The sequence below is a fragment of the Petromyzon marinus genome, chromosome 66 (genome assembly GCF_048934315.1).
Source record: "Petromyzon marinus isolate PM22_M1 ecotype Great Lakes invasive population chromosome 66, UKy_Petmar_22M1.pri1.0, whole genome shotgun sequence".
Classification (NCBI taxonomy): Eukaryota; Metazoa; Chordata; class Hyperoartia; order Petromyzontiformes; family Petromyzontidae; genus Petromyzon; species Petromyzon marinus.
In genome coordinates, this window is record NC_133732.1 from 8,664,381 (window position 1) to 8,736,469 (window position 72,089).

Below are 72,089 nucleotides of genomic sequence, written 5' to 3' on the forward strand. Positions count from 1 at the left end.
AATGATTGATTGAGGCACAGTGGCTATTGACGAATGATTGAGGCACAGTGGTTATTGACGAATGATTGATTGAGGCACAGTGGTTATTGACGAATGAGTGACACAGTGTAATTGACTAATGATTGATTGAGGCACAGTGGTTATTGACGAATGATTGATTGAAGCACAGTGGTTATTGACGAATGAGTGACACAGTGTTATTGACGAATGATTGGTTGAGGCACAGTAGTTATTGACGAATGATTGATTGACACACAGTGGTTATTGACGAATGATTGATTGAGGCACAGTGGCTATTGACGAATGATTGAGGCACAGTGGTTATTGACGAATGATTGATTGAGGCACAGTGGTTATTAACGAATGATTGATTAAGGCACAGTGGTTATTGACGAATGATTGATTGAGGCACAGTGGTTATTGATGAATGATTGATTGAGGCACAGTGGTTATTGACGAATGATTGATTGAGGCACAGTGGTTATTGACGAATGAGTGACACAGTGTAATTGACGAATGATTGATTGAGGCACAGTAGTTATTGACGAATGAGTGACACAGTGTAATTGACGAATGATTGATTGAGGCACAGTAGTTATTGACGAATGATTTATTGAGGCACAGTGGTTATTGACGAATGATTGATTGAGGCACAGTGGTTATTGACGAATGAGTGACACAGTGTAATTGACGAATGATTGATTGAGGCACAGTGGTTATTGACGAATGATTTATTGAGGCACAGTGGTTATTGACGAATGAGTGACACAGTGTAATTGACTAATGATTGATTGAGGCACAGTGGTTATTGACGAATGATTGATTGAGGCACAGTGGTTATTGACGAATGAGTGACACAGTGTTATTGACGAATGAATGGTTGACAGTGTTATTGACGAATGATTGATTGACACACAGTGGTTATTGACGAATGAGTGACACAGTGTTATTGACGAATGATTGGTTGACAGTGTTATTGACGAATGATTGATTGACACACAGTGGTTATTGACGAATGATTGACACAGTGTTATTGACGAATGATTGGTTGACAGTGTTCTTGACGAATGATTGAATGAGGCACAGTGGTTATTGACGAATGAGTGATACAGTGTTATTGACGAATGATTGGTTGACAGTGTTATTGGCGAATGATTGATTGACACACAGTGGTTATTGACGAATGATTGACACACAGTGGTTATTGACGAATCTTGTGAGCCGTTTTTGTTTTTAATCGTCGTAATCGCCAGCGCGAACACGTCTTTTGTCGTGTGTGCTGCGACAAAACGTTGACAAAAAAAATAGACACCAAAAAAGATCCGCGTGTCGTCCGTCTCTCCGGGTGAACAAAACAACAACAACAAAAGCATCCCCCCGCACAGAACCCCGCAAGTCTCCGCGACCATCCGTTCAGTGCGCAATGTCGACACGTGTCGACTCACTACCAAGCAACCAACTCCACTCGCGCGTCTCTCACGAGGCTCGATCTCGAATCGATGCTGGCGAACTGGCCGATCTTACGGGGCAATGAACCTCCCTCCCTCCCAACTCACCTTACCTTATATTCTTGGTTCTTTCTGTAAAGTCACCACGTAGAAGGGAAACAATAAAATAATAAAAACATTAAACAATAAAATTATTGTAAAACAATAAAATTATTATTCTTGGATCTTTCGGTAAAGTCACCACGTAGAAGGGAAGCAATAAAATAATAAAAACATAAAACAATAAAATTATTGTAAAACAATAAAATTATTATTCTTGGTTCTTTCGGTAAAGTCACCACGTAGAAGGGAAACAATAAAAACATAAAACAATACAATTATTGTAAAACAATAAAATTATTATTCTTGGTTCTTTCGGTAAAGTCACCACATAGAAGGGAAACAATAAAATAAAAAAAATATAAAACAATACAATTATTGTAAAACAATAAAATTATTATTCTTGGTTCTTTCGGTAAAGACACCACGTTAGAAGGGAAACAATAAAATAATAAAAACATAAAGCAATAAAATTATTGTAAAACAATAAAATTATTATTCTTGGTTCTTTCGGTAAAGTCACCACGTAGAAGGGAAACAATAAAATAAAAAATATATATAAAACAATACAATTATTGTAAAACAATAAAATTATTATTCTTGGTTCTTTCGGTAAAGTCACCACGTAGAAGGGAAACAATAAAATAATAAAAACATTAAACAATAAAATTATTGTAAAACAATAAAATTATTATTCTTGGATCTTTCGGTAAAGTCACCACGTAGAAGGGAAACAATAAAATAATAAAAACATAAAAAATATATTGTAAAACAAGAAAATTATTATTCTTGGTTCTTTCGGTAAAGTCACCACGTAGAAGGGAAACAATAAAATAATAAAAATATAAAAAATAAAATTTTCACGACGTTTCGACCGCAACACAAGCAATCATCATCAGGTGTGAAAACCACAGCAAGAAAATTTGGAAAAAGTGGCGGGTTTTTTTATCACCTTAGTTTATTCACGTAGGGCCTTGTATCCAAGGCGCTTTCAAAAAGAATTCTAAATGGTGATTTGAAGCTTTCGTGACCGCAGGAATCCACACTCTGTGGTTCTTTCGGTAAAGTTCACGTCGTAGGTAGGTAGGACGCAATATAAATCACGGCGTTGCGATTGCAACAAAAATATAATACAGCAGTAGAACTGCTGAATAGCAGTTGCACTGCCGGATTATATTTTTCCGCTCGATCTTCTTCTGCGTGAGTGTAAAAATCCAAAATCCACCCGCTCATGAATATGAATGATTGGGGAGGGGGGGGCATGTGGAGTGACGTCACGCGCGTTACACACAAACAGACATTCTTGGCTCAATCTTGATTTGCAGCTTTCCAGCAGTGCACCTGCTGCGTAGCAGTTGCACTGCTGGATTTTATATATATATTCTTTTTTTTACACCCCGAGGACGACCGCTTGTGTCGAGATCGAAACGCCGTGATTTGTTTTACTTTCTACCTCGGTGACTTTACCGAGAGAAGCACAGAGTATGGTTATATAAATGGTCTATGTCAGTTCGCTAGAAGTGATGTGGTGCCATGTGAAAGCTGGAGAGGAAACGAGGGGAGGGGGATTAGGCATGGGGGTATGGGGAGGGAGATTTAAGCGGGGAGCGGGAATTGCGGTGGGTACCTCGGGGATGGACGGGAAGGATGGGGCCAGGCAGAAGAGGTGTGGGGGGTTTTACATTATGAGACCTCCTTTGTCTTCTGGTCCAACACCAGTGGAGACTAAAGGGCTCTAAGAAAAGCCGTCTCGGGTGTGGACCGATCAAATTCAAGGACAGTGCCAATATTATTATCAGAGTTGTCTCTTTTGTAGTTTGCATTTTGACTGCTTGTGTTGTGGTTATTGCAAACACGATGCCTTGAATAAAGGTGTCAGTTTTTGTGCCGGTTAAAAAAAGGGTAAAAACCTATTTCTATAGGTGTGGGGGGTCTTGAGCGAGGAGCGGAAACTTGACGGGGATAGAGAGAGAGAGAGAGAAGAGGGTCGCCTCTCGCTTCACGTGGAGGGGAAGTTCGTCGCGGTTGCAGCGATGGCAAAGGAGGGAAACGGAGCGGAAGCGGCGGGTTGGGCACAAGGAGAGTGGACGGGGGTGGGAACGGCGAGGAGTCGGGGAAGGTCGAGGGCGGAGCGGGCGGGAGGGGACAGACGCAGACGACTCTGCGGGTGGGTCCCAGCTGGTGCGATGCCAACTTACATGGCCAGACGTATTCGTTGCGCCGCGAGATCGTCACCGACGATGGTGAGACGAGGGGTACCTCTGGGGATTTGTATACTTTAACTTAGCTGTTTCAATGAGCCATTTCAATGCTAAATTCTATGCTAATTCCTTTGTCAAGGGGTACCTCTGCGGATGTGTATACTTTAACTTAGCTGTTTCAATGAGCCATTTCAATGCTAAATTCTATGCTAATTCCTTTGTCAAGGGGTACCTCTGCGGATTTGTATACTTTAACTTAGCTGTTTCAATGAGCCATTTCAATGCTAAATTCTATGCTAATTCCTTTGACAAGGGGTACCTCTGCGGATGTGTATACTTTAACTTAGCTATTTCAATGAGCCATTTCAATGCTAAATTCTATGCTAATTCCTTTGACAAGGGGTACCTCTGCGGATGTGTATACTTTAACTTAGCTGTTTCAATGAGCCATTTCAATGCTAAATTCTATGCTAATTCCTTTGTCAAGAGGTACCTCTGCGGATGTGTATACTTTAACTTAGCTGTTTCAATGAGCCATTTCAATGCTAAATTCTATGCTAATTCCTTTGTCAAGGGGTACCCCTGCGGATGTGTATACTTTAACTTAGCTATTTCAATGAGCCATTTCAATGCTAAATTCTATGCTAATTCCTTTGTCAAGGGGTACCTCTGCGGATGTGTATACTTTAACTTAGCTATTTCAATGAGCCATTTCAATGCTAAATTCTATGCTAATTCCTTTGACAAGGGGTACCTCTGCGGATGTGTATACTTTAACTTAGCTGTTTCAATGAGCCATTTCAATGCTAAATTCTATGCTAATTCCTTTGTCAAGAGGTACCTCTGCGGATGTGTATACTTTAACTTAGCTGTTTCAATGAGCCATTTCAATGCTAAATTCTATGCTAATTCCTTTGTCAAGGGGTACCCCTGCGGATGTGTATACTTTAACTTAGCTATTTCAATGAGCCATTTCAATGCTAAATTCTATGCTAATTCCTTTGTCAAGGGGTACCTCTGCGGATGTGTATACTTTAACTTAGCTATTTCAATGAGCCATTTCAATGCTAAATTATATGCTAATTCCTTTGTCAAGGCGCGTGGTCTTTTTCTTCTCACACAGCTTAAAGGTCGTGATCTAAGCGTGGCTTTTTTCACTCCAGCGCTGTCCTCCAGACAGTCTCGTCCCTTCACCTGATGAAGGCCGCTTGTGTTGTGGCCGAAACGTCGTGATTTTTTGTTATTTTATTTTCACCTACGTGACTTTACCCAATAGAACCAAAGATAATAGAGACAAGAAAACTCTTTGGTTCTTTGGGTAAAGTCACACGGGGTATAAAATAAAAATGTGATTTCTTTTGTTTTCTACCCACTTCGTGACTTTACCGAAAGATTTCGATTTAAAGCTTTCGTGACTGCAAGGATTCATCTTCTTTGGTTCTTTCGGTAAAGTCACCACCACGTAGAATGAGAATAAAATAACACGAAAGAACCAAAGAGTATGGATTCCTGCAGCCACGAAAGCTTCAAATCGACATTGAGCCAAGAATGTCTGTCTGTGTGTAACGCACGTGACGTCACTCCACATGCCACCCCCCCCCCCACCACGTCATTAATATTCATGAGCGGGTGGATTTTGACACTCACGCAGAAGAAGGTCGACTGGAAATATTTTTTTCCGCAAATTCGCTTTAAATTTGACATGTTCTTTATTGAAAGTGAATCTAATTAATAATTATACGCAGGAACAAAGTGGATTTGGTGTCTTTATTTATTTCTTCAGCACTTGAGACGAAAGGCAAGTCTAGTTTTTGCTTCTACATTATGGTAAAAAAGACATTTCTCGGTGATTTTCCAGAATATTGTATCGAATTCCAATTTATTTCAACCCCAGCGACCGAAATCAGAACAGAATAAAGTACCAGAGCAGTGAATTTGAACAAATTGAAGGTCAGTTATATACAGTGCTACAGTGACATTAAGTGAGGTGTTTTATGTAATAGTTTCGTGGAAGATTCACTGCCATTAAATTGACACAGGATACAATGATACTCTGGACAATTTTGTCGTAAATATCACAGCTTCCGTCCTAGGATGGGCAAACGAGCTAGTGATCAAATATTCATCAACTAAAACACATTGTCTTCTTTGGTTCTTTCGGTAAAGTCACGTAGAATGAGAATAAAATAATAAATTGATAAAATAAAATAACACAATAATATTCTCACGACGTTTCGGCCACAACACAAGCGGCCTTCATCAGGTGAAGGGGGCGAGACTGTCTGTGTTATTTTATTTTATCAATTTATTATTTTATTCTCATTCTACGTGACTTTACCGAAAGAACCAAAGAAGATGAATCATTGCAGTCACGAAAGCTTTAAATCGAAATTTAAAACACATTGATTTTCATTAGTTTATTGTTACCAGGTGTGTTAGGCCCCACTGAGCTGCTGAGGAGTAGTTCTTTTTCAGAGGCCACCCTGGCGATCGCAAATGATATCTGCCCGACGAGGTGGCTTATCATCATCATCATCGTCGTGTGGAAATTTATTTCAGCAGCCAACTACTCTAAACGCAGGGTGACGTTGATTCTAAATGTGGCGGTGAACTCTGGAGGATCCGCAGAAAAATCCACGCCACCACCACGGGGAGAAAGAGACGCAGACTCCAAATCTACAGCAGCAGGTATCATCAGGGTCGGGATTAAACCCACGACCTCCTGCATACCAGGCGAGGTAGTTAACATCTCCTAGCCACCGTGGTGATGATGATGACGATGAGAGAGAGACGCAGACTCCAAATCTACAGCAGCAGGTACCGTCAGGGTCGGGGATCGAACCCATGACCTCCTGCACACCAGGGGAGGTAGTTAACATTTCCCAGCCACTGTGATGCACGCGTGCCCCCCCCCCCCCGTTCCGCAAGTCAACGAATGCGAGTTTGGTGTCGACGCCGATGTTTCTGCTTCCAAGCGTGGAGAGCGACGCGCAGGGTGGCGACAAGGAGCAGGCCGAAGATGGCGCCGATCGCCGAACTTGCCATCGCCTCCACCGTCAGCCTGTTGGGGGCTGGGAGAAGACGCACACGGACATCGTCGCTACACACGACACGTCATAGCTACACACGGCACGTCATCGGTTCTATTGTCGGCCTATTGAGGGCTGTGAGAACACACAGGAACATCGTGGCTACACGCAGGAACATCGTGGCTACACGCAGGAACATCGTGGCTACACACAGGAACATCGTGGCTACACGCAGGAACATCGTGGCTACACAGGAACATCGTGGCTACACACAGGAACATCGTGGCTACACACAGGAACATCGTGGCTACACGCAGGAACATCGTGGCTACACGCAGGAACATCGTGGCTACACGCAGGAACATCGTGGCTACACAGGAACATCGTGGCTACACACAGGAACATCGTGGCTACACACAGGAACATCGTGGCTACACGCAGGAACATCGTGGCTACACGCAGGAACATCGTGGCTACACACAGGAACATCGTGGCTACACGCAGGAACATCGTGGCTACACGCAGGAACATCGTGGCTACACGCAGGAACATCGTGGCTACACGCAGGAACATCGTGGCTACACGCAGGAACATCGTGGCTACACACAGGAACATCGTGGCTACACGCAGGAATATCGTGGCTACACACAGGAACATCGTGGCTACACTCAGGAACATCGTGGCTACACAGGAACATCGTGGCTACACACAGGAACATCGTGGCTACACGCAGGAACATCGGGACTACACGCAGGAACATCGTGGCTACACGCAGGAACATCGTGGCTACACAGGAACATCGTGGCTACATGCAGGAACATCGTGGCTACACACAGGAACATCGTGGCTACACGCAGGAACATCGTGGCTACACAGGAACATCGTGGCTACACGCAGGAACATCGTGGCTACACGCAGGAACATCGTGGCTACACGCAGGAACATCGTGGCTACACACAGGAACATCGTGGCTACACACAGGAACATCGTGGCTACACGCAGGAGCATCGTGTCTACACACAAAAAGTGCTGTGTGTGGGTGAATGCAGACATGATTCATCACAAAATATTTCTGTTTGGTGTTTAAACATCTGAACACCTATTCTTGGTTCTTTCGCTAAAGTCACGTAGAAGGGATATTTTATTATTTTATTGTTTCCCTTCTACGTGACTTTACCGAAAGAACCAAGAATATGAATCCCTGCAGTCACGAAAGCTTTAAATTAAAATCTGAACACCTGTTTTATTGCCAGAAAGCGTAAAAACCTATTCTCATATGCTCTGATAATATATGATGCATTGTCCTTGAAACTGATTGGTCCACACCAGAAACGGCTTTCTTTTGAGCCTCGTCTCAATTGGTGCTAGACCAGAGGACGCCAAAAGGCGTTACACAGCTCAAAGACAATGCCACTATCAAAGTAATGAGGGCTCGGGGTAAGCATCTACATCATCATTAGACCTCCTTTGCCAGTACCAAAACATAATAATAGGGGTTTTCCCCCTTTTTTCTGGAAACAAAACTGAAACCTTTTTACGAGGAATCCTGTGTGCATTAACCACACAACACAGACACACAGAGACCCAATACTTGTGGTTAATGCAATGGCATGATGCCTCGTAAAAAGGTTTCAGTTTTGTTGCCAGAAAAAAGGGGAAACCCCCCTATCATTATCGTAACAACTCATCACGGATCCTCGGTATGAAGTTCGATCTCAAACCTCTATCGATTCTGCGGCCTCTCTAATTCACCTGCTCAGAGGGAGGGCCACTTCTTTCCGTTCCTCATCGCCCTCGGAGCCCCACCACCTCTTCACCACTGCCCATTCGCTTCTTCTTCCCTCCCCTCACCCCTCCACTCCATCCCGTCCCTCCCCTTGTAGCCACTGGCATGACCCCCCCGCCCCGCCACGTGCCCTCTGTTACGGTCACGCATTGTCTCGGCCCTTGCACTGGCCCCTGCCATCTCAGTCGCTCATATTTGATGACCGCTAAGGTGCTCGATAAAAAAAAAAATACTATATAGGATCAGTATGAACACACACCCACTGCACTCGGTCTTGAGAGACCCACAGGTTGGCACGGTTGGCTGAATATGGTGTGAAATAAGTTCTACTTACATACAACATACATACAATATAGGATATACATACAACGTACATACGACATACATACAACATGCATCCAACATACATTAACAAAGACAAAGATCTCCCGTATAGCCTGAACAGACTGTAGGGGCAAGTGCTGTTAGCGAGCAGCACCTATGAAGGCTGGAACGGTACACAAGGGGGTGGGTGGCCAGCAACACGCCTGGCCCCCTTTGTCTCCCCAGTGGCGATGTTCACTACGCACCGCTACACCAGGTACTCATTTGAGGCTGAGTCGACCCAGGGGAGGCCCTGGACCGGTTCAGATAATCGTTACTGATGTTGGCCGTGAGCGAAAATCGAACCCAGGTTGACAGGTTCGTCGCATAGCGTGCTAACCGCTACACGACCACTCCCCATACAACATACATACGACATACGAAATATATACAACATACATGCAACATACGACAGACATACAACATTCATACAGCTCACATACGTACGTACATGCAACTACGGGCGGCTCACCTGGAGCGAGTTTCGCTTCCGAAAGGCAGACGGCGTCGTTGGTGGCAGAGCACGAGGTGAGCTGAGCCCCGGGACACCTGCGCGTCACACGCGCATCACACGCGCGTCACAGACTAACCCCCCCACGAGGGCCAATCAGACTCATGGGGACAGCGCTGTTAGCGGGGGTACCGTTTTTACACGCTTTTATTTAACTCACTCTGTTGTTATTGTTGTATCCTTATATCTTGTAACTCAATTTAAACCCACTTCCCAATGTGCTATCGACTGATAACTTGGTATACTTATGTTATGCTGATGACAATACTATATTCTATCGTAAAAAATTAAAGAAATATATATTTTTAAACATTATTTTTTATATGTTATGTTTCGGCTTGAGTGTAATTGCACACGCTCAACTGACGTTGGCTGTAAATCACCACGGTCCCTTACGTTATGGCAAGCTTCGGGGCCACTTCATGAAGTCGTGGAGTTATTCCATTACTAGTAGGGTACATTTCATTAAAGCGTGTTTTTTTAAGTTTTTTTAAATATTACTATTTTTATTGCAGTTGACCATATTTATTCACGGAGCTGTCGATGTTTAGACTGACCTAGTCTCCTCTCTAAATGCGCCCGATGCCAAAAGGGTTTCAAAAGATAAGCGGTGTTGACCCTAAGTGGTGCTTGAGCCAAATTCATATTCACGTTCAGCCGAATTGGTACTCAGGTTGGGCACTAATTAGTACTCGGGTTTCGCGACCAATATTCACAATAAAGGTTTATGTTGTTGTTCCGCTCCTGCTTGTCAGCGTATGAATTGAAGTAATTGCATGCCTTGTGAAGGCATCACATACTAGTTAACTGTGATGGACAATCCATTGTTATAGCAATACAATAAACCAAACCCGTCTGCTCTCCGCACCTGATTGGCTCACAGTGATGACGTCACCCTGCTCTATATAAGACCGGAAGCAGCTAGACCCCGTCACAATTGTGGCAAAATGGCTGACGATGAAGCTGGTCGTTCTCATTATCGGCGAAACGTCACGGCTACTCAAATGGGCAAATGCCGTGGATTGAACTCTCCAACACACAACCGGTTAGTGCTGTACTGGTAATTAATTGGCCACGTCTTGTTTATGCGACGAACCCCTTACTGGTTGGCTGTGTCAGGTGGTGGCGAGTGAACGGACCACATTTATTCCGGCGCGAACAACGCGACAAATTATTTGGGTCTGGCCCTGCCAAGGCAACCGCAGGCGGGACTCGAAATTCAATAAATCTAGGAGCAAACCTGGAAAAGCAGTTGCGAGTAGCAACATCATCAATACCAGCTAACATCATCAATACCAGCTAACATCATCACCACGCCTCGCCAAAGAGAAGCAGTTCCAGCCATCACATTAGGGGTGAGTTAATTAAATGTTTGACCGAATAATTTTTAAGTTGATGATTTTGTATGGCCCGCGAATGATGTTACATAAATACCCAAATGGCCCTTGGCAGAGAAAAAGGTTCCCCACCCCTGCCCTAAACCAAGGCGGTCGGCAAACGTGCGGCTCAAGAGCCAGAATGCAGAATGAGAATACTGTATTTATACTGCAGAAGGAATACGATGAGCTATAAAGCTCTGTTTTTTTTGTCTCAGATGTCCAATTTGGGGCACGGGGTCAGAACGCTACAGCAACAACAACAACAACACGATAGGAGTGTAAAGTGTGGCTGTTTAAGAGGACTGCTGCTTCATGGCCGTGTATTTATGAAGGGAGCGCCACCGCCTCTCTCATATTCGCCATGATGCATTGCTAAAAATGTAGGTTGTCGAGCATAGCCCCTAAGGGTATGAATATAGTGGCCTTCCTGAAATTTAAAAAAAAACATTGACACTCAGTCAAAGCGCTTTCCCTTGATCAGCAATTTGCGTTAATATTGACGAGCAACGCGTTTAACAGGTTCCCAGCAGGTTTATACTACATACTAACGAAACAATAATACTACGTAATATTGGTCGCGAAAGCCTACGTGTTAAACCAATAATAATACAATAACTTGCTTTTATATAATGACGTATATTTTTTTACGTGTCGAGTTCGCACCAAACACTTTGTTTTGTCTATGGAATTTGTTTTCATCACTTTTAACCCAACAAAAAAAAAGCCTTTACAGTATTGTGGATAATATTGGTCGCGGAAGCCGTCTGCGTGTTAAACTACTTTACTTTTGTTTGTCCGTACGTTTCATGAGCCCAGCTTGTAAGCTTTCTCTAATTATTGCTTTTGGTTTTGCCATAGATATAAATTTAAACAATTTTTTTTAAGTTGTTCATAGGTAAAAAAAAAGCCCCGCTGAGCTATGTAGCTCCTTTTTCAGAAGCGACCTGGTTATCACAAATGATAGCTCTATGAAGTGGCTAATATCATCATCATGCGGAAATTTATGCCAGTAGTCAAATACTCTAAACGCGCGGTGATGTTTATTCTAAATGTGGAGGGGGGAAAAACCGGAGGACCTGGAGAAAAATCCACGCGACCACCACGGGGAGAGAAAGACGCAAACTCCAAATAGACAACACGCGTCGGGGTCGAACCCACGTACCTCTTGTATACCAGGCGAGCTAGTAAACATCTCCTAGACACCGCGTTACCCTAATATACAGAGGACTGCAGAGTTTGGGCAATTGTTCCGCTCATCTGTGGTTTCTCCTTCTGGCACGTCCGAGTCCTCTCTCTCTCCACGCCGTGTTGCAAGTTGAATTAGCGATTGCTAACCCTTTCCCATTCCGATGACGTATACGTTATATTATTGGTTCTTTCGGTAAAGTCACGTAGAAGGGAAACAATAAAATAATAAAAATATTAAATAATAAAATTCTCACGACGATGTTGCAGTCGAAACGTCGTGAGAATTTTATTGTTCTATATTTTTTATTTTATTGTTTCCCTTCTACGTGACTTTACCGAAAGAACCAAGAATATGAATCCTTGCAGTCACGAAAGCTTTCAATCAAGACGTATACGTTGACGTACGCGGACGCACGTGCACGGACCGAAGCCACGACCTCATGCATCGCAGGCGAGGGAGACAACAACTCGCCTCAACGAATCACCGTCACACGCCGAAAATGCCGAAAAGAACCCAAAGCGATTCGTCATCCACGGCCGTCACGTGGCCCACCTGGTGCAGGGTCGGCACTGCCCACCCGAGCCATCGCTATGGAAACCGGGGGGGCACGGCCTGCAGGCAACGTCCGTCACGAGGTCACCTGGGAGGGGTCACGGGAGAGACATTCCAAGCTTTCGGGAGAGAAGACGCAATCAATTAAAACTAAACTACTAAACAATGTTTTTGTTTTGCAGGTAAGGCCCCACTGAGCTGCCATGTTAACTCTTTTCAGAAGCGACCTAGCCGATCACAAATGATAACTCATCGAAGTGGGGGCCTATCGTCATCGTCATCGTGTTTGAAATTTATAGTGGAGCGCCGGGCGGCTAAAATGCAGCAAGTTGGCACAGTGGGAGGTACTGGTGGTGCATCTGCCGGTCATCTCAGTCAGCCAACCCGTGGCACCTGCTAGGTCTGTGCCGTGACCACCTTTCAGTGAGCCTTCGACACTTCACGTGGCCTCAAAGTGCACCTACCAGGCGCCGTGGTGAATGGCGGTTGTATTGGTATTGATGGTACCTTTCTCGCCTGGTATGCAGGAGGTCACGAGTTCGATCCCGACCCTGACGCCTGCTGTATATTTGGAGTTTGCGCGTCTCTCTCTCTGTGATCGTGTGGATTTTTTCTCCAGGTCCTCTGGTTTTTCCCTCCACATTTAGAAACATGCGTTTAGACTATTCGGAATATGTTGGTGCTATAACAGTCCAAATGATGAGGCCACATTGTTTAGCTTTCGTTTGTGGCCAGGTCGCTTCTGAGAAATACGTTTATCCCTCAGTGGGCTTTGCCTGGAAGGATTGGGGATGGTTTTGTGTTGTCTCTGTGTGTAGTTTGGGCGATTTGTTTGCCTTTCTTGTACTTTGCACTGCTATTGTGTTTGTGTATTTTGTGTTTATTGTTGTTTGTTGTTGTTGTTGTAAAGGCTGCGTAGGCTTGGCCATGTAGCCCGCATGCCCAGCCACCGCATGCCTAAACAGCTTTTGTTCGGCCAGAAAGAGGGGGCTAAACGGGCGCGTCACGGGCTAGAGAAGAGATGGAGTGACGTGGTGCAGGAGGACGTGGAGCCGAGTGGACTTGCCGATGACTGGTACCAGCGGTGTCAAGATCGGCCTCTGTGGAGGAGGCTCGTTGTTGCATGCTACTGGGCAGTTGGAGGCAGTCGCCCTCCAACAACAACGGAGGGCGGAAAAGGGCGACGCTCACAACAACGAGCGGAGCGCCGGGCGGCTAAAACACAGCGAGTTGGCACAGTAGGTGGCACAGGTGGTGCATCGGCCAACCGGCCACTCATCTCAGTCGACCCGTGGCACCTGCTGGGTCTGCCCCGTGACCTCCCGCCAGCGGGCGTTCGACACTTCACGTGGCCTCAACGTGCACACTGCCTGGCACAAGCGTCGTGGTGACCTCACCGCCACTCAAATGGCGAATTGTTGTTGCAACGGCTCTTCGGATTCCTCCTGCGGTGCGGAGACAACATTCTGATGGCGCCGATGAGTGCGACCTCGTAAATCTCACATTGGGCCAGGGACCCAAGGCCGCGCGGGCAGTTCCGGCAGCAGCGGAACACGGAGCCGTAGTCGTGCTCGCGAGAAGCGTGCGAGCCGGGAAGGCAGCCGCACACCTCGTCCCGTGTCGAGGAGCAGCGAGTCAGAGGCACTTGTCCCAGTCCTGTGGGGAACATCGCCATCGTCGTCAACGTTATCGGCAACATCATCATCAGCATCATCATCGTCGCCACCATCATCATTATCGCCAACATCATCATTGCCACCACCATCATCACCGCCATCGCCACCGTCGTCATCATCGCCACCACCATCATCATCATCATCATCGCCATCATTATCATCATGATCGTCAGCACCATCATCATCATCATCATCGTCATCATCGCCACCATCATCATTGCCACCACCATCATCATCGCCACCATCATCATCACCGCCACCACCATCATCATTATCACCACCATCATCATTGCCATCATCATTATCATTGCCATCATCATCACCACCACCACCATCATCACCACCATCATCATCACCATCATCATTGCCATCATCATCATTGCCATCATCATCACCACCACCACCACCATCATCACGACCATCACCATCACCACCATCATCATCAGCACCATCATCATCACCATCATCATCCCGAGTTCAATTCACCGACACCAGCACCTTTCCTCTTTGTGCACTCCCCCACCTCGTTCTGCAGCGAGTGTGTGCGTGTGAGTGTGTGTGTACATGTGTGTACATGAGTGTGTGTGTGCATGTGCATGTGTCTACATGAGTGTGTGTGCATGTGTATGTGTGTACATGAGTGTGTGTGCATGTGTGACCGGCTCCAGTTTAACAGCAGAGGTCTCACTCCGAATCAGTCGAGCGGCAATATCTTTTCATCGGTTGCGTAACGCTGTGTGGAAGCTACCTGGTCTGTCGCTCCGCACTAAGCTTCAGGCCTTCTCGGCCACGGTCACTCCCTCCCTTCTCTACGCTTGCGAAACGTGGACCCCCCTAATGGAACATCTTCGCCGGTTAGAAACATTTAGGGTAGCCTGCCTATGATCCATCCTGGGTTTAACCAGGCTGGATTGTGTGAGGAGCTCAAAAATCCTTGAAAGATCTGGGCAAGGTCCCATCGGTGAGCTCCTCCGGCAGGCAAGGCTGCGTTGGCTGGGTCATGTAGCCCGCATGCCCAGCCACCGCATGCCGAAACAGCTTTTGTTCGGCTGGATCGAGGGGGCTAAACGGGCGCGGCACGGGCTAGAGAAGTGATGGAGTGATGTGGTACAGGAGGACGTGGAGCTGAGTGGACTTGCCGATGACTGGTACCAGCGGTGTCAAGATCGGCCTCTGTGGAGGAGGCTCGTGAAGGACGCTACTGGGCAGTTGGAGGTAGTCGCCCTCCAACAACAACGGAGGGATGGAGGAGCGACGCTCACAACAACGAGCGGAGCGCCGGGTGGCTAAAGCGCTGTCCTCGAGACAGTCTGGTCCCTTCACCTGATGAAGGCCGCTTGTGTTGTGGCCGAAACGTCGTGATTTTTGTTGTTTTATTTTTTACCTACGTGACTTTACCGAGTAGAACCAAAGAGCATGGATCCTTGCAGTCACGAAAGCTTCAAATCTATAAAAGCACAGCAGGTTTGCACAGTAGGGGGCACAGGTGGTGCATCAGCCAGTCATCTCAGTCATCTTAGTCAGTCGACCCGTGGCACCTGCTGGGTCTGCCCCGTGACCTCCTGCCAGCGGGCGTTCGACACTTCACGTGGCCTCAAGGTGCACATGGCCTGGCACAAGCGTCGTGGTGACATCACCGCCACTTAGTGGCGAATGGCGGTTGTTGTTGTTGTTGTGCATGTGTATGTGTCTACATGAGTGTATGTGCATGTGTATGTGTGTACATGAGAGTGTGTGTGTGTATGTGTGTACATGAGTGTGTGTGTGGGGAGCGATAGTGTAGCGGTTAGCGCGCTGCGCTATGAACCTGGCAACCCGGGTTCGATTCCCGCTCACGGCAAACACCAGTGACGATTATCTGGACCGGTCCCGGGCCTCCCCTAGGTCGAATCAGCCTCAAATGAGTACCTGGTGCGGTGTGTAAACATCGCCACTAGGGAGACAAAGGCGGTCGGGCGTGGTGCTGTATCTATACTAAAGGAATACAAATATGATTACTAAAGATTTAGAAGTGAATCGTTTGTCGAGATTGTTCCTCCCCACAGAGAAGTCGGTCCCCTGTGGACAGTCCCGCCTGTGGTAGTGCGCCTTGGTGTCTAAATCTTTCGTCGTCATTTTTCTATTGCTTAAGCATAAATACATGTTCATTTTTATTCATATGTTGTTGTTTTTTTCTGACTTTATGTGAACGAAAAGACACAAATTGAAAGTATGTACATTTAAAAATATCACTGTCCTGGTCACAAAAGCAACGTTTGTGGGGAGTAATAATAGCCACTTTCTGTACTTGTGACCATAAGCAAATAGGAAATAAGACTTCGTACCCAGGAACAGAAAATAATTGTTACACAGTGAAATCATTGCTAGGAAGGGGGTTGTGTGGGTAAGCGTCTGGTGAGTAGCTGGTGAGTGTCTGGTGAGTGGCTGGTGAGTGTCTGGTGAGTGGCTGGTGAGTATCTGGTGAGTAGCTGGTGAGTGGCTGGTGAGTAGCTGGTGAGTGTCTGGTGAGTAGCTGGTGAGTAGCTGGTGAGTAGCTGGTGAGTGGCTGGTGAGTGTCTGGTGAGTAGCTGGTGAGTGTCTGGTGAGTAGCTGGTGAGTAGCTGGTGAGTGGCTGGTGAGTGTAAGTGTCTGGTGAGTGTCTGGTGAGTGGCTGGTGAGTATCTGGTGAGTAGCTGGTGAGCGTGAGTAGCTGGTGAGTAGCTGGTGAGTGGCTGGTGAGTAGCTGATGAGTGTCTGGTGAGTGTCTGGTGAGTAGCTGGTGAGTGGCTGGTGAGTAGCTGGTGAGTGTCTGGTGAGTGTCTGGTGAGTAGCTGGTGAGTGTCTGGTGAGTGTGAGTGGCTGGTGAGTAGCTGGTGAGTATCTGGTGAGTAGCTGGTGAGTGGCTGGTGAGTAGCTGGTGAGTGTCTGGTGAGTAGCTGGTGAGTGTGAGTAGCTGGTGAGTAGCTGGTGAGAAGCTGGTGAATAGCTGGTGAGTGTGAGTAGCTGGTGAGTAGCTGGTGAGTGTTTGGTGAGTAGCTGGTGAGTAGCTGGTGAGTGGCTGGTGAGTGTCTGGTGAGTGTCTGGTGAGTAGCTGGTGAGTAGCTGGTGAGTGGCTGGTGAGTGTAAGTGTCTGGTGAGTGTCTGGTGAGTGGCTGGTGAGTGTCTGGTGAGTGTCTGGTGAGTGGCTGGTGAGTGTCTGGTGAGTAGCTGGTGAGTGGCTGGTGAGTAGCTGGTGAGTGTCTGGTGAGTAGCTGGTGAGTGTCTGGTGAGTGTCTGGTGAGTAGCTGGTGAGTGGCTGGTGAGTAGCTGCTGAGTGTCTGGTGAGTGGCTGGTGAGTGTCTGGTGAGTAGCTGGTGAGTATCTGGTGAGTGTGAGTAGCTGGTGAGTAGCTGGTGAGTGTGAGTGGCTGGTGAGTAGCTGGTGAGTAGCTGGTGAGTATCTGGTGAGTATGAGTAGCAGCTGAGTAGCTGGTGAGTGTCTGGTGAGTATCTGGTGAGTATCTGGTGAGTGTGAGTGGCTGGTGAGCAGCTGGTGAGTATCTGGTGAGTAGCTGGTGAGTGTCTGATGAGTGTGAGTATTTGGTGAGTATCTGGTGAGTATCTGGTGAGTGTGAGTAGCTGGTGAGTAGCTGGTGAGTGTCTGGTGAGTAGCTGGTGAGTGTCTGGTGAGTGTGAGTATCTGGTGAGTATCTGGTGAGTATCTTGTGAGTATCTGTTGAGTATCTGGTGAGTGGCTGGTGAGTATCTGGTGAGTATCTGGTGAGTGTGAGTATCTGGTGAGTATCTGGTGAGTATCTGGTGAGTGGCTGGTGAGTATCTGGTGAGTATCTGGTGAGTGTGAGTAGCTGGTGAGTATCTGGTGAGTATCTGGTGAGTAGCTGGTGAGTGTGAGTAGCTGGTGAGTATCTGGTGAGTGTGAGTATCTGGTGAGTATCTGGTGAGTGTGAGTAGCTGGTGAGTATCTGGTGAGTATCTGGTGAGTGTGAGTATCTGGTGAGTATCTGGTGAGTATCTGGTGAGTGTGAGTATCTGGTGAGTGTGAGTATCTGGTGAGTATCTGGTGAGTATCTGGTGAGTAGCTGGTGAGTATCTGGTGAGTGTGAGTATCTGGTGAGTATCTGGTGAGTATCTGGTGAGTGTGAGTAGCTGGTGAGTATCTGGTGAGTATCTGGTGAGTGTGAGTATCTGGTGAGTATCTGGTGAGTATCTGGTGAGTGTGAGTATCTGGTGAGTGTGAGTATCTGGTGAGTATCTGGTGAGTATCTGGTGAGTGTGAGTATCTGGTGAGTGTGAGTATCTGGTGAGTATCTGGTGAGTGTGAGTATCTGGTGAGTATCTGGTGAGTATCTGGTGAGTATCTGGTGAGTGTGAGTATCTGGTGAGTGTGAGTATCTGGTGAGTATCTGGTGAGTGTGAGTATCTGGTGAGTATCTGGTGAGTATCTGGTGAGTATCTGGTGAGTGTGAGTATCTGGTGAGTGTGAGTATCTGGTGAGTATCTGGTGAGTGTGAGTATCTGGTGAGTGTGAGTAGCTGGTGAGTATCTGGTGAGTATCTGGTGAGTGTGAGTATCTGGTGAGTGTGAGTAGCTGGTGAGTATCTGGTGAGTATCTGGTGAGTATCTGGTGAGTGTGAGTAGCTGGTGAGTAGCTGGTGAGTATCTGGTGAGTATCTGGTGAGTGTGAGTATCTGGTGAGTGTGAGTATCTGGTGAGTATCTGGTGAGTATCTGGTGAGCGTACCTGTGTTGCACTGCCCGCAGGGTTTGCATCTCCGTCGCGTGTTCAGGTCGGCGGTGAAAGTGCCCTGGGGGCACGGCTCGCAGCGGCTGGGCGCGTCTGCTGTGCACCTGGCGGACAGGTAGTGCCCTGCGGGAGGGGCAATGCACGATACCACGTGGGTTGGGCGCACCTCTCTCTGGCAACAAAACACGAGTTTGCCGTTCACGATGTTCGAACGGCGAGATGGACGCACGGCTTCTCGGGCCCGATATGATCCACGATCGAGTTGTCTTGCGTTAAAGTCGATCACGCGATCGAAGGGGATCGTCCATAAATGACGTCACGCGATGATTTTGGCCGATTTTTTTGACCTCTCCCCCCCTTCTCCCTCGTATGACGTCACAAAGCTCTGCCTCCCCCCCCCCCCAAATAAAACATGCTTCAAATCGCTTTAAACTATTGTCATTGTATTTTTGATTTGAAGCTTTCGTGACTGCAGAGATTCGTATTCTTGGTTCTTTCGGTAAAGTCACCACGTAGAAGGGAAACAATAAAATAATAAAAATATAAAACAATAAAATTATTGTAAAACAATACAATTATTATTCTTGGTTCTTTCGGTAAAGTCACCACGTAGATGGGAAACAATACAATAATAAAAATATAAAATTATTGTAAAACAATAAAATTATTATTCTTGGTTCTTTCGGTAAAGTCACCACGTAGAAGGGAAACAATAAAATAATAAAAATATATAGAACAATAAAATTATTGTAAAACAATAAAATTATTATTCTTGGTTCTTTCGGTAAAGTCACCACGTAGTAGGGAAACAATAAAATAATAAAAATATAAAACAATAAAATTATTGTAAAACAATAAAATTATTATTCTTGGTTCTTTCGGTAAAGTCACCACGTAGAAGGGAAACACCACAAAAAGAAAATGTGAAAAATTTTCACACCTGGTTTTCACACCTGATGATGATTGCTTGTGTTGCAGTCGAAACGTCGTGAGAATTGTATTTTTAAATATATTTTTTTATAATTTTATTGTTTCCCTTCTACGTGGTGACTTTACCGAAAGAACCAAGAATAATAATTTTATTGTTTTACAATAATTGTATTGTTTTATGTTTTTATTATTTTATTGTTTCCCTTCTACGTGGTGACTTTACCGAAAGAACCAAGAATAATACTTTTATTGTTTTGCAATAATTTTATTGTTTTATGTTTTTATTATTTTATTGTTTCCCTTCTACGTGGTGACTTTACCGAAAGAACCAAGAATATAATATTGTCATTGTAGTGCGTATTTAATGTGGCGCTGCACTCTGATGTTGTAGGATAAAACATTTATGAAAAAGTATTTTTTTATTAATTAGAACGTGTTGTCTGTATTTATTTAAAGTTGCGCATTCTGACGTGACGTCACATTTCTCACCCTCCTCGTCACACATCGTTAGAAATGTCTGACCCCCCCCGCCCCCACCCCTAGGTGCGTGACGTCATTTATGGACGGCCCCTAACACAACAAAACAAAAAACCTCTGTTACGGATCAAGTCTTTTGGCGCTGTTCTCTGGTCTACTGTCACTGGTGGGTGAGACACGGGCCATGAGGAAGGGCTGCCTCTGGTGTGGGCCAATCAGTTCCAAAGACAATGCCACACATTTTGATTTAAAGCTTTCGTGACTGCAGTAATTCATATCCTTAGTTCTTTCGGTAAAGTCACGTTGAAGGGAAACAACAAAATAATAAAATATATATAAAACAATAAAAATTCTCACGACGTTTCGACCATAACACAAACGGTCGTCTATAAACTGGCACGTTTTCTTGCTGATATACTGCGACCTTTCACTGGAAAAAAACACCTCTGCGGTACTAAATTCTGCTCACCTGGTATCGACAATCAAAGGAATTTCCCTGTCCCCAGATGACCTGCTTGTCAGTTTTGATGTGGTGTCCTTGTTCACCAAAGTCCCGGTACCTGACACCATCGCTATCATTGAAGACCTGGTTCATCAAGGACTGCACACTGATGTACCCCCCCTGGTGAGACATTGCTTAACCAACACATACTTCACCTGGAATGGAACTTTCTACAAACAAACTGAGGGCACCCCAATGGGCTCCCCCCTATCTCCGGTTGTAGCCAACGTATTCATGGAAAAATTTGAAACTGACGCCATCCAGACTGCCACTCTACGCCCGACCTTATGGAAGAGGTACGTGGATGACACCTTTGTCATCTGGCCACATGGCCAGCCTGCTCTAGACCAATTCCGCGACCACATCAATTCCATACACCCAGCCATCAGATTTACCATGGAGGTCGAAAAAGATGGCAAACTACCCTTTTTGGATGTCTTAATTAAAAGGAGACATGATGGTTCAATGAGCCATTCTGTCTACAGGAAAGCTACCCATACAGATGCTTACTTGAAACCGGATTCCCACCACCATCCATCCCAGAAGAACTCCCTCATCAAGACTCTATACCATAGAGCCCAATGCATTTCCGACCAGGAACACATTACCAGTGAACTCAAGCACGTACACCAGGCTCTCACGGCTAATGGTTACTCCGACTACACAATCCGCAAAGCCATCACTCCAGTCATGAATAAGGATCCTCTTGTGGAGCCACTCAAAACCATCACCTTACCCTACATTGCAGGGGTCACTAAAAAGATCTCCAAAATCCTGAATAAACACAAGATCCAGGTCCGAATCAACACAGTACATAAAATCCGTGATCTAGTTCCATCTGTAAAAGATGTTGTTCCAGACATACAGTACGCGGGCGTATACAAACTAAAGTGCCTCTGTGGTAGTAGCTACATTGGAGAAACCAAACGACATATCTCGGACCGCATCCGCGAACATAAAGCAGACTTGAAACACGGTAGAACGAACTCCTCTGCCGTGGCAGATCACTGTTATAATTCAGTGGGCTCACACGACATTGACTTCTCCAAGACGGAGGTTCTTTGCAAACTAACCGGCTACCATGAGAGATTCGTTCATGAGGCCATTCACATATACAAGCACAGAGACAATTTCTTTCCGAAAAGATGGATTCTGGCTTAGTAACCATAGGAAAGATTTTGATTTAAAGCTTTCGTGACTGCAGTAATTCATATTCTTAGTTTTTTCGGTAAAGTCACGTTGAAGAGAAACAACAAAATAATAATATATATATAAAACAATAAAAAATTCTCACGACGTTTCGACCATAACTCAAACGGTCATCTTCAGGTGTGTTGGTTTGCATAAATTATCGTAGCCGGTCCCGGGCCTCCGCAAACCAACACACCTGAAGATGACCGTTTGAGTTATGGTCGAAACGTCGTGAGAATTTATTATTATTATATATATTTTATTATTTTGTTGTTTCTCTTCAATGTGACTTTACCGAAAAAACTAAGAATATGAATATTTTGATGTTTTTTTTTTTCTTGGATTTTCTGTTTGCACAGTCACACACACGGTCACTTTAAGATGTTTTTCTTGTTCGTGTTTTTGTTTTTTGTTTTGTTGCGGTTGCACCCGATTCAAGAGCCGAATGGCTCACGTGGCTATACCATTATAAATGTAACTGAAATGGTACTGAACTGAACCCCTACCAGTCCTGTTAAGGCTACACGGGAGGGGGTGGGCATCTTTTGTCCTTGTGTTCGAGAGACAGAGCCTCTGTCACCCACCTGGTGTGCACTTGCTACAGCAGGCACCGCCGTGTCGCCGGTATTGCCACGTGCTGTTGCAAGAAGCCACCGCCGACGCCGCCGCGAAGCCGCCTCCACCTCCGCCACCACCACCGCCACCGCCACCGTGTGCCACGGCCAGCAGCAGGTGAGCCACGCACGTGGCCCGCAGCGCGCTCTGTGACGCCGAGGCGGACATATTTAACAAGTGGTGTCGCTTTAACAAGTGGTGTCGCTTTAACACGTGGTGTCGCTTTAACACGTGGTGTCGCTTTAAGACGTGGTGATGCTTTAACACGTGGTGACGCTTTAACACGTGGTGACGCTTTAACACGTGGTGTCGCTTTAACACGTGGTGACGCTTTACCAACGTGGTGACGCTTTAACACGTGGTGACGCTTTAACACGTGGTGACGCTTTAACACGTGGTGTCGCTTTAACACGTGGTGACGCTTTAACACGTGGTGACACTTTAACACGTGGTGATGCTTTAACAACGTGGTGTCGCTTTAAGACGTGGTGACGCTTTAACACGTGGTGATGCTTTAACACGTGGTGACGCTTTAACACGTGGTGACGCTTTAACACGTGGTGTCGCTTTAACACGTGGTGTCGCTTTAACACGTGGTGACGCTTTAACACGTGGTGTCGCTTTAACACGTGGTGTCGCTTTAACAACGTGGTGTAACTTTAACACGTGGTGACGCTTTAACACGTGGTGTCGCTTTAACACGTGGTGTCGCTTTAACACGTGGTGACGCTTTAACACGTGGTGTCGTTTTAACACGTGGTGACGCTTTAACACGTGGTGACGCTTTAACACGTGGTGACGCTTTAACACGTGGTGATGCTTTAACACGTGGTGACGCTTTAACAACGTGGTGTCGCTTTAACACGTGGTGACGCTTTAACACGTGGTGACGCTTTAACACGTGGTGACGCTTTACCAACGTGGTGACGCTTTAACACGTGGTGACGCTTTAACACGTGGTGACGCTTTAACACATGGTGACGCTTTAACAAGTGGTGTAACTTTAACACGTGGTGGCGCTTTAACACGTGGTGATGCTTTAACACGTGGTGACGCTTTAACACGTGGTGACGCTTTAACACGTGGTGACGCTTTAACACATGGTGACGCTTTAACAACGTGGTGTCGCTTTAACACGTGGTGTCGCTTTAACACGTGGTGTCGCTTTAACACGTGGTGACGCTTTAACACGTGGTGTCGCTTTAACACGTGGTGACGCTTTAACACGTGGTGACGTTTTAACACGTGGTGACGCTTTAAGACGTGGTGACGCTTTAACACGTGGTGTCGCTTTAAGACGTGGTGTAACTTTAACACGTGGTGTCGCTTTAACACGTGGTGACGCTTTAACACGTGGTGTCGCTTTAACACGTGGTGTCGCTTTAACACGTGGTGACGCTTTAACACGTGGTGACGCTTTGCCAACGTGGTGACGCTTTAACAACGTGGTGACGCTTTAACACGTGGTGACGCTTTAACACGTGGTGACGTTTTAACACGTGGTGTCGCTTTAACACGTGGTGATGCTTTAACACGTGGTGACGCTTTAACACGTGGTGACGTTTTAACACGTGGTGACGCTTTAACACGTGGTGATGCTTTAACACGTGGTGACGCTTTAACACGTGGTGACGCTTTAACAACGTGGTGACGCTTTAACACGTGGTGACGCTTTAACACGTGGTGACGCTTTAACACGTGGTGACGTTTTAACACGTGGTGACGCTTTAACAACGTGGTGTCGCTTTAACACGTGGTGTCGCTTTAACACGTGGTGACGCTTTAACACGTGGTGACACTTTAACACGTGGTGACGCTTTAACAACGTGGTGTCGCTTTAACACGTGGTGATGCTTTAACACGTGGTGTCGCTTTAACACGTGGTGACGCTTTAACACGTGGTGTCGCTTTAACACGTGGTGACGCTTTACCAACGTGGTGACGCTTTAACACGTGGTGACGCTTTAACACGTGGTGACGCTTTAACACGTGGTGATGCTTTAACAACGTGGTGTCGCTTTAACACGTGGTGACGCTTTAACACGTGGTGTCGCTTTAACACGTGGTGACGCTTTAACACGTGGTGACGCTTTGCCAACGTGGTGATGCTTTAACACGTGGTGACGCTTTAACACGTGGTGACGCTTTAACACGTGGTGACGCTTTAACACGTGGTGACGCTTTAACACGTGGTGACGCTTTAACACGTGGTGACGCTTTAACACGTGGTGACGCTTTAACACGTGGTGACGTTTTAACACGTGGTGACGCTTTAACACGTGGTGATGCTTTAACACGTGGTGACGCTTTAACACGTGGTGACGCTTTAACAACGTGGTGACGCTTTAACACGTGGTGACGCTTTAACACGTGGTGACGCTTTAACACGTGGTGACGTTTTAACACGTGGTGTCGCTTTAACACGTGGTGATGCTTTAACACGTGGTGTCGCTTTAACACGTGGTGACGCTTTAACACGTGGTGTCGCTTTACCAACGTGGTGACGCTTTAACACATAGTGACGCTTTAACACGTGGTGACGCTTTAACACGTGGTGTCGCTTTAACACGTGGTGTCGCTTTAACACGTGGTGACGCTTTAACACGTGGTGACGCTTTAACACATGGTGACGCTTTAACACGTGGTGACGCTTTAACACGTGGTGACGCTTTAACACGTGACGCATTACGACGTGGTGACGCTTTAACACGTGGTGTCGCTTTAACACGTGGTGACACTTTAACACGTGGTGACGCTTTAACACGTGACGCATTACGACGTGGTGACGCTTTAACACGTGGTGTCGCTTTAACACGTGGTGACGCTTTAACACGTGGTGACGCTTTAACATGTGGTGACACTTTAACACGTGGTGACACTTTAACACGTGGTGTAACATTAACACGTGGTGACGCTTTAACACGTGGTGACGCTTTAACACGTGGTGTCGCTTTAACACGTGGTGACGCTTTAACACGTCGTGTCGCTTTAACACGTGGTGATGCTTTAACACGTGGTGACACTTTAACACGTGGTGTCGCTTTAACAACGTGGTGACGCTTTAACACGTGGTGTCGCTTTAACACATGGTGACGATTTAACAACGTGGTGACGCTTTAACACGTGGTGATGCTTTAACACATGGTGTCGCTTTAACACGTGGTGACGCTTTAACACGTGGTGACGCTTTAACACGTGGTGTCGCTTTAAGACGTGGTGACGCTTTAACACGTGGTGACGCTTTAACACGTGGTGACGCTTTAACACGTGGTGTCGCTTTAACACGTGGTGTCGCTTTAACAACGTGGTGACGCTTTAACACGTGGTGTCGCTTTAACAACGTGGTGACACTTTAACACGTGGTGTCGCTTTAACAACGTGGTGACGCTTTAACACGTGGTGTCGCTTTAACACGTGGTGACGCTTTAACACGTGGTGACGCTTTAACACGTGGTGACGCTTTAACACGTGGTGTCGCTTTAACACGTGGTGACGTTTTAACACGTGGTGTCGCTTTAACACGTGGTGATGCTTTAACACGTGGTGTCGCTTTAACACGTGGTGACGCTTTAACACGTGGTGTCGCTTTACCAACGTGGTGACGCTTTAACACATAGTGACGCTTTAACACGTGGTGACGCTTTAACACGTGGTGTCGCTTTAACACGTGGTGTCGCTTTAACAACGTGGTGACGCTTTAACACGTGGTGACGCTTTAACACGTGGTGTCGCTTTAACACGTAGTGACGCTTTAACACGTGGTGACGCTTTACCAACGTGGTGACGCTTTAACACGTGGTGTAACTTTAACACGTGGTGTAACTTTAACACGTGGTGTCGCTTTAACACGTGGTGTCGCTTTAACACGTGGTGACGCTTTAACACGTGGTGTAACTTTAACACGTGGTGACGATTTAACACGTGGTGACGCTTTAACACGTGGTGTCGCTTTAACACGTGGTGACGCTTTACCAACGTGGTGACGCTTTAACACGTGGTGATGCTTTAACACGTGGTGATGCTTTAACACGTGGTGTCGCTTTAACACGTGGTGACGCTTTAACACGTGGTGACGCTTTAACACGTGGTGACGCTTTAACACGTGGTGACGCTTTAACACGTGGTGACGCTTTAACACGTGGTGTCGCTTTAACACGTGGTGACGCTTTAACACGTGGTGACGCTTTAACACGTGGTGTCGCTTTAACAACGTGGTGTCGCTTTAACACGTGGTGACGATTTAACACGTGGTGATGCTTTAACACGTGGTGACGCTTTAACACGTGGTGACGCTTTAACACGTGGTGACGCTTTAACACGTGGTGACGCTTTAACACGTGGTGTCGCTTTAACAACGTGGTGACGCTTTAACACGTGGTGTCGCTTTAACACGTGGTGACGCTTTAACACGTGGTGACGCTTTAACACGTGGTGACGCTTTAACACGTGGTGACGCTTTAACACGTGGTGACGCTTTAACACGTGGTGTCGCTTTAACACGTGGTGACGATTTAACACGTGGTGATGCTTTAACACGTGGTGACGCTTTAACACGTGGTGACGCTTTAACACGTGGTGACGTTTTAACACGTGGTGACGCTTTAACACGTGGTGACGCTTTAACACGTGGTGTCGCTTTACCAACGTGGTGACGCTTTAACACGTAGTGACGCTTTAACACGTGGTGATGCTTTAACACGTGGTGTCGCTTTAACACGTGGTAAACGCTTTAACACGTGGTGACGCTTTAACACGTGGTAAACGCTTTAACACGTGGTGATGCTTTAACACGTGGTGTCGCTTTAACACGTGGTGACGCTTTAACACGTGGTAAACGCTTTAACACGTGGTGATGCTTTAACACGTGGTGACGCTTTAACACGTGGTGTCGCTTTAACACGTGGTGACGCTTTAACACGTGGTGACGCTTTAACAAGTGGTGTAACTTTAACACGTGGTGTCGCTTTAACACGTGACGCTTTAACACGTGGTGACGCTTTAACACGTGGTGACGCTTTAACACGTGGTGACGCATTAACACGTGGTGACGCTTTAACACGTGGTGTCGCTTTAACACGTGGTGTCGCTTTAACACGTGGTGTAACTTTAACACGTGGTGTAACTTTAACACGTGGTGTCGCTTTAACACGTGGTGTCGCTTTAACACGTGGTGATGCTTTAACACGTGGTGACGCTTTAACACGCGGTGACGCTTTAACACGTGGTGTCGCTTTAACACGTGGTGATGCTTTAACACGTGGTGATGCTTTAACACGTGGTGACGCTTTAACACGTGGTGACGCTTTAACACGTGGTGACGCTTTAACACGTGGTGTCGCTTTAACACGTGGTGACGCTTTAACACGTGGTGATGCTTTAACACGTGGTGACGCTTTAACACGTCGTGTCGCTTTAACACGCGGTGACGCTTTAACACGTGGTGTCGCTTTAACACGTGGTGACGCTTTAACACGTGGTGTCGCTTTAACACGTGGTGTCGCTTTAACACGTGGTGACGCTTTAACACGTGGTGTCGCTTTAACACGTGGTGACGCTTTAACACGTGGTGACGCTTTAACACGTGGTGACGCTTTAACACGTGGTGTCGCTTTAACACGTGGTGTCGCTTTAACAACGTGGTGTCGCTTTAACAACGTGGTGTCGCTTTAACACGTGGTGTCGCTTTAACACGTGGTGTCGCTTTAACACGTGGTGACGCTTTACCAACGTGGTGACGCTTTAACACGTAGTGACGCTTTAACACGTGGTGATGCTTTAACACGTGGTGACGCTTTAACACGTGGTGTCGCTTTAACACGTGGTGACGCTTTAACAACGTGGTGTCGCTTTAACACGTGGTGACGCTTTAACACGTGGTGACGCTTTAACACGTGGTGACGCTTTAACACGTGGTGACGCTTTAACACGTGGTGTCGCTTTAACACGTGGTGACACTTTAACACGTGGTGACGCTTTAACACATGGTGACGCTTTAACACGTGGTGACGCTTTAACACGTGGTGACGCTTTAACACGTGGTGACGCTTTAACACGTGGTGACGCTTTAACACGTGGTGTCGCTTTAAGACGTGGTGTCGCTTTAACACGTGGTGACATTTTAACACGTGGTGACGCTTTAACACGTGGTGACGCTTTAACACGTGGTGATGCTTTAACACGTGGTGACGCTTTAACACGTGGTGTCGCTTTAACACGTGGTGACGCTTTAACACGTGGTGACGCTTTAACACGTGGTGTCGCTTTAACACGTGGTGACACTTTAACACGTGGTGATGCTTTAACACGTGGTGACGCTTTAACACGTGGTGTCGCTTTAACACGTGGTGTCGCTTTAACACGTGGTGACGCTTTAACACGTGGTGACGCTTTAACACGTGGTGACGCTTTAACACGTGGTGACGCTTTAACACGTGGTGACACTTTAACACGTGGTGACACTTTAACACGTGGTGTCGCTTTAACACGTGGTGACACTTTAACACATGGTGACGCTTTAACACGTGGTGACGCTTTAACACGTGGTGACGCTTTAACACGTGGTGATGCTTTAACACGTGGTGACACTTTAACACGTGGTGACGCTTTAACACGTGGTGACGCTTTAACACGTGGTGTCGCTTTAACACGTGGTGATGCTTTAACAACGTGGTGACACTTTAACACGTGGTGACACTTTAACACGTGGTGACGCTTTAACACGTGGTGACGCTTTAACACGTGGTGTCGCTTTAACACGTGGTGACATTTTAACACGTGGTGACGCTTTAACACGTGGTGACGCTTTAACACGTGGTGATGCTTTAACACGTGGTGACGCTTTAACACGTGGTGTCGCTTTAACACGTGGTGACGCTTTAACACGTGGTGTCGCTTTAACACGTGGTGTAACTTTAACACGTGGTGACGCTTTAACACGTGGTGTCGCTTTAACACGTGGTGACGCTTTAACACGTGGTGACGCATTAACACGTGGTGACACTTTACCACGTGGTGACGCTTTAACACGTGGTGTCGCTTTAACACGTGGTGACGCTTTAAGACGTGGTGTCGCTTTAACACGTGGTGTCGCTTTAACACGTGGTGTCGCTTTAAGACGTGGTGTCGCTTTAACACGTGGTGTCGCTTTAACACGTGGTGTCGCTTTAACACGTGGTGACGCTTTAACACGTGGTGACGCTTTAACAACGTGGTGACGCTTTAACACGTGGTGTCGCTTTAACACGTGGTGTAACTTTAACACGTGGTGACGCTTTAACACGTGGTGTCGCTTTAACACGTGGTGACGCTTTAACACGTGGTGTCGCTTTAACACGTGGTGACGCTTTAACACGTGGTGACGCTTTAACACGTGGTGTCGCTTTACCAACGTGGTGACGCTTTAACACGTGGTGTCGCTTTAACACGTGGTGTCGCTTTAACACGTGGTGACGCTTTAACACGTGGTGACGCTTTACCAACGTGGTGACGCTTTAACACGTGGTGACGCTTTAACACGTGGTGACGCTTTAACACGTGGTGACGCTTTAACACGTGGTGACGCTTTAACACGTGGTGTCGCTTTAACACGTGGTGTAACTTTAACACGTGGTGACGCTTTAACACGTGGTGATGCTTTAACACGTGGTGACGCTTTAACACGTGGTGTCGCTTTACCAACGTGGTGACGCTTTAACACGTGGTGACGCTTTAACACGTGGTGTCGCTTTAACACGTGGTGACGCTTTAACACGTGGTGACGCTTTAACACGTGGTGACGCTTTAACACGTGGTGACGCTTTAACACGTGGTGACGCTTTAACACGTGGTGATGCTTTAACACGTGGTGACGCTTTAACACGTGGTGTCGCTTTAACACGTGGTGACGCTTTAAGACGTGGTGACGCTTTAACACGTGGTGTCGCTTTAACACGTGGTGACGCTTTATCAACGTGGTGACGCTTTAACACGTGGTGACGCTTTATCAACGTGGTGACGCTTTAACACGTGGTGACGCTTTAACACGTGGTGTCGCTTTAACACATGGTGTCGCTTTACCAACGTGGTGTCGCTTTAACACGTGGTGTCGCTTTAACACGTGGTGATGCTTTAACACGTGGTGTCGCTTTAACACGTGGTGACGCTTTAACACGTGGTGATGCTTTAACACGTGGTGACGCTTTAACACGTGGTGTCGCTTTAACACGTGGTGACGCTTTAACACGTGGTGACGCTTTAACACGTGGTGACGCTTTAACACGTGGTGACGCTTTAACACGTGGTGACGCTTTAACACGTGGTGACGCTTTAACACGTGGTGACGCTTTAACACGTGGTGACGCTTTAACACGTGGTGAAGCTTTAACACGTGGTGACGCTTTAACACGTGGTGACGCTTTAACAACGTGGTGTCGCTTTAACACGTGGTGTCGCTTTAACACGTGGTGACGCTTTAACACGTGGTGACGCTTTAACACGTGGTGATGCTTTAACACGTGGTGACGCTTTAACACGTGGTGTCGCTTTAACACGTGGTGACGCTTTAACACGTGGTGACGCTTTAACACGTGGTGACGCTTTAACACGTGGTGACGCTTTAACACGTGGTGACGCTTTAACACGTGGTGACGCTTTAACACGTGGTGTCGCTTTAACACGTGGTGACGCTTTAACACGTGGTGTCGCTTTAACACGTGGTGACGCTTTAACACGTGGTGACGCTTTAACACGTGGTGACGCTTTAACACGTGGTGACGCTTTAACACGTGGTGACGCTTTAACACGTGGTGACGCTTTAACACGTGGTGACGCTTTAACACGTGGTGAAGCTTTAACACGTGGTGACGCTTTAACACGTGGTGACGCTTTAACAACGTGGTGACGCTTTAACACGTGGTGTCGCTTTAACACGTGGTGACGCTTTAACAACGTGGTGACGCTTTAACACGTGGTGACGCTTTAACACGTGGTGACGCTTTAACACGTGGTGTAACTTTAACACGTGGTGTCGCTTTAACACGTGGTGTAACTTTAACACGTGGTGTAACTTTAACACGTCGTGTCGCTTTAACACGTGGTGACGCTTTAACACGTGGTGTCGCTTTAACACGTGGTGACGCTTTAACACGTGGTGACGCTTTAACACGTGGTGTCGCTTTAACACGTGGTGATGCTTTAACACGTGGTGAAGCTTTAACACGTGGTGACGCTTTAACAACGTGGTGACGCTTTAAGACGTGGTGTCGCTTTAACACGTGGTGATGCTTTAAGACGTGGTGACGCTTTAACACGTGGTGTCGCTTTACCAACGTGGTGACGCTTTAACACGTGGTGACGCTTTAACACGTGGTGTCGCTTTAACACGTGGTGTCGCTTTAACACGTGGTGACGCTTTAACACGTGGTGACGCTTTAACACGTGGTGTCGCTTTAACACGTGGTGAAGCTTTAACACGTTGTGACGCTTTAACACGTGGTGACGCTTTAACACGTGGTGACGCTTTAACACGTGGTGTCGCTTTAACACGTGGTGACGCTTTAACACGTGGTGTCGCTTTAACACCTGGTGACGCTTTAACACGTGGTGTCGCTTTAACACCTGGTGACGCTTTAACATGTGGTGACGCTTTAACACGTGGTGTCGCTTTAACACGTGGTGACGCTTTACCAACGTGGTGTCGCTTTAACACGTGGTGACGCTTTAACACGTGGTGACGCTTTAACACGTGGTGACGCTTTAACACGTGGTGACGCTTTAACACGTGGTGACGCTTTAACACGTGGTGACGCTTTAACAACGTGGTGTCGCTTTAAGACGTGGTGACGCTTTAACACGTGGTGTCGCTTTAAGACGTGGTGACGCTTTAACACGTGGTGACGCTTTAACACGTGGTGTCGCTTTAACACCTGGTGACGCTTTAACACGTGGTGACGCTTTAACACGTGGTGAAGCTTTAACACGTGGTGACGCTTTAACACGTGGTGACGCTTTAACACGTGGTGACGCTTTAACAACGTGGTGTCGCTTTAACAACGTGGTGACGCTTTAACAACGTGGTGACGCTTTAACACGTGGTGACGCTTTAACACGTGGTGTCGCTTTAACACGTGGTGACGCTTTAACAACGTGGTGACGCTTTAACACGTGGTGACGCTTTAACACGTGGTGACGCTTTAACACGTGGTGACGCTTTAACAACGTGGTGTCGCTTTAACACGTGGTGACGCTTTAACAACGTGGTGACGCTTTAACACGTGGTGACGCTTTAACACGTGGTGACGCTTTAACACGTGGTGACGCTTTAACACGTGGTGACGCTTTAACACGTGGTGACGCTTTAACACGTGGTGACGCTTTAACACGTGGTGACGCTTTAACACGTGGTGACGCTTTAACACGTGGTGATGCTTTAACACGTGGTGTCGCTTTAACACGCGGTGACGCATTAACACGTGGTGACGCTTTAACACGTGGTGTCGCTTTAACACGTGGTGACGCTTTAACACGTGGTGACGCTTTAACACGTGGTGACGCTTTAACACGTGGTGTCGCTTTAACACGTGGTGTCGCTTTAACACCTGGTGACGCTTTAACACGTGGTGACGCTTTAACACGTGGTGTCGCTTTAACACGTGGTGACGCTTTAAGACGTGGTGACGCTTTAACACGTGGTGACACTTTAACACGTGGTGACGCTTTAACACGTGGTGACGCTTTAACACGTGGTGACGCTTTAACACGTGGTGACGCTTTAACACGTGGTGACGCTTTAACACGTGGTGACGCTTTAACACGTGGTGACGCTTTAACACGTGGTGATGCTTTAAGACGTGGTGACGCTTTAACACGTGGTGACGCTTTAAGACGTGGTGACGCTTTAACACGTGGTGACGCTTTAACACGTGGTGTCGCTTTAACACGTGGTGACGCTTTAACACGTGGTGTCGCTTTAAGACGTGGTGACGCTTTAACACGTGGTGACGCTTTAACACGTGGTGTCGCTTTAACACGTGGTGTCGCTTTAACACGTGGTGACACTTTAACACGTGGTGTCGCTTTAACACGTGGTGACACTTTAACACGTGGTGACGCTTTAACACGTGGTGACGCTTTAACACGTGGTGACACTTTAACACGTGGTGTCGCTTTAACACGTGGTGTCGCTTTAAGACGTGGTGACGCTTTAACACGTGGTGACGCTTTAACACGTGGTGTCGCTTTAAGACGTGGTGACGCTTTAACACGTGGTGACGCTTTAACACGTGGTGACACTTTAACACGTGGTGTCGCTTTAACACGTGGTGACGCTTTAACACGTGGTGACGCTTTAACACGTGGTGACGCTTTAACACGTGGTATCGCTTTAACACGTGGTGACGCTTTAAGACGTGGTGACGCTTTAACACGTGGTGACGCTTTAAGACGTGGTGACGCTTTAACACGTGGTGACGTTTTAACACGTCGTGTCGCTTTAACACGTGGTGTCGCCGATTCCATTGTCATTTTCTCTCCTCTGCTTGCAAACTTTCGATCTACGAACTTTCGGAGATACGAATAAACCAGGTCCTGTACGTCCAGGTTGCCCTTTCGGACCAAGAGTCGTAAGTTCAACTGCTCCCACACAATAGATGGCGGGAGTGGTGGCATCTACATTTGCAGAACGTGAAGTACCAGTGGCATCTACATCTGTAGAACGTGAAGAACCAGTGGCATCTACATCTGCAGTACATGAAGAACCAGTGGCATATACATCTGTAGAACGTGAAGAACCAGTGGCATCTACATCTGCAGAACGTGAAGAACCAGTGGCATCTACATCTGCAGAACGTGAAGAACCAGTGGCATCTACATCTGCAGAACGTGAAGAACCAGTGGCATCTACATCTGCAGAACGTGAAGAACCAGTGGCATCTACATCTGCAGTACATGAAGAATCAGTGGCATCTACATCTGCAGAACGTGAAGAACCAGTGGCATCTACATCTGCAGAACGTGAAGAACCTTTGGCATCTACATCTGCAGAACGTGAAGAACTAGTGGCATCTACATCTGCAGAACGTGAATAACCAGTGGCATCTATATCTGTGGAACGTGAAGAATCAGTGGCATCTACATCTCCCGCGCATGGAGAACCAGTGGCATCTACATTTGCAGAACGTGAAGTACCAGTGGCATCTACATCTGTAGAACGTGAAGAACCAGTGGCATCTACATCTGCAGAACAGGAAGAACCAGTGGCATCAACATCTGTGGAACGTGAAGAACCAGTGGCATCTACATCTGCAGAACGTGAAGAACCAGTGGCATCTACATCTGCAGAACGTGAAGAACCAGTGGCATCTACATCTGCAGAACGTGAAGAACCAGTGGCATCTACATCTGCAGAACGTGAAGAACCAGTGGCATCTACATCTGCAGTACATGAAGAATTAGTGGCATCTACATCTGCAGAACGTGAAGAACCAGTGGCATCTACATCTGCAGAACGTGAAGAACCTTTGGCATCTACATCTGCAGAACGTGAAGAACTAGTGGCATCTACATCTGCAGAACGTGAATAACCAGTGGCATCTATATCTGTGGAACGTGAAGAATCAGTGGCATCTACATCTCCCGCGCATGGAGAACCAGTGGCATCTACATTTGCAGAACGTGAAGTACCAGTGGCATCTACATCTGTAGAACGTGAAGAACCAGTGGCATCTACATCTGCAGAACAGGAAGAACCAGTGGCATCAACATCTGTGGAACGTGAAGAACCAGTGGCATCTACATCTGCAGAACGTGAAGAACCAGTGGCATCTACATCTGCAGAACGTGAAGAACCAGTGGCAGCTACATCTGCAGAACGTGAAGAACCAGTGGCATCTACATCTGCAGAACGTGAAGAACCAGTGGCATCTACATCTGCAGTACATGAAGAATCAGTGGCATCTACATCTGCAGAACTTGAAGAACCAGTGGCATCTACATCTGTAGAACGTGAAGAACCAGTGGCATCTACATCTGCAGAACGTGAAGAACTAGTGGCATCTACATCTGCAGAACGTGAATAACCAGTGGCATCTATATCTGTGGAACGTGAAGAATCAGTGGCATCTACATCTCCCGCGCATGGAGAACCAGTGGCATCTACATTTGCAGAACGTGAAGTACCAGTGGCATCTACATCTGTAGAACGTGAAGAACCAGTGGCATCTACATCTGCAGTACATGAAGAACCAGTGGCATCTACAACTGCAGAACGTGAAGAATCAGTGGCATCTACATCTCCAGAACATGGAGAACCAGTGGCAACTACATATGCAGAACGTGAAGAACCAGTGGCATCTACATCTGCAGAACGTGAAGAACCAGTGGCATCTACATCTGCAGAACGTGAAGAACCAGTGGCATCTACATCTGCAGAATGTCAAGAACCAGTGGCATCTACATCTGCAGTACATGAAGAACCAGTGGCATCTACATCTGCAGAACATGAAGAACCAGTGGCATCTACATCTGTAGAACGTGAAGAACTAGTGGCATCTGCATCTACAGAACGTGAAGAACCAGTGGCACCTACATCTGCAGAACGTGAAGAACCAGTGACATCAACATCTGCAGAACGTGAAGAACCAGTGGCATCTACATCTGCAGAACGTGAAGAACCAGTGGCATCTACATCTGCAGAACGTGAAGAACCAGTGGCATCTACATCTGCAGAATGTGAAGAACCAGTGGTATCTACATCTGCAGTACATGAAGAACCAGTGGCATCTACATCTGCAGAACATGAAGAACCAGTGGCATCTACATCTGCAGAATGTGAAGAACCAGTGACATCAACATCTGCAGAACGTGAAGAACCAGTGGCATCTACATCTGCAGAATGTCAAGAACTAGTGGCATCTACATCTGCAGTACATGAAGAACCAGTGGCATCTACATCTGGAGAACATGAAGAACCAGTGGCATCTACATCTGTAGAACGTGAAGAACTAGTGGCATCTGCATCTACAGAACGTGAAGAACCAGTGGCACCTACATCTGCAGAACGTGAAGAACCAGTGACATCAACATCTGCAGAACGTGAAGAACCAGTGGCATCTACATCTGCAGAACGTGAAGAAACAGTGGCATCTACATCTGCAGTACATGAAGAACCAGTGGCATCTACAACTGCAGAACGTGAAGAATCAGTGGCATCTACATCTCCAGAACATGGAGAACCAGTGGCAACTACATATGCAGAACGTGAAGAACCAGTGGCATCTACATCTGCAGAACGTGAAGAACCAGTGGCATCTACATTTGCAGAACGTGAAGAACCAGTGGCATCTACATCTGCAGAATGTCAAGAACCAGTGGCATCTACATCTGCAGTACATGAAGAACCAGTGACATCAACATCTGCAGAACGTGAAGAACCAGTGGCATCTACATCTGCAGAACGTGAAGAACCAGTGGCATCTACATCTGCAGAACGTGAAGAACCAGTGGCATCTACATCTGCAGAATGTGAAGAACCAGTGGTATCTACATCTGCAGTACATGAAGAACCAGTGGCATCTACATCTGCAGAACATGAAGAACCAGTGGCATCTACATCTGCAGAATGTGAAGAACCAGTGACATCAACATCTGCAGAACATGAAGAACCAGTGGCATCTACATCTGCAGAATGTCAAGAACCAGTGGCATCTGCATCTGCAGTACATGAAGAACCAGTGGCATCTACATCTGCAGAACATGAAGAACCAGTGGCATCTACATCTGTAGAACGTGAAGAACTAGTGGCATCTGCATCTACAGAACGTGAAGAACCAGTGGCACCTACATCTGCAGAACGTGAAGAACCAGTGACATCAACATCTGCAGAACGTGAAGAACCAGTGGCACCTACATCTGCAGAACGTGATGAACCAGTGGCACCTACATCTGCAGAACGTGAAGAACCAGTGGCATCTACATCTGCAGAATGTGAAGAACCAGTGGTATCTACATCTGTAGAACGTGAAGAACTAGTGGCATCTGCATCTACAGAACGTGAAGAACCAGTGGCACCTACATCTGCAGAACGTGAAGAACCAGTGACATCAACATCTGCAGAACGTGAACAACCAGTGGCATCTACATCTGCAGAACGTGAAGAAACAGTGGCATCTACATCTGCAGTACATGAAGAACCAGTGGCATCTACAACTGCAGAACGTGAAGAATCAGTGGCATCTACATCTCCAGAACATGGAGAACCAGTGGCAACTACATATGCAGAACGTGAAGAACCAGTGGCATCTACATCTGCAGAACGTGAAGAACCAGTGGCATCTACATCTGCAGAACGTGAAGAACCAGTGGCATCTACATCTGCAGAATGTCAAGAACCAGTGGCATCTACATCTGCAGTACATGAAGAACCAGTGGCATCTACATCTGCAGAACATGAAGAACCAGTGGCATCTACATCTGTAGAACGTGAAGAACTAGTGGCATCTGCGTCTACAGAACGTGAAGAACCAGTGGCACCTACATCTGCAGAACGTGAAGAACCAGTGACATCAACATCTGCAGAACGTGAAGAACCAGTGGCATCTACATCTGCAGAACGTGAAGAACCAGTGGCATCTACATCTGCAGAACGTGAAGAACCAGTGGCATCTACATCTGCAGAATGTGAAGAACCAGTGGTATCTACATCTGCAGTACATGAAGAACCAGTGGCATCTACATCTGCAGAACATGAAGAACCAGTGGCATCTACATCTGCAGAATGTGAAGAACCAGTGACATCAACATCTGCAGAACATGAAGAACCAGTGGCATCTACATCTGCAGAATGTCAAGAACCAGTGGCATCTACATCTGCAGTACATGAAGAACCAGTGGCATCTACATCTGCAGAACATGAAGAACCAGTGGCATCTACATCTGTAGAACGTGAAGAACTAGTGGCATCTGCATCTACAGAACGTGAAGAACCAGTGGCACCTACATCTGCAGAACGTGAAGAACCAGTGACATCAACATCTGCAGAACGTGAAGAACCAGTGGCACCTACATCTGCAGAACGTGATGAACCAGTGGCACGTACATCTGCAGAACGTGAAGAACCAGTGGCATCTACATCTGCAGAACGTGAAGAACCAGTGGCATCTACATCTGCAGAACGTGAAGAACCAGTGGCATCTTCATCTGCAGAATGTGAAGAACCAGTGGTATCTACATCTGCAGTACATGAAGAACCAGTGGCATCTACATCTGCAGAATATGAAGAACCAGTGGCATCTACATCTGCAGAATGTGAAGAACCAGTGACATCAACATCTGCAGAACGTGAAGAACCAGTGGCATCTACATCTGCAGAACGTGAAGAACCAGTGGCATCTACATCTGCAGAACGTGAAGAACCAGTGGCATCTACATCTGCAGAATGTGAAGAACCAGTGGTATCTACATCTGCAGTACATGAAGAACCAGTGGCATCTACATCTGCAGAACATGAAGAACCAGTGGCATCTACATCTGCAGAACGTGAAGAACCAGTGGCATCTACATCTGCAGAACGTGAAGAACCAGTGGCATCTACATCTGCAGAACGTGAAAAACCAGTGGCTTATATTTTTGCGGAACGTAAAGAGCCATTGACATCTCCAGGAGATTACATAACTTCTAAGGCCATTCTCCGTGTTTAGTGTACACGCCGTATAACATATTTGGAATCGACAGGAGTAAAGTTGAACTTACGAACACAAACCGACTTACGAGCAGACCTCTGGCACCTAACTCGTTCGTAAGTAGAGGAGTCCCTCTATATGAATAAATTAAAACCCCCCTCCTCTCCCTCCCTCTGGTCTTCGCACCTGATTGGCTCACAAGTGACGACGTCACATTCATCCCCAACCTACCTCTATTTCAGACCATAACACGAGGAGGAGAATTTCTCCACAACTTTGTGTCTGTCCACCTGATCATGTAAATGTTGTGCTGTGGTCTTTACTCTCCAACCCACAATCATAGACTACACTATAGTCGTAAATGTGTAGCTGTGGGTTTTACTCTCCAGCGCATAACCAGTGTGCTGTACTAGTATACTACACTATAGATTACACTATGATTCTAGATTTGAAGTTTTCGTGACTGCAAGGATCCATACTCTTTGGTTATTTCGGTAAAGTCACGTAGGTAAAGAAAATCAGGTCTCTTCTCAAACAAAACATCGAGGAATGGTAGTTTGCCATCTTTCTCCACTTCCATGGTGAATTTGATGGATGGGTGTATGGATGGAATTAATGTGGTTACATTGGGGAAACGAAATGTTACGTCTCTGACCATGTCCACGAGATTTGAAACACGGCAAAAACTAATTCTTCCGCCGCTGCCGACCATTGCTATAACGCTGTGGGCTCTCATGATATTGTTTTCTCCGAGACCAAGGTGCTCTGCAAACCTTCTGGCTACTATCAAAGGTTTGTTCATGAAGCCATCCAGATATATAAACATAGACATAACTTCAACCGAGAAGATGGATACAAATTGAGCAATCATTGGAAGGATGTTATTAACCTTGTACAACCTTAACTGCTTTATAGTTTGCTTTTATATCCGCATCTCCAGTCTCTTACACCCAGCCCTGCTCATTCCCATCATTCAGAAATTTGCCGTGCATGTCAGTCTTGCAGCGCAGGTTCATTTACCGCTCCCTGCTCCTCAGGTTATTTGCCCTCAATGTCAAATTTGCTCCCTCCCACCCTCTCAATCCTTCGCTCCGCCCGCCCCCCTCCCTCATTTATATAACCCCCTGTTACTAGCGGCTCTTTTGCCACCTTCAACAACTGGTTTTGCTGTGGTTGTCCCACCTGATGACGGACGCTTGTGCTGTGTCCGAAACGCCGTGATTTAATTTATTTTTTAATTTCTTTACCTACGTGACTTTACCGAAAGAACCAAAGAGTATACACTGTGATTGTAAATGTGTTGCTGTGGGTTTAACTCTCCAACACACAACCAGTGCCCTGTACTAGTACACTACACTATAGACTACACTATGATTGTAATTGTGTAGCTGTGGGTTTAACTCTCCAACACACAACCAGTGTCCTGTACTAGTACACTACACTATAGACTACACTATATTGTAAATGTGTAGCTGTGGGTTTAACTCTCCAACACACAACCAGTGCCCTGTACTAGTACACTACACTATTGACTACACTATATTGTAAATGTGTAGCTGTGGGTTTAACTCTCCAACACACAACAACCGGTTAGTGCTAAACTCAGTAACGAATTGGCCACGTTTTGTTTACGTGACAAACCCTTTTACTGATTGGGCTGTGGTCGGGTGGTGGCGGGTTTAACAACACAACAGTTAAATTTTGATTTAAAGCTTTCGTGACTGCAGTAATTCATATTCTTAGTTTTTTCGGTAAAGTCACGTTGAAGGGAAACAACAAAATAATAAAATATATATAAAACAATAACAAAAATTCACACGACGTTTCGACCATAACTCAAACGGTCATCTTCAGGTGTGTTGGTTTGCATAAATTTATTTTTAAACGGCGCATTTATTTATTTATGCCTCTGTGGTAGTAGTTACATTGGAGAAACCAAACGCCATGTCTCGGACCGCATTCGTGAACACAAAGCAGACCTTAAACACGGTAGGACCAACACCTCGGCCGTGGCAGATCATTGTTCTAATTCAGTAGGCTCACATGCCATTGACTTTTCCAAGACAGAGGTTCTTTGTAAGCCATCTGGCTTCCATGAGAGATTCGTTCATGAGGCTATCCACATATACAAGCACAGAGACAATTTCAACCGAGAAGATGGATTCTATCTTAGCAATCATTGGAAACATTTGATAAACCATTTCAGGTCTTAATTGATTGTTCACGCTTACAGTGGCTTTCAGACAGCATACATTATATATATAAAAAACATTTCGTATCCCCCCTCCTCTTTTCAGAATATAGATGGACTAGTCCTAAATAAACTGCCAAATCGTTGCGCGTGGCGCTAACGTTTTTATAAATACATAAATGCGCCGTTTAAAAATACATTTATGCAAACCAACACACCTGAAGATGACCGTTTGAGTTATGGTCGAAACGTCGTGATAATTTTTTATTGTTTTATATATTTTTTATTATTTTGGTGTTTCCCTTCAACGTGACTTCGTGAAAGGCGAACTACAAATGAATTCCAACTATTATTAACACTGTGTGGCCGTAAAAATACGTATAGAACAGGCGACGTTTTCACACCGTACGTAGCCAACCGTGCTAATCTGTGGATCTCTGTGGGTGTCTCTATGGGTCTGGGTGTCTGTGGGTCTCTGTGTGTCCTATGGGTGTCTCTATGGGTCTGGGTGTCTGTGGGTCTCTGTGTGCCCCTATGGGTGTCTCTATGGGTCTGGGTGTCTGTGGGTCTCTGTGTGTTCCTATGGATGTCTCTATGGGTCTGGGTGTCTGTGGGTCTCTGTGTGTTCCTATGGGTGTCTCTATGGGTCTGGGTGTCTGTGGGTCTCTGTGTGTTCCTATGGGTGTCTCTATGAGTCTGGGTGTCTGTGGGTCTCTGTGTATTCCTATGGGTATCTCTATGGGTCGGGTGTCTGTGGGTCTCTGTGTGTTCCTATGGGTGTCTCTATGGGTCTGGGTGTCTGTGGGTCTCTGTGTGTTCCTATGGGTATCTCTATGGGTCTGGGTGTCTGTGGGTCTCTGTGTGTTCCTATGGGTGTCTCTATGAGTCTGGGTGTCTGTGGGTCTCTGTGTGTTCCTATGGGTATCTCTATGGGTCTGGGTGTCTGTGGGTCTCTGTGTGTTCCTATGGGTGTCTCTATGGGTCTGGGTGTCTGTGGGCCTCTGTGTGTTCATATGGGTGTCTCTATGGGTCTGGGTGTCTGTGGGTCTCTGTGTGTTCCTATGGGTGTCTCTATGGGTCTGGGTGTCTGTGGGTCTCTGTGTGTTCCTATGGGTGTCTCTATGGCTCTGGGTGTCTGTGGGTCTCTGTGTGTTCCTATGGGTGTCTCTATGAGTCTGGGTGTCTGTGGGTCTCTGTGTGTTCCTATGGATGTCTCTATGGGTCTGGGTGTCTGTGGGTCTCTGTGTGTTCCTATGGGTGTCTCTATGGGTCTGGGTGTCTGTGGGTCTCTGTGTGTTCCTATGGGTGTCTCTATGAGTCTGGGTGTCTGTGGGTCTCTGTGTATTCCTATGGGTATCTCTATGGGTCGGGTGTCTGTGGGTCTCTGTGTGTTCCTATGGGTGTCTCTATGGGTCTGGGTGTCTGTGGGTCTCTGTGTGTTCCTATGGGTGTCTCTATGGGTCTGGGTGTCTGTGGGTCTCTGTGTGTTCCTATGGGTATCTCTATGGGTCTGGGTGTCTGTGGGTCTCTGTGTGTTCCTATGGGTGTCTCTATGAGTCTGGGTGTCTGTGGGTCTCTGTGTGTTCCTATGGGTATCTCTATGGGTCTGGGTGTCTGTGGGTCTCTGTGTGTTCCTATGGGTGTCTCTATGGGTCTGGGTGTCTGTGGGTCTCTGTGTGTTCCTATGGGTGTCTCTATGGGTCTGGGTGTCTGTGGGTCTGTGTGTGTTCCTATGGGTGTCTCTATGGGTCTGGGTGTCTGTGGGTCTCTGTGTGTCCTATGGGTGTCTCTATGGGTCTGGGTGTCTGTGGGTCTCTGTGTGCCCCTATGGGTGTCTCTATGGGTCTGGGTGTCTGTGGGTCTCTGTGTGTTCCTATGGATGTCTCTATGGGTCTGGGTGTCTGTGGGTCTCTGTGTGTTCCTATGGGTGTCTCTATGGGTCTGGGTGTCTGTGGGTCTCTGTGTGTTCCTATGGGTGTCTCTATGAGTCTGGGTGTCTGTGGGTCTCTGTGTATTCCTATGGGTATCTCTATGGGTCGGGTGTCTGTGGGTCTCTGTGTGTTCCTATGGGTGTCTCTATGGGTCTGGGTGTCTGTGGGTCTCTGTGTGTTCCTATGGGTATCTCTATGGGTCTGGGTGTCTGTGGGTCTCTGTGTGTTCCTATGGGTGTCTCTATGAGTCTGGGTGTCTGTGGGTCTCTGTGTGTTCCTATGGGTATCTCTATGGGTCTGGGTGTCTGTGGGTCTCTGTGTGTTCCTATGGGTGTCTCTATGGGTCTGGGTGTCTGTGGGCCTCTGTGTGTTCATATGGGTGTCTCTATGGGTCTGGGTGTCTGTGGGTCTCTGTGTGTTCCTATGGGTGTCTCTATGGGTCTGGGTGTCTGTGGGTCTCTGTGTGTTCCTATGGGTGTCTCTATGGCTCTGGGTGTCTGTGGGTCTCTGTGTGTTCCTATGGGTGTCTCTATGAGTCTGGGTGTCTGTGGGTCTCTGTGTGTTCCTATGGATGTCTCTATGGGTCTGGGTGTCTGTGGGTCTCTGTGTGTTCCTATGGGTGTCTCTATGGGTCTGGGTGTCTGTGGGTCTCTGTGTGTTCCTATGGGTGTCTCTATGAGTCTGGGTGTCTGTGGGTCTCTGTGTGTTCCTATGGATGTCTCTATGGGTCTGGGTGTCTGTGGGTCTCTGTGTGTTCCTATGGGTGTCTCTATGGGTCTGGGTGTCTGTGGGTCTCTGTGTGTTCCTATGGGTGTCTCTATGAGTCTGGGTGTCTGTGGGTCTCTGTGTATTCCTATGGGTATCTCTATGGGTCGGGTGTCTGTGGGTCTCTGTGTGTTCCTATGGGTGTCTCTATGGGTCTGGGTGTCTGTGGGTCTCTGTGTGTTCCTATGGGTATCTCTATGGGTCTGGGTGTCTGTGGGTCTCTGTGTGTTCCTATGGGTGTCTCTATGAGTCTGGGTGTCTGTGGGTCTCTGTGTGTTCCTATGGGTATCTCTATGGGTCTGGGTGTCTGTGGGTCTCTGTGTGTTCCTATGGGTGTCTCTATGGGTCTGGGTGTCTGTGGGCCTCTGTGTGTTCATATGGGTGTCTCTATGGGTCTGGGTGTCTGTGGGTCTCTGTGTGTTCCTATGGGTGTCTCTATGGGTCTGGGTGTCTGTGGGTCTCTGTGTGTTCCTATGGGTGTCTCTATGGCTCTGGGTGTCTGTGGGTCTCTGTGTGTTCCTATGGGTGTCTCTATGAGTCTGGGTGTCTGTGGGTCTCTGTGTGTTCCTATGGATGTCTCTATGGGTCTGGGTGTCTGTGGGTCTCTGTGTGTTCCTATGGGTGTCTCTATGGGTCTGGGTGTCTGTGGGTCTCTGTGTGTTCCTATGGGTGTCTCTATGAGTCTGGGTGTCTGTGGGTCTCTGTGTATTCCTATGGGTATCTCTATGGGTCGGGTGTCTGTGGGTCTCTGTGTGTTCCTATGGGTGTCTCTATGGGTCTGGGTGTCTGTGGGTCTCTGTGTGTTCCTATGGGTGTCTCTATGGGTCTGGGTGTCTGTGGGTCTCTGTGTGTTCCTATGGGTATCTCTATGGGTCTGGGTGTCTGTGGGTCTCTGTGTGTTCCTATGGGTGTCTCTATGAGTCTGGGTGTCTGTGGGTCTCTGTGTGTTCCTATGGGTATCTCTATGGGTCTGGGTGTCTGTGGGTCTCTGTGTGTTCCTATGGGTGTCTCTATGGGTCTGGGTGTCTGTGGGTCTCTGTGTGTTCCTATGGGTGTCTCTATGGGTCTGGGTGTCTGTGGGTCTGTGTGTGTTCCTATGGGTGTCTCTATGGGTCTGGGTGTCTGTGGGTCTCTGTGTGTTCCTATGGGTGTCTCTATGAGTCTGGGTGTCTGTGGGTCTCTGTGTGTTCCTATGGGTGTCTCTATGAGTCTGGGTGTCTGTGGGTCTCTGTGTGCCCCTATGGGTGTCTCTATGGGTCTGGGTGTCTGTGGGTCTCTGTGTGTTCCTATGGATGTCTCTATGGGTCTGGGTGTCTGTGGGTCTCTGTGTGTTCCTATGGGTGTCTCTATGGGTCTGGGTGTCTGTGGGTCTCTGTGTGTTCCTATGGGTGTCTCTATGAGTCTGGGTGTCTGTGGGTCTCTGTGTATTCCTATGGGTATCTCTATGGGTCGGGTGTCTGTCGGTCTCTGTGTGTTCCTATGGGTGTCTCTATGGGTCTGGGTGTCTGTGGGTCTCTGTGTGTTCCTATGGGTATCTCTATGGGTCTGGGTGTCTGTGGGTCTCTGTGTGTTCCTATGGGTGTCTCTATGAGTCTGGGTGTCTGTGGGTCTCTGTGTGTTCCTATGGGTATCTCTATGGGTCTGGGTGTCTGTGGGTCTCTGTGTGTTCCTATGGGTGTCTCTATGGGTCTGGGTGTCTGTGGGCCTCTGTGTGTTCATATGGGTGTCTCTATGGGTCTGGGTGTCTGTGGGTCTCTGTGTGTTCCTATGGGTGTCTCTATGGGTCTGGGTGTCTGTGGGTCTCTGTGTGTTCCTATGGGTGTCTCTATGGCTCTGGGTGTCTGTGGGTCTCTGTGTGTTCCTATGGGTGTCTCTATGAGTCTGGGTGTCTGTGGGTCTCTGTGTGTTCCTATGGATGTCTCTATGGGTCTGGGTGTCTGTGGGTCTCTGTGTGTTCCTATGGGTGTCTCTATGGGTCTGGGTGTCTGTGGGTCTCTGTGTGTTCCTATGGGTGTCTCTATGAGTCTGGGTGTCTGTGGGTCTCTGTGTATTCCTATGGGTATCTCTATGGGTCGGGTGTCTGTGGGTCTCTGTGTGTTCCTATGGGTGTCTCTATGGGTCTGGGTGTCTGTGGGTCTCTGTGTGTTCCTATGGGTGTCTCTATGGGTCTGGGTGTCTGTGGGTCTCTGTGTGTTCCTATGGGTATCTCTATGGGTCTGGGTGTCTGTGGGTCTCTGTGTGTTCCTATGGGTGTCTCTATGAGTCTGGGTGTCTGTGGGTCTCTGTGTGTTCCTATGGGTATCTCTATGGGTCTGGGTGTCTGTGGGTCTCTGTGTGTTCCTATGGGTGTCTCTATGGGTCTGGGTGTCTGTGGGTCTCTGTGTGTTCCTATGGGTGTCTCTATGGGTCTGGGTGTCTGTGGGTCTGTGTGTGTTCCTATGGGTGTCTCTATGGGTCTGGGTGTCTGTGGGTCTCTGTGTGTTCCTATGGGTGTCTCTATGAGTCTGGGTGTCTGTGGGTCTCTGTGTGTTCCTATGGGTGTCTCTATGAGTCTGGGTGTCTGTGGGTCTCTGTGTGTTCCTATGGATGTCTCTATGGGTCTGGGTGTCTGTGGGTCTCTGTGTGTTCCTATGGGTGTCTCTATGGGTCTGGGTGTCTGTGGGTCTCTGTGTGTTCCTATGGGTGTCTCTATGAGTCTGGGTGTCTGTGGGTCTCTGTGTATTCCTATGGGTATCTCTATGGGTCGGGTGTCTGTGGGTCTCTGTGTGTTCCTATGGGTGTCTCTATGGGTCTGGGTGTCTGTGGGTCTCTGTGTGTTCCTATGGGTGTCTCTATGGGTCTGGGTGTCTGTGGGTCTCTGTGTGTTCCTATGGGTATCTCTATGGGTCTGGGTGTCTGTGGGTCTCTGTGTGTTCCTATGGGTGTCTCTATGAGTCTGGGTGTCTGTGGGTCTCTGTGTGTTCCTATGGGTATCTCTATGGGTCTGGGTGTCTGTGGGTCTCTGTGTGTTCCTATGGGTGTCTCTATGGGTCTGGGTGTCTGTGGGTCTCTGTGTGTTCCTATGGGTGTCTCTATGGGTCTGGGTGTCTGTGGGTCTGTGTGTGTTCCTATGGGTGTCTCTATGGGTCTGGGTGTCTGTGGGTCTCTGTGTGTTCCTATGGGTGTCTCTATGAGTCTGGGTGTCTGTGGGTCTCTGTGTGTTCCTATGGGTGTCTCTATGGGTCTGGGTGTCTGTGGGTCTCTGTGTGTTCCTATGGGTGTCTCTATGGCTCTGGGTGTCTGTGGGTCTCTGTGTGTTCCTATGGGTGTCTCTATGAGTCTGGGTGTCAATGGGTCTCTGTGTGTTCCTATGGGTGTCTCTATGGCTCTGGGTGTCTGTGGGTCTCTGTGTGTTCCTATGGGTGTCTCTATGGGTCTGGGTGTCTGTGGGTCTCTGTGTGTTCCTATGGGTGTCTCTATGAGTCTGGGTGTCAATGGGTCTCTGTGTGTTCCTATGGGTGTCTCTATGGGTCTGGGTGTCTGTGGGTCTCTGTGTGTTCCTATGGGTGTCTCTATGGGTCTGGGTGTCTGTGGGTCTCTGTGTGTTCCTATGGGTGTCTCTATGAGTCTGGGTGTCAATGGGTCTCTGTGTGTTCCTATGGGTGTCTCTATGGGTCTGGGTGTCTGTGGGTCTCTGTGTCTTACTATGGGTGTCTCTATGGGTCTGGGTGTCTGTGGGTCTCTGTGTGTCCCTATGGGTATCTCTATGGGTCTGGGTGTCTGTGGGTCTCTGTGTGTTCCTATGGGTGTCTCTATGGGTCTGGGTGTCTGTGGGTCTCTGTGTGTTCCTATGGGTGTCTCTATGGGTCTGGGTGTCTGTGGGTCTGTGTGTGTTCCTATGGGTGTCTCTATGGGTCTGGGTGTCTGTGGGTCTATGTGTGTTCCTATGGGTGTCTCTATGAGTCTGGGTGTCTGTGGGTCTCTGTGTGTTCCTATGGGTGTCTCTATGAGTCTGGGTGTCTGTGGGTCTCTGTGTGTTCCTATGGATGTCTCTATGGGTCTGGGTGTCTGTGGGTCTCTGTGTGTTCCTATGGGTGTCTCTATGGGTCTGGGTGTCTGTGGGTCTCTGTGTGTTCCTATGGGTGTCTCTATGAGTCTGGGTGTCTGTGGGTCTCTGTGTATTCCTATGGGTATCTCTATGGGTCGGGTGTCTGTGGGTCTCTGTGTGTTCCTATGGGTGTCTCTATGGGTCTGGGTGTCTGTGGGTCTCTGTGTGTTCCTATGGGTGTCTCTATGGGTCTGGGTGTCTGTGGGTCTCTGTGTGTTCCTATGGGTATCTCTATGGGTCTGGGTGTCTGTGGGTCTCTGTGTGTTCCTATGGGTGTCTCTATGAGTCTGGGTGTCTGTGGGTCTCTGTGTGTTCCTATGGGTATCTCTATGGGTCTGGGTGTCTGTGGGTCTCTGTGTGTTCCTATGGGTGTCTCTATGGGTCTGGGTGTCTGTGGGTCTCTGTGTGTTCCTATGGGTGTCTCTATGGGTCTGGGTGTCTGTGGGTCTGTGTGTGTTCCTATGGGTGTCTCTATGGGTCTGGGTGTCTGTGGGTCTCTGTGTGTTCCTATGGGTGTCTCTATGAGTCTGGGTGTCTGTGGGTCTCTGTGTGTTCCTATGGGTGTCTCTATGGGTCTGGGTGTCTGTGGGTCTCTGTGTGTTCCTATGGGTGTCTCTATGAGTCTGGGTGTCAATGGGTCTCTGTGTGTTCCTATGGGTGTCTCTATGGGTCTGGGTGTCTGTGGGTCTCTGTGTGTTCCTATGGGTGTCTCTATGGGTCTGGGTGTCTGTGGGTCTCTGTGTGTTCCTATGGGTGTCTCTATGGCTCTGGGTGTCTGTGGGTCTCTGTGTGTCCCTATGGGTGTCTCTATGAGTCTGGGTGTCAATGGGTCTCTGTGTGTTCCTTATGGGTGTCTCTATGGGTCTGGGTGTCTGTGGGTCTCTGTGTGTATGTACGTACGTTGAACTTTTTCATTCACCGTTACGTAGCCAACCGTGCTATCATTTCACCGCGTTAAATGTTACTTAGCCCGCGTTAAATGTTACTTAGCCCGCGTTAAACAACAAAAGCAATAACAACAACAACAACTCGTTTGTCTCCGATCTCCGAGCGACATTCAAACTTACCGCGATGGACATGGCCACAGGACACAGACCACCAACCCCCCACTCCCCGCAGGTCGCTTCGCGGCTTTTAAAAATAGGGCCCGAGTCTGAACCGTCGGTCGAACCAGGCGGCACAGCAACAGACGCCGGGAAGCTGTGTGCGTGTGTGTGAAACTGTGTGTGTGTGTGAAACTGTGTGTGTGTGTGTGAAACTGTGTGTGTGTGTGAAACTGTGTGTGTGTGTGAAACTGTGTGTGTGTGTGAAACTGTGTGTGTGTGAAACTGTGTGTGTGTGTGTAACTGCGAGTGTGTGTGTGAAACTGTGCACGCGTGTGTGTGTGTGAAACTGTGTGTGTGAAACTGTGTGTGTGAAACTGCACGTGCGTGTGTGTGTGAAACTGTGTGTGTGAAACTGCACGTGCGTGTGTGTGTGAAACTGTGTGTGTGAAACTGCACGTGCGTGTGTGTGTGAAACTGTGTGTGTGTGAAACTGTGTGTGTGAAACTGTGTTTGTGTGTGAAACTGTGTGTGTGTGAAACTGTGTGTGAAACTGTGTGTGAAACTGCACGTGTGTGTGTGTGAAACTGTGTGTGTGTGTGAAACTGTGTGTGTGAAACTGTGCGTGTGTGTGTGTGAAACTGTGTGTGTGTGAAACTGCGTGTGTGAAACTGTTTGTGTGTGAAACTGTGTTTGTGTGTGAAACTGTGTGTGTGAAACTGTGTTTCTGTGTGAAACTGCGTGAAACTGTGTGTGTGTGAAACTGTGTGTGAAACTGCACGTGTGTGTGAAACTGTGTGTGTGTGTGAAACTGCGTGTGTGAAACTGTTTGTGTGTGAAACTGTTTGTGTGTGAAACTGCGTGTGTGAAACTGTTTGTGTTTGAAACTGTGTTTGTGTGTGAAACTGTGTTTGTGTGTGAAACTGTTTGTGTGTGAAACTGTGTTTGTGTGTGAAACTGTTTGTGTGTGAAACTGTTTGTGTGTGAAACTGCGTGTGTGAAACTGTTTGTGTTTGAAACTGTGTTTGTGTGTGAAACTGTGTTTGTGTGTGAAACTGTTTGTGTGTGAAACTGTGTTTGTGTGTGAAACTGTGTGTGTGAAACTGCGCGTGTGAAACTGTTTGTGTGTGAAACTGTGTGTGAAACTGTGTGTGAAACTGCGTGCGCGCGTGTGTAAAACTGCGTGCGCGCGCGTGTGAAACTAACTAAAACACCGAGAGAGACACACACACAGAGAGAGAGCGAGACAACTAATAATAATTGTTGGCGAGTGGCTCCCTCTCAAGGGCTCCTCGTTTCACCCGGCGGCGCGTGAAGACGCGCGTTGACGCGCCTCTTCACGAGCCAAAAATGAGACGAAAAAAAGAGGCGAAGAGTATCGAGTGCCTCTTGCGCGTGGCGCTTTTAAAGCGCGTCTCGCTCCCTCTCTCTCTCTGTGTGCTGTGTGTGTGTGCTGTGCGCTGCGTTGGGAAACACGTAGCAGCGCGGTGGGGGGAGGAGGGTGGAGCTTGAAGAATGCCGAGTGCTCGAAACCCCTGGGGGTAGGGGGGCAGGCGTTGTCGTTGTCACCTCGACTTAGAAACACGTGGGGGGCAGTTGGCAGGGAAGACGTTTGTGGGAGGTGGATAGGCAGGTGGGTGGTAGGGGTGGGTGGTGGCGTGTGCGCTCGAGTGTCATCATAACCTCCAGTCGCGTGGGGAGGAAGTGCATGTAAAGGGTATGAATTTGTTTAGCTCGGTGTTGTGTAGAACGAAAAAAATGATGATGATGATAATGCAAGGGTAGCCGATTTGTCAAGGCCGGTTGAACTGCTTCGTCGGATTGTGCGCGTTTGTTACGGGGGAGGGGGGGGGGGATCATTGGCTTATGTGTTGGGGGAGCGGTGGTGCCGTGGTCAGCGCTACGCTGCGCTACGAACCCGGCGTCTCGAGTTCGATTCCCGCCCGCGACCAACACCGGCGACGATCACCTGAACCGGTCCTGGGCCTCCCCTAGGTCGACTCAGCCTTAAAATGAGTAGCTGGTGGGGTGCGTAAAAAAACATCGTCATTGGGGAGACAAAGGCGGTCGGGCGTGGTGCTGGCCAGCCACCCCCTCGTGTGCCGTTCCGGCCTTCATAGGTGCTGCTCGTTAGCAGCACCTGCCCCAACAGTCTGTTACAGGCTACACGGGGTGGGGGGGAGGAGGATCTTTGTCTTTGTGTTGAACTTATTTGGCACCGTACGTAGCCAACCGCGCTATTCGGAGGGTGCTGCGGGGGTTGGGGCTGGGGGGATGACAACAAACTCAACAAAAACTAAACACAAACTCAACACAAACTAAACACAAACTCGACACAAACTCAACACAAACTCGACACAAACTCAACACAAACTCGACACAAATTCAACACAAACTCAACAGAAACTCAACACAAACTAAACACAAATTCAACACAAACTAAACACAAATTCAACACAAACTCAACACAAACTAAACACAAACTCGACACAAATTCAACACAAACTAAACACAAACTCGACACAAATTCAACACAAACTCAACAGAAACTCAACACAAACTAAACACAAACTCAACACAAACTAAACGCAAACTCAACAGAAACTATACACAAACTCAACACAAACTAAACACAAACTCGACACAAATTCAACACAAACTAAACACAAACTCGACACAAATTCAACACAAACTCAACAAAAACTCAACACAAACTCAACACAAACTCGACACAAACTAATCACAAACTAAACACAAACTAAACACAAAACAAACTAAAAACAAACTCAACACAAACTCAACACAAACTCGACACAAACTAAACACAAACACGACACAAATTCAACACAAACTCAACAGAAACTCAACACAAACTCGACACAAATTCAACACAAACTAAACGCAAACTCAACAGAAACTATACACAAACTCAACACAAACTAAACACAAACTCGACACAAATCCAACACAAACTCAACAGAAACTCAACACAAACTAAACACAAACTTAACACAAACTAAACACAAATTCAACACAAACTAAACACAAACAAAACACAAACTCAACACAAACTAAATATAAACTCGACACAAACTAAACACAAACTCAACACAAACTCAACACAAACTCGACACAAACTAAACACAAACTCGACACAAACTAAACACAAACTCGACACAAACTCAACACAAACTAAACACAAATTAAACACAAACTCAACACAAACTAAATATAAACTCGACACAAACTAAACACAAACTCAACACAAACTCAACACAAACTCTACACAAACTAAACACAAACTCGACACAAACTAAACACAAACTCGACACAAACTCAACACAAACTAAACACAAATTAAACACAAACTCAACACAAACTCGATACAAATTAATCACAAACTAAACACAAACTCAACACAAACTCAACACAAACTCGACACAAACTAAACACAAACTCAACACAAATTCAACACAAACTAAACACAAACTCAACACAAACTCGACACAAAATTCAACACAAACTAAACGCAAACTCAACAGAAACTATACACAAACTCAACACAAACTCGACACAAATTCAACACAAACTAAACACAAACTCGACACAAATTCAACACAAACTCAACAGAAACTCAACACAAACTCAACACAAACTCGACACAAACTAATCACAAACTAAACACAAACTAAACACAAAACAAACTAAAAACAAACTCAACACAAACTCAACACAAACTCGACACAAACTAAACACAAACTCAACACAAACTCGACACAAATTCAACACAAACTAAACACAAACTCAACACAAACTAAACACAAACACGACACAAATTCAACACAAACTCAACAGAAACTCAACACAAACTCGACACAAATTCAACACAAACTAAACGCAAACTCAACAGAAACTATACACAAACTCAACACAAACTAAACACAAACTCGACACAAATCCAACACAAACTCAACAGAAACTCAACACAAACTAAACACAAACTAAACACAAATTCAACACAAACTAAACACAAACAAAACACAAACTCAACACAAACTAAATATAAACTCGACACAAACTAAACACAAACTCAACACAAACTCAACACAAACTCGACACAAACTAAACACAAACTCGACACAAACTAAACACAAACTCGACACAAACTCAACACAAACTAAACACAAACTAAACACAAACTAAACACAAACTCAACACAAACTCGACACAAACTCGACACAAACTAAACACAAACTAAACACAAACTCGACACAAACTCAACACAAACTCAACACAAACTCGATACAAATTAATCACAAACTAAACACAAACTCAACACAAACTCAACACAAACTCGACACAAACTAAACACAAACTCAACACAAATTCAACACAAACTAAACACAAACTCAACACAAACTCGACACAAAATTCAACACAAACTAAACGCAAACTCAACAGAAACTATACACAAACTCAACACAAACTCAACACAAATTCAACACAAACTCAACAGAAACTCAACACAAACTAAACACAAACTCAACACAAACTAAACACAAATTCAACACAAACTAAACACAAACTAAACACAAACTCAACACAAACACGACACAAACTCGACACAAACTAAACACAAACTAAACACAAACTCGACACAAACTCAACACAAACTCAACACAAACTCGATACAAATTAATCACAAACTAAACACAAACTCAACACAAACTCAACACAAACTCGACACAAACTAAACACAAACTCAACACAAATTCAACACAAACTAAACACAAACTCAACACAAACTCGACACAAAATTCAACACAAACTAAACGCAAACTCAACAGAAACTATACACAAACTCAACACAAACTCGACACAAATTCAACACAAACTCAACAGAAACTCAACACAAACTAAACACAAACTCAACACAAACTAAACACAAATTCAACACAAACTAAACACAAACTCAACACAAACTAAACACAAACACGACACAAATTCAACACAAACTCAACAGAAACTCAACACAAACTCGACACAAATTCAACAGAAACTCAACAGAAACTCAACACAAACTAAACACAAACTCAACAAAAACTAAACACAAATTCAACACAAACTAAACACAAACTCAACACAAACTCAACACAAACTCGACACAAAATTCAACACAAACTAAACGCAAACTCAACAGAAACTATACACAAACTCAACACAAACTCGACACAAATTCAACACAAACTCAACAGAAACTCAACACAAACTAAACACAAACTCAACACAAACTAAAGACAAATTCAACACAAACTTAACACAAACTAAACACAAACTCAACACAAACTAAATATAAACTCGACACAAACTAAACACAAAGTCAACACAAACTCAACACAAACTCGACACAAACTAAACACAAACTAAACACAAAGTAAACAAAAACTCGACACAAACTAAACACAAACTCGACACAAACTCAACACAAACTAAACACAAACTAAACACAAACTAAACACAAACTCAACACAAACTCGACACAAACTCGACACAAACTAAACACAAACTAAACACAAACTCGACACAAACTCAACACAAACTAAACACAAACTAAACACAAACTAAACACAAAACAAACTAAACACAAACTCAACACAAACGCAACACAAACTCGACACAAACTAAACACAAACTAAACACAAACTCAACACAAACTCAACACAAACTCGACACAAACTAAACACAAACTCAACACAAACTCGACACAAACTAAACACAAACTCAACACAAACTAAACACAAACTCAACACAAACTCAAGACAAATTCGACACAAATTCAACACAAACTGAATGCAAACTCAACAGAAACTATACACAAACTCAACACAAACTAAACACAAACTCGACACAAATTCAACACAAACTCAACAGAAACTCAACACAAACTAAACACAAACTCAACACAAACTAAACACAAATTCAACACAAACTAAACACAAACAAAACACAAACTCAACACAAACTAAATATAAACTCGACACAAACTAAACACAAACTCAACACAAACTCAACACAAACTCGACACAAACTCGACACAAACTAAACACAAACTAAACACAAACTCGACACAAACTCAACACAAACTAAACATAAACTAAACACAAACTCAACACAAACTCGACACAAACTAATCACAAACTAAACACAAACTAAACACAAAACAAACTCGACACAAACTAAACACAAACTCAACACAAACTCAACACAAACTCGACACAAACTCGACACAAACTAAACACAAACTAAACACAAACTCGACACAAACTCAACACAAACTAAACATAAACTAAACACAAACTCAACACAAACTCAACACAAACTAAACACAAACTCAACACAAACTAAACACAAATTCAACACAAACTAAACACAAACAAAACACAAACTCAACACAAACTAAATATAAACTCGACACAAACTAAACACAAACTCAACACAAACTCAACACAAACTCGACACAAATTCAACACAAACTAAACACAAACTCAACACAAACTAAACACAAACTCAACACAAACTAAACACAAATTCAACACAAACTAAACACAAACTCAACACAAACTCAACACAAACTCGACACAAAATTCAACACAAACTAAACGCAAACTCAACAGAAACTATACACAAACTCGACACAAATTCAACACAAACTCAACAGAAACTCAACACAAACTAAACACAAACTCAACACAAACTAAATATAAACTCGACACAAACTAAACACAAACTCAACACAAACTAAAGACAAATTCAACACAAACTAAACACAAACTAAACACAAACTCAACACAAACTAAATATAAACTCGACACAAACTAAACACAAACTCAACACAAACTCAACACAAACTCGACACAAACTAAACACAAACTAAACACAAACTAAACAAAAACTCGACACAAACTAAACACAAACTCGACACAAACTCAACACAAACTAAACCCAAACTAAACACAAACTCAACACAAACTCGACACAAACTAAACACAAACTAAACACAAAACAAACTAAACACAAACTCAACACAAACTCAACACAAACTCGACACAAACTGAACACAAACTAAACACAAACTCAACACAAACTCAACACAAACTCGACACAAACTAAACACAAACTCAACACAAACTAAACACAAACTCGACACAAACTCAACACAAACTAAACACAAACTCAACACAAACTAAACACAAACTAAACACAAACTCAACACAAACTCAACACAAACTCGACACAAACTTAACACAAACTCAACACAAACTAAACACAAACTCGGCACAAACTCGGCACAAACTCAACACAAACTCAACACAAACTCAACACAAACTGAGCCACTGAGTTCGAGGCTACCCCACACGGCGCACGGGCACAGGAGTGGTAGTTGAGTTTATTTTGGCCCACATCACCGCGTGAGTAAAATGCCAAACGTCAACCAAGGCAGAGCGCCACGGTGCCTAGGAGATTTTGATTTAAAGCTTTCGTGACTGCAGTAATTCATATTCTTAGTTTTTTCGTTAAAGTCAAGTTGAAGAGAAACAACAAAATAATAAAATATATATAAAACAATAAAAAATTCTCACGACGTTTCGACCATAACTCAAACGGTCGTCTTCAGGTGTGTTGGTTCGCATAAATGTATTTTTAAACGGCGCATTTATTTATTTATAAAAAAAACGTTAGTGCCGCGCGCAGCGATTTGGCAGTTTACCCAGGACTAGTCCATCTATATTCTGAAAAGAGGAGGGGGGAGACGAAATTTTTTATAATGTATGCTGTCTGAAAGCCACTGTAAGCGTGAACAATCAATTAAGACCTGAAATGGTTTATCAAATCTTTCCAATGATTGCTAAGATAGAATCCATCTTCTCGGTTGAAATTGTCTCTGTGCTTGTATATGTGGATAGCCTCATGAACGAATCTCTCATGGAAGCCAGATGGCTTACAAAGAACCTCTGCCTAGGAGATGTTGACTACCTCGCCTGGTGTGCCAGAGGTCGTAGGTTCGATCCCGACCCTGACAATGTCTGCTGCTTTAGATTTGTAGTTTGCGTCTCTCTCATCATCATCATCACAGTGGCTAGGAGATGTTAACTACCTCGCCTGGTGTGCCGGAGGTCGTGGGTTCGATCCCGACCCTGACGATGCCTGCTGCTATAGATTTGGAGTTTGCGTTTCTCTCTCCCCATGAGCGCGTGGATTTTTCTCCGGGTTCTCCCATTGTTTCCCCCTCGTCGTCACGCGCGCAGAGAGTTATTTTGCTGCTTCTTTGAATTCCTGCATGATAATGATGATGATGAGCCACTTCTTGCAACATACACACACGTAAAAATAATAACGATGTTTATACCGTTTGTGTCGGACATTAATTAATGTTCTACATGTGATATTTAATTAAAACAAAAATAAAGTGAGGTAGAATACCCCTGATTAAACCACACCCTCCACACCTAAATGAAACCTCATAGCTGCGTAAACAACATTTTAAACCGGTTTCATTTTTAAAATAAATTAAACTAAACTGATTTATTTAATTTTCCCAACTTACTCCCAACTAAGCTGCGATGTAGCAGATCGTTTTCAGAAGCGACTCTGACTATCACAAATCATAGCAGTTCAACCAAGTGGGATCATCATCATCGTGGAAATTCATAGCAGCAGACAAATAACTCTAAACGTGTGTTTCTATAGAACACACAGATACCCTTAGAGACCCACAGAGACCCATACAAGACCCGTAGAGACCCATAGAACCCCACAGAGACCCATAGAGATCCACAGTTACCCATAGAAACACACGGAGACCCATAGAGATCCACAGATACCCATAGAGACCCACAGAGACCCATACTAATACTAAATTATTTTATTTGACCAGGTAAGGCCCCACTGAGGTGCTGTGTAGTAGTTCTTTTTGACTCTGGCTATCGCAAATGATAGCTGCTCGATAAATTGTCTCATCATCATCACGTGCAAATGTATAGAAGCAGTGAAATAACTCTAAACGCCCCCCCCCCCACCCCCCCTCTCTATGCCCCGCTACTATATAATCCCTCGTCACAGCCATCTCTGAGACACACTTAAGCGTTTGTGCTTTGGCTACGTTGTCCCCACCTGAAGAAGGACGCTTGTGTTGCGCCCGAAACGTCGTGATTTAATTAGGTTGTTTTCATTTATTTTATTTTAATTACTTTTTTTTACCTACGTGACTTTACCGAAAAAACCAAAGAGTATGAGTACACTCTAAACGCGTGGTCACGTTGATTCTAAATTTGGGAGGAAAGATAAACCCGGAGGAACCGGAGCAAAATCCACGCGACCACGGGGAGACAGAGACACGCAAACTCCAAATATACAGCAAGTGATCAGTTCAGTTCATTTCTTTTTGAGTTCAGTTCATGCATTAGGTATAGCCCTGCGAGCCATTCGACTCTTGAATCGGGTGCAAACCGCAACAAACAAAAACATGAACAAGAAAACATCTTAAAGTGACTACGCCCAACGGAAAAATCCAGTAAAAAAAACAGCAAAGTCTTCCAGAAAAAGCACCGCGTTTAAACGCTGTGTGCAACAAATCCCAGTGGGATGCAAGTGAAACAATAACAACCATAAGTCCAGGGTCGGGATCGAACCCACGATCTACCGTATACCAGGCGAGGTAGTTAACATCTCCCGAGCCACCGTGGCTGCTGTACAAGCGCGGTGAGATATTTCTATTGTGGCGGCGACCTTTCCACGACAACAAAGCAATTGATCACACGAAGGTCAACGCGCAGAAGCACGTCATCATCAGCGTAATAAGGTTGAACCAATACTTTTGTACGAATAAGGTTACACCAATACGTTGGTATCGAATAAGGTTGAACCAATACATTTGTACGAATAAGGTTGAACCAATACTTTTGTACGAATAAGGTTGAACCAATACGTTGGTATCGAATAAGGTTGAACCAATACATTTGTACGAATAAGGTTGAACCAATACGTTGGTATCGAATAAGGTTTACACCAATACGTTTATATCGAATAAGGTTGAACCAATACATTTGCATCGAATAAGGTTGAAACAATACATTTGTCACGGCAGGCCGCTGACGATGATAACGCGTGGGATTTGAAACTCGGCATGAATGGAAATGCATTCTAGGCAGGCCTTCGCGACCAATGGCATCCGTAATGTAGGTTTTATTTGGGTTAGATCGCGTAAATGTGTCGCTTTTGGGTTAGATCGCGTAAATGTGAATGTTAAACACAATGGATACCCAATCTCATTTACATGAAGGTGTTGTATATGTAGGTGTTATGAAATTTTGATGAAAATAATAAAAATTAAATGAAATTTGAAATGTGCATAATTTATCCGAAGTTACGTTAATTGGTGTAATTATGCGCATAAATTATGCTGATTCGAGAGATAATCGTATTAATTTATGCGAGTGGGTGTGGTTATGATAATGCAGTTCGAGCCTCGGTGACGAGGATTGTGTTATGAATAACGCAATTGATCGTATGCAGTTCCGTAGGTGTTGTGAGCATGAATGAGAGAGAGTCGATTCGACTCTGCTATTTAATTCCGTATTATCGATAAGGATACGATTACTCTCGATTGAACATTATGAATTATGTGTGTTATGGATTATGTGTGGTGATAGGTCCCCTCAAGGTTCATAATCTCATTCGCAGAACAATTTTACGCAGAATTTCAGGAAGAATCACACACAAACCTTCTGCTTCAATCAATTTTATTTTCTAGCTAAACTTTAATTTTTGGATAATATGAAAACTCTCGATCTTGGAATTTCAACACAGCGTTAACACGGTACACATCACGATTGCGTTGTTTCACTTTGATAACGGCCTCTGCGGTTAATTCCCGACGCGTAACGCAATCGATGGGTTGTTGAGAGAGAGATTAATACATGCAAACTATTCTATCAAAACCTTAACTTATCATATGCAAATTTGTATACTTGAATTATTACACAATACGGCACTCAGTCTTTGATTCGTATCCAATCCTTAACACATTCTGATATGCGAAATGATTATGCTTGAAATCGTCAGCACAGTACCACGGCGATGTTCGTTCATTGATTCATCAACGATTATGCAATTAAAGCGTTCGACTGAAATACTTCTGATTGCCTCATCAACGTAACTCAATGGGTGGCGATGTTTTTTCGTTATCAGCTAATAGTTGACGCAGTTATCATGAGTCTTGTATGTTTAATGGGAGCGTTGTTGATTTCTTGCGTTGAGCAAACGCCTAGGTTGATTTCATTGTCAAAAAAAATGTTTGTTCGTTGTGTAGCGGTAGGGGAGTGAGGAGGGGGGGAGAGTGTGGGGGGGAGGGCATACGAACGGCTGCCAGTTTCTGTCCACCGCTGGCTGGATGAGTCAGCACGACGCTCGCCGTCGTCGCGCCGATGATGGGTGTTGAGTGCGGGGCCGCTGCCCTCTCAGCCCTGGTGACGCGAAGTTGCGCGCTGTGGCACGCTGGTGGCACGCTGTTGGCACGCGCTGGTGCTGGTGGCACGCTGGTGGCACGCTGTTGGCACGCGCTGGTGCTGGTGCTGGTGGCACGCTGGTGGCACGCGCTGGTGCTGGTGCTGGTGGCACGCTGGTGGCGCGCGCTCCCTCTCCTTGAAGATGCGCGAACGCGCCCGTGCTGGTTCGCTGACAGCAGTTTCTCTCCACTGCTGGCTGAGCTGCTGCACGCTCTTGCTTGGCGTCGCTGGCCGAGCTCTTTCTCCTTGAAGACGCGCGAACGCGCCCGTGCTGATTCGCTGACAGCAGTTTCTCTCCACTGCTGGATGAGCTGCGCCGGCGCGCGCTCTTTCCGCTGCTGTAGTATCTGACGCTGCGCTCGCGGGCGACAGGTCAAGTTTTTCTTCTGCTGAGTGAGCCGAGTCGCACGCGCTCTCTTTGTTGAGGTTGTTGGCGGCTCTCTGACAGCAGGTTTCCTCCACTGCTGTATGACTCAAGTCGCACGCGCTTGGTCACTGGTTTGCTGAAGTTGTTGGCGGCTGCTCGTGCTTTTCCGCTGCTGGTTGAGCCACGTTGCACGTGCTTTCTCTGTGGAGATGCTCGAGCGCTCTCAGCGCTGATTCGCTGATACTTTGTTGGCGGCTGGCCAAGCTTTTCTTCTGTTGAGTGAGTTGAGTCGCACGTGCTCTCTCTGTTGAAGTGCGCGAATGCGCCCGTGCTGGTTCGCTGACAGCAGGTTTCCTCCACTGCTGTATGACTCACTTTCGTTGATACATCGCGACTCAGCGATCCTCGCTACTCAGCGAGGCTCGGAGCCAGCCGCTCCATGCGACTGCTCGTCCTGTGGACGTCTTGACTCGCTGATCTGTCTTGACTGAACTTTTGAAAATGCGGCTGACCGTTATATTCAAAGACATTCTTATCTCTGTGCAGTGAAGGGGTGGGGGGAGGCGAGGTCTGTGTGTGTGTGTGCGTGGCATTTATGACATGGTTCTGTTCGGGCCTTCCTCAAGCCATCAAACATCAAGACAAACAGACGCTGTGATTCATCTTGAAGGCGCCTGATTGTCTACTCTATCCATCCAGAGGGGGGCTTCTCCCCCCCCCTCTTTTGTACCGTTTCCGACGCGCAAAGAAATGGTTAGTTTTTAAAGTTTAACATTTCTCATCTGACAGCGTATTGTACCGTACCCATATATGATTCTGCTTGTGGTTCTGGGTATTTGATTTTTACTCTTTGGTTCTATTGGGTAAAGTCACGTAGGTAAAAAATAAAATAACAAAAATCACGACGTTTCGGCCACAACACAAGCGGCCTTCATCAGGTGAAGGGACGAGACTGTCTGGAGGACAGCGCTGGAGTGAAAAAAGCCACGCTCAGATCACGACCTTTAAGCTGTGTGAGAAGAAACAAAGCGCCTTGACAAAGGAATTAGCATATAATTAAGCATTGAAATGGCTCATTGAAATAGCTAAGTTAAAGTAAACACATCCGCAGAGGCACCCCTTGACAAAGGAATTAGCATAGAATTTAGCATTGAAATAGCTGAGTGATTAGGTTGTAACTGGTCACAGAAATAGCTATGTTAAAGTCAGAGCATATACATTCACCGAGGCACCTAGTACAAATCAAACAGGAGAATTTAGCGAAACACAACCACGCTCAGACCGCGGACCTTTAAACTGTGTGCGAGCAAACAAGGTGTCCTGATAAAGAAATTAGCATAACAATTAGCATTTGATTGGCCGATTTTAGAAAAGAAGTGGTGTACGAGCTGGTGGACTTGCCATTTGGCGCGGGGGGGGGGGGGGGGGGGGAGTTTACCTATTGATGGTGTGAAAAGGGAATTTATAAGAGCTGCGAAAGTTAGGGGTACCACTACTTGAAAAATGTACTGTACCATTGAAATTAGTTTAATCAAACTCAAACTGTAAATGTGGATTAACTCTTCAACACACCGGTGGGCTGAAGTAGTGAATTATTTGTCAACGTGACACTTTTTTTGCTGATTGGCTGTGTCGGGTGGTGGAGGGTTACGACACATTTATAAATAAACGCGATCTAACCCAAAAACCTTTATTATGAGTTTAATATTTAGTCCGATTTAGAACATCTTTCCAATGGTTGCTTAATTTGAAACCATCTTCGCGGTTGAAATTGTGTCTCTGTTTGTAGATCTGAATTGCCTCGTGAACAAATCTCTGATAAAAACCCGTGGGTTTGCAAAGAACCTTGGTATCGGAGAAAATGATATCGTGATCACCCACAGCGTTGTAACAGTGATCTGCCACGGCAGAAGAATTCGTTTTGCCGTGTTTCAAATCTGATTTGTGCTCACGAATTCGGTCAGAGACATGTCGCTTTGTCTCCCCGATATAGCAATCACCGCAGGTACAACTCAATTTGTAAACCCCGGGGTACTGTAAATCAGGAATGACATCCTTCACGGATGGGATCAGATCACGAATTTTGTGTACTGTATTGAACCGGACCTGGATCTTGTGTTTGTTTAGAATTTTGGAAATCTTTTTAGTAACGCCTGCTATATATGGTAGTGTGATGGTTTTGACCGGAGTATCAAGTGGTTGTTTCTGTATGGAGGGAGAAACAGCTTGGCAGATGGTACGGTCAGAGTAACCATTCCTTTTGAGGGCCAGGTGTACATGTTTTAATTCACTGGTCAGGTGGTGTTGGTCCGAAATGCAATGAGCCCTATGGTATAAAGTTTTGATGAGAGAATTCTTTTGGGCTGGGTGGTGGTGGGAATCAGATTTCAAGTAGGAATCTGTGTGGGTGGGTTTCCTGTAGACAGAATGCCCCAATGAGCCATCAGGTCTCCTCTCAAACAGAACATCTAAGAATGGTAGCTTGCCATCTTTCTCCACTTCCATGGTGAATTTGATGGCGGGATGTCTGGAATTGATGTGGTGTAGGAAAAGGTTCAGAGCTGGGAGGCCATGTGGCCAAATGACGAAAGTGTCATCCACATATCTCTTCCAAAGGGAAGGTAAACTCCCCCCCACCCCGCGCCAAACGGCAAGTCCACCGGCACGTACACCACCTCTTTTCTAAAATCGGCCAATCAAATGCTAATTTTTATGCTAATTTCTTTGTCAGGACACCTTGTTTGCTCGCACACAGCTTAAAGGTCCGCAGTCTGAGCGTTGTTGTGTTTCGCTAAATTATCCTGTTTGATTTGTACTAGGTGCCTCGGTGAATGTATATGCTCTGACTTTAACATAGCTATTTCTGCGACCAGTTACAAGCTAATCACTAAGCTATTTCAATGCTAAATTCTATGCTAATTCCTTTGTCAAGGGGTGCCTCTGCCGATGTGTATACTTTAACTTAGCTATTTCAATGCTAAATTCTATGCTAATTCCTTTGTCAAGGGGTGCCTTTGCGGATGTGTATGCTTTTAACATAGCCATTTCTGTGACCAGTCACAAGCTAATCACTCAGCCATTTCAATGCTAAATTATATGCTAGTTCCTTTGTCAAGGCGCTTTGTTTCTTCTCACACAGCTTAAAGGTCGTGATCTGAGCGTGGCTTTTTTCACTCCAGCGCTGTCCTCCAGACAGTCTCGTCCCTTCACCTGATGAAGGCCGCTTGTGTTGTGGCCGAAACGTCGTGATTTTTTTTTTACCTATGTGACTTTACCCAATAGAACCAAAGAGCATTATGATCGTGATTATTAAATTGATATTATGTAAAAAAGGAACCTCCCTATGCCTCTATGAATCAGCATATTGGTTGTTAAGCGGCTTGACGGTGAATTCGTTATCGTTTGATTGCACGTATCTGCGATGTACAACGTGTGAGCATGTTGAACTTCTTTCGCACCATACGTAGTCAACCGCGCTAAACGGAGGTGTGGGGGGGAAGGACAACAAACTGAACACAACAACAACAAGTTTTAAAGACGTAATTTTAAATTTAATATAGTGGTTTAGTGTATCGTAGTGTAGTATATAGCAGTGTCTATTGTATTGTATAGTAGTGTAGTGTATAGTGTAGTGTATCGTAGTGAAATGTATAGTGTAGTACATAGCGTAGTGTGTAGTGTACAGTTGTGTATAGTGTAGTGTATAGTGTAGTGTATAGTGTCGTGTATAGTGTAGTGTACTGTATATAGTGTAGTGTACTGTATAGTGTAGTGTACTGTCGTGTATAGTGTAGTGTACTGTCCTTCAACCCCGCGAAGGCGCGGGGTTGAAGGACAGCAAACTTAACAGAGCAACAAGCAGCAGTCCTGATGAAATTAGTTTAAAATATAGACTCCTAGATGATTCTAGAATGCGTAGCCTCCAGTGACTTCCTCATATAGGAAGGGAAGAGCGTTCCAGACGGCCGCAGAAGCGCATCTGAAAACCCCGCGCGATGTTGCGGTGACCGCCGTTTTTGTTTGACATTTATCGAAAAGCCGCTGCTGCTGCTGCTGATGATGATGATGACTGGAGTTTGCGTGATGATAACGATGATGATGATGATGATGACCATCTTTGTTAAGTTTGAAAGTAACTTGTTGGTTGGCATTTGAGTTCACGCGCAGGAGGTGGACGCAAAGAAACCGTCTTGGCAAGACGGAGCCAGTGACGCAGCGGTCCAAAGTATCGAACGTCTTGCAGTCAAAGTGCGATAAATGTGATCATTGGGCGGAAAAGTTCGTGGGTTTGATCCTGACACATACGCCACGGTGGCTAGGAGATGTTAACTACCTCGCCTGGTTTACAGGAGGTCGTGGGTTCGATCACAACCCTAACGCCACGGTGGCTAGGGGATGTTAACTACCTCGCCTGGTATACAAGATGCCGTGGGTTCGACCCCGACACATACGCCACGGTGGCTAGGAGATGTTAACTACCTCGCCTGGTATACAGGAGGTCGTGGGTTCGATCCCAACCCTAACGCCACGGTGGCTAGGGGATGTTAACTACCTCGCCTGGTATACAAGATGCCGTGGGTTCGACCCCGACACATACGCCACGGTGGCTAGGAGATGTTAACTACCTCGCCTGGTATACAGGAGGCCGGGCGTTCGTCCCCGACACATACGCCATGGTGGCTAGGAGATGTTAACTACCTCGCCTGGTATACAGGAGGTCGTGGGTTCGATCACAACCCTAACGCCACGTTGGCTAGGAGATGTTAACTTCCTCGCCTGGTGTACAGGAGGTCGTGGGTTCGATCCCAACCCTAACGCCACGGTGGCTAGGGGATGTTAACTACCTCGCCTGGTATACAAGAGGTCGTGGGTTCGATCCAGACCTTGAGGAAGCCTGCTGCTGTATATTTGGAGTTTGCGTCTTTCTCCCCGTGGTTGGGCGGATTTTTCTTCAGTTGTTTCCGCTCCACATTTATGATCAACCTCACGCTTTGAAGAGTTATTTGGCCGCTGCTACATACATTGCCACGTGGTGATTATGATGATGGTAAGCCACTTCACGTTGAGCTGCTATCACTGCGAAAACCAGGGTCGCTTCTGAAAAAAGAGCTATATTGCTCAGTGGGGCTTCCTTTTCCTTGTAACAATTACAAAGAAAAAACTTAAATAGATGATATATATGGCAAAACCAAATGCAATAATCATATATAACCCAGGAAGAAAGAAGGCTGACAAGCTGGGCTCAGGAAGCGTATGGACAACCAAAAGTATTCCTCCTACATGAAGCGTATGGACAACCAAAAGTATTCCTCCTACGTCAGCAGTTCTCCTGCTGTGTTTGTCTCACCTGATGATGGTTGCTTGTGTTGCGGTCGAAACGTCGTGACCTATACATTTTCTATCTGTGTGACTTTAGCGAAAGAACCAAAGAATATAAAAGTAATGTAGTTTAACCCCTTTTTTTGTTCTTATTGGGTTCAGGGTGATGAACACAAAGCAAATTATTTGGTGCGAACGCGACGCATTCCAAAAAAAATGTCGTGAAATAAATGCAAGTTATTTCATTATTATTGTTGTTGTTTTGTTAGCGTTACGACTCTGGCGACGATGTAATGAGAGCCACTTTATTATTATAATAGGGTTTTTCCCCTTTTTTCTGGAAACAAAACTCAAACTTTTTTACGAGAATTCATGTCACTGCATTAACCACAATACCTGCAGTCAAAATGCATTATTTTATTTTATCAATTTATTATTTTATTCTCATTCTACGTGACTTTACCGAAAGAACCAAATAAGATTAATCCTTGCAGTCACGAAAGCTTTAAATCGAAATTTAACCGCCTCTACGGAGAGGGATTCCACACCACCTTAAGATCATTCAACAGACTCCGGGATAAGAAGGCTCAACTAATCGAGTCTCTCACCTTTCTGAAGAGATGCCACGACTCTAAGGTAATACCAACCGCATTTACACTAACCTCTGCTGTTGCAACTTCTCTCAATGCAAAACGAATTATAGCAAGAACTAGCTTCGCTCTTATCTCGGAAAAAATCAGACTTACACGCATCGAACTCGATCAGTTAGACAAGACACTCTACAAATCACACTTAACATTGACAGCAACAATGTCTACATCGTATTGGGAACATGTAGACAATATGACTACCTCTTCGGCTGCCACTATGTCGACCAAATGTAGGGACAATTTGATTTCCAAATTCAATCACCTCTCCAGCAAAAAATCGGATCCACACACCGAAAAGATAGACGTCAACAAAGTCGTAATTAATCGCAGTAACAGTTCCATTTCTGATGGTCTGAAATCCGTTTTAGCTAGAGGTCTAAACTTTGCTGTCACACCGAGACATTTACCGGTTAATGATATCATTGCCTATGTCGACGTTGCACTCAAGGGCTTGAGTCACATCGCTGCAGATGTAGCAAGATCTGAAATCGCTGCAACCCTCAAAAACGCTAAGTTGCCACCCAGGAACATCAGCAAAGACGAACGTTTTGAATTATCTCAATTAAAAAAGAGAGGTGATATTGTCGTCCTCTCAGCCGACAAGGGCAATGCCATTGTCATCATGGACAAAACAGAATATAACAACAAAATTCAAGAACTACTCAACGATGGCAGCTATACAAAAATAAAAAGAGATCCCACCAACAGCCTGGTTACCAAAACGAACAAAATAATCTCTGATTCAACAGCATTAATTGATGAGACCAAACAGTTCTCGTTGAAACCCTCTGCTGCCAGACCACCAAGATTATATGGCCTTCCAAAGATACACAAAGAAGATACACCCCTTCGTCCCATCGTCTCTACTATCAACTCCCCCACCTATAAACTGGCACGTTTTCTTGCTGATATACTGCGATCTTTCACTGGAAAAAAACACCTCTGCGGTACTAAATTCTGCTCACCTGGTATCGACAATCAAAGGAATTTCCCTGTCCCCAGATGACCTGCTTGTCAGTTTTGATGTGGTGTCCTTGTTCACCAAAGTCCCGGTACCTGACACCATCGCTATCATTGAAGACCTGGTTCATCAAGGACTGCACACTGATGTACCCCCCCTGGTGAGACATTGCTTAACCAACACATACTTCACCTGGAATGGAACTTTCTACAAACAAACTGAGGGCACCCCAATGGGCTCCCCCCCTATCTCCGGTTGTAGCCAACGTATTCATGGAAAAATTTGAAACTGACGCCATCCAGACTGCCACTCTACGCCCGACCTTATGGAAGAGGTACGTGGATGACACCTTTGTCATCTGGCCACATGGCCAGCCTGCTCTAGACCAATTCCGCGACCACATCAATTCCATACACCCAGCCATCAGATTTACCATGGAGGTCGAAAAAGATGGCAAACTACCCTTTTTGGATGTCTTAATTAAAAGGAGACATGATGGTTCAATGAGCCATTCTGTCTACAGGAAAGCTACCCATACAGATGCTTACTTGAAACCGGATTCCCACCACCATCCATCCCAGAAGAACTCCCTCATCAAGACTCTATACCATAGAGCCCAATGCATTTCCGACCAGGAACACATTACCAGTGAACTCAAGCACGTACACCAGGCTCTCACGGCTAATGGTTACTCCGACTACACAATCTGCAAAGCCATCACTCCAGTCATGAATAAGGATCCTCTTGTGGAGCCACTCAAAACCATCACCTTACCCTACATTGCAGGGGTCACTAAAAAGATCTCCAAAATCCTGAATAAACACAAGATCCAGGTCCGAATCAACACAGTACATAAAATCCGTGATCTAGTTCCATCTGTAAAAGATGTTGTTCCAGACATACAGTACGCGGGCGTTTACAAACTAAAGTGCCTCTGTGGTAGTAGCTACATTGGAGAAACCAAACGACATATCTCGGACCGCATCCGCGAACATAAAGCAGACTTGAAACACGGTAGAACGAACTCCACTGCCGTGGCAGATCACTGTTATAATTCAGTGGGCTCACACGACATTGACTTCTCCAAGACGGAGGTTCTTTGCAAACTAACCGGCTACCATGAGAGATTCGTTCATGAGGCCATTCACATATACAAGCACAGAGACAATTTCTTTCCGAAAAGATGGATTCTGGCTTAGTAACCATAGGAAAGATTTTGATTTAAAGCTTTCGTGACTGCAGTAATTCATATTCTTAGTTTTTTCGGTAAAGTCACGTTGAAGAGAAACAACAAAATAACAAAATATGTATAAAACAATAAAAAATTCTCACGACGTTTCGACCATAACTCAAACGGTCATCATCAGGTGTGTTGGTTTGCATAATTTTTTTTTTAAATAAATTTATGCAAACCAACACACCTGATGATGACCGTTTGAGTTATGGTCGAAACGTCGTGAGAATTTTTTATTGTTTTATATATATTTTGTTATTTTGTTGTTTCTCTTCAACGTGACTTTACCGAAAAAACTAAGAATACATAGGAAAGATGTTTTAAACCATTTCCGTTCTTAATTAATTGTATTTTACGATGACCTTCACACCGCAGCTTTTTCGCTGGCATTGACTCTTAATGCCTCTCACACCATGGTTAATGGTATGGTTTACAATATGGAGTATAACAGCGCCTCGCAGCTGTCTCTCTCCCCCTCCTCTGTTCCGACCATGGATGAACTCGTCCGTCTGAACGGGGCCCGTAGCTATCCGTGTTGCTAAAGTTGAGGGTAAGAATCCACCCATTTTTCGCCATAAAGCATTTTGATATCTAACGACTTATTGTTGGTAGCTTAGCTGATTGGAGAATATAGAGTTTATTGATAACATTGAGGTAATTTATATTTTAGTATTTTTTATTGGTTCACTATATAGTATTCATTATATATTGTATTGTATACCCAGTTACTGTGAATAGCTCAGATGTGTAGGCCTTAATTTCAACATAGCCATTTCTGTGACCAGTCACAAGCTAATCACTCAGTTATTTCAATGCTAAATTCGCGTAGTTATTTCAATGCTAAATTCTCCTGTTTGATTTGTACTAGGTGCCTCGGTGAATGTATATGCTCTGACTTTAACATAGCTATTTCTGTGGCCAGTTACAAGCTAATCACTCAGCTATTTCAATGCTAAATTCTATGCTAATTCCTTTGTCAAGGAGTGCCTCTGCGGATGTGTATGCTTTAATTTAGCTATTTCAATGCTAAAGTCTATGCTAATTCCTTTGTCAAGGGGTGCCTTTGCGGATGTGTATGCTTTAATTTTAACATAGCCTTTTCGGTGACCAGTCACATGCTAATCACTCAGCCATTTCAATGCTAAATTATATGCTAATTCCTTTGTCAAGGCGCTTTGTTTCTTCTCACACAGCTTAAAGGTCGTGATCTCAGCGTCGCTTTCTCACTCCAGCGCTGTCCTCCAGACAGTCTCGTCCCCTTCACCTGACGAAGGCCGCTTGTGTTGTGGCCGAAACGTCGTGAGAATATTATTGTGTTATTTTATTTTATCAATGTATTATTTTATTCTCATTCCACGTGACTTTACCGAAAGAACCAAAGAAGAAAAAACACACTATGATAATATATGCATTGTCTTTGAAACTGATTGGTCCACACCAAGGGACGGCTTTCTTTTGAGCCAATTGGGTCGAGGCTCAAAATAAAGCCGTCAATTGGTGTGGACCAATCAGTTTCAAGGACAATGCATATATTATCATAGTGTGTTTTTTGTTTGCATTTTGACTGCAGGTATTGTGGTTAATGCAGTGACATGAATCCTTGTAAAAAGGTTTCAGTTTTGTTGCCAGAAAAAAGGGGAAAACCCCTATTATTACATTTTGGTACTGGCAAAGGAGGTCTAATGATGTAGAAGCCACTTTGTTGCGACACAGCCACAATACGGGACCCGAGGCTTCGCTCTTGTCTTCAGCTCGTAGCTTCCTCCGAACGTCCCCTTCCCCTGGTTGCTCTCCCCTTTGCATTCCTCTCGAACCCCCCTTCGTGGCGAATCTTCCGTCACTGTTTCACCCCCCCTAGCCGATCCCCGTCCTTCCCCTCTCATCGGATCACAACCGTCGCCTCTGGGATCCTTCTCTCGGTTTCCCCGCCTAATCTCGTTTAAATCTTATTCCTCCAATCACTTCAAAGGTCTCCCTCCCGACCAATCGCCGTGGAGGACTCTTTCCACCAATCGGGAGACCTTTTTAACATTTGAACCGTCTGTAGGCTGCACATTGGCTTGGGGTGAGTGGTCGATAACGTTGGCCATTAGTTAAACACGTAGTAGGCTTTCGCGACCAATATCATCTATAATAGAGTTTTTTTTGGGTTAGATTGCAGAAGTATAAATGTGTCATTAAACCCGCCACCACCCGACACAGCTAACTAGTAAGGGTTGTCACGTAAACATAACGTGCCAATTCGTTACTAGTACAGCACTAGTGTGTAGTGTAGTGTATAGTAGTGTAGTGTATAGTGTAGTGTATAGTGTAGTGTATAGTGTAGTATACTAGTACAGCACTAGTACAGCACTAGTGTGTAGTGTAGTGTATAGTAGTGTAGTGTATAGTGTAGTGTATAGTGTAGTATACTAGTACAGCACTAGTACAGCACTAGTGTATAGTGTAGTGTATAGTGTAGTATATAGTGTAGTGTATAGTGTAGTGTATAGTGTAGTGTATGGTGTAGTGTATGGTGTAGTGTATAGTAGTGTAGTGTATAGTGTAGTATACTAGTACAGCACTAGTACAGCACTAGTGTATAGTGTAGTGTATAGTGTAGTATATAGTGAAGTGTATAGTGTAGTGTATAGTGTAGTGTATGGTGTAGTGTATA

The 72,089-nt window shown here is 45.7% G+C and overlaps 1 protein-coding gene across 1 annotated transcript; it reads right to left on the bottom strand.

The window, feature by feature from the left end:
- Positions 1–5,501: 5,501 nt before the first annotated feature.
- Positions 5,502–49,445, bottom strand: LOC116956655 (tumor necrosis factor receptor superfamily member 11A-like). Its single transcript, XM_032978425.2, has 7 exons — positions 49,363–49,445; positions 22,639–22,816; positions 18,952–19,077; positions 14,061–14,213; positions 12,558–12,645; positions 9,399–9,475; positions 5,502–6,819 (listed from the first exon to the last, which is right to left on the bottom strand). The coding sequence occupies exons 1-7, from the start codon at positions 49,372–49,374 to the stop codon at positions 6,677–6,679; spliced, it is 777 nt and encodes a 258-aa protein (XP_032834316.2). The 5' UTR covers positions 49,375–49,445; the 3' UTR covers positions 5,502–6,676.
- Between the last annotated feature and the right edge of the window lie 22,644 nt (positions 49,446–72,089).

Coding starts and splice junctions, on each gene's coding strand:
- LOC116956655 (XM_032978425.2), bottom strand. Junction 14,214..18,951: donor CTGCGGGCAGTGCAACACAG/GTACGCTCACCA, acceptor TGTTCCCCACAG/GACTGGGACAAGTGCCTCTG. Junction 9,476..12,557: donor CAGTGCCGACCCTGCACCAG/GTGGGCCACGTG, acceptor TGTGACGCGCAG/GTGTCCCGGGGCTCAGCTCA.